The following is a 50,570-nucleotide window of genomic DNA, read 5'->3' as shown; positions in this document are numbered from 1 at the left end:
TGCAGCACAGTTCCACCCACACTTACATACACTCATACATACACACCATATATACCATAATTGATTTAGCTTTTTGTTGATGCACATACATTCTGAATATGTCGAATATGAATGTGCTAATGTTAAGATGAAAATGCATTTAAAAACTTTGTCACTATATAAGAACATTGTTTTTAAATAGTTTGTTTTTATTGGGAAATATCTAATAATAGACTTGACTCCAGAAATGTTCATACCCTTTATTTAATGTAATGGATTTAAACAACATAAGTGTACATTCAGTCACGATTTTTTTAGATGTGTTACGCATTCCCATCAAATAAATTGCAAGATTTAAAAACAAATAATTGAATACAAAAATATTTTTGCTAAAAAAAAAATGTATACATGTATGTTGAGAATTACACTCTTAAGTTGAGCACACACTGTTTTTCATTTTAGGCAAAGGATGAAGCCCCAGAAAAGGGCACAAGAAGAATTGGCCCGAGATGAAGACATTGTTTAACTATTTACATTGTAAAAGCTTGTACAGCTTTCAATTAAAAAAGTTAAAATACACAATAAAAGAAGTGTGATAAAATGCATTGTAGTTGCTTGTGATATTTGAATAAATTCAATGTTCACAAAAGGTTAGCAGAAGGTTATTCACTAACGTTAAGAAGTAACGTTCTAAGAAGGAATAGAGAACTTTCCATATTAACGTTCTCGTAATGTTACTTGGGCAGGTAACAATTTAACGTTGCAGAAATCGAGTAGCAACGTTAGAATGTAACGTTGTGAGTGACAAGGTGAATTTGTAGAGTTGTGTTCATGTTGTCACACTCTTGTGAGATAACATAGCCACAACATTTACACAACGTTGTAGTTTTACGTGGCAGGAACTAAATGGTAATTAATATTTTTGGCATTTTAAATAAATCAGAAACATTAGGACATCACCAACCTGATGGAACACTCATAATTGCTGCAACTATATTATTTTCAACATCCGCCATTTTTAACAACCGGGTCCGTTATAAATGTGTGATATTTCTGTTACAATTAAAACAAAAAATAACCTATATATGATAACATTAAACGAAAGTTGTATAGTAGCCTAAAACATTACATATAGGCTATACTTGAAACTCTTTTTAAAGTTTTTTTTTATTTCATTGTTGTTTATAGCAATATAGCGCTCACATTCTTAACTGTAGTCATTAATAACTGCAATATTAATAATTAATATTAGTCGCAGCAGTATCTGTTTATAAATAAGCTACTAATTTAAAAATAGAAAAGGCGCTCTCCTGAATATAATAACCCTTGTTCGTCAGACCTTGCTTATATGTGGTCGTTTTAGAGCTACAAATGAGGAGCTGTAGATATCAAAACAGTGCTTCACGGAACAGTACACTATGAACTCGCGGACCCGGATGCTGCTCAGAGGCAATGTGTCAGGATAACCTGTTTATATCAGTTGCACCGACATAAATAAGCTGTGGCTTCCCCTTTAAGTCAAAGATTGTCAAAAGTGGGCGTACTCCGTGATACGCGTCACTGTATCACTCTGCGGGAAGAGAAAATGGGGAAACTTGAATTTGGATGCCGATAGGATCTTAAATGGAATAACAAGAACAAGGTGAAAGCTGGTGCAATAGAGGGATACAATCTATTTACGCTAACCAATTTTGTTCTTTTCCTTCGCTTCAGTGTCTTGCCTTCATTGTTGTATTATTTCACATGAAGACAACATGATGGAATCGCTTTGTTGGTTGCATGCAGTTCATGTTTTATATGAATTAGTTTTGCAGGCGACAGGCCTGTCTGAAATTGACTGCTCAAACTAAAGAGTATACTTTTTTTTTAATTAAATAAAATGCATTGTTTTGTGTAGGGAGGGAAGTTTGCATTGAATGCATGTTTTTTCTTTTGGGGCTAACCGTGATCGGATTACATTTCTACTCAAAACAGGCCTCTGACTGCAGAGACTGGAATTCGAGTGTCAACACACACCAGGCACTTTTCGCTACTACACTTGCACCATAATAGCATCGTTTGAAGTCTAAGTTTTTTCTGCGACGTCGTTCACATGTGATTCAAAACTGAACAGGGAAGCTGGTATAATTTAGTTAGTTGGCTATTGACATTTATTCTGAAAATAAAAGTACAGATGGAAACCGACGGCACTAACAACGCTCAAAAACGTTTGTGCAGCTTAGGTACTTACATTATTTTGACATCGAAGTGTTTTCTGTTTGTTAAATTGTTAAAATACTTAAATGTACTGTTTGAGACTATGGTAATTCCCCTATTTAGCTACTTCTACGTATTTCCATGTTACAGAACTCGAGGTTGCTGTCAGTTTGGGCGAGTGCACTTCCCCCCTCCCCCCCATATTTAACTCTCTGAATTAATGATACGGAAGATAATCAGAAAACCTGTCAGTCAATAAACGTTTTTGAAGGCGGTGGCAGGAATGTTGCATTCGTGAGTGGGTGCGCAGCGTAAACAAGCATTGTAGTTCTAAACAGGCAATGTAAGGAAACAATGACGTTGCCAACATTAACGTATTCAAAACACCGTCGCAACAATATTATATTCACTTTAATTAATTAATATTAGATCTTACTTTTGATCTCTTTTTTGTCAAATATAAAGATAACTTGTTAATTTCGGTATTTGCAATCCAGTGCACTGTATTACAATCGTGTTCGATTTCCATTTAGCACCAATAATAACGTTATTGTCTTGCAATACGGCTAGCTAGTACACGCTAAGCTTCTCAAGTTCATACAACCTGACCGCGCGCCCCCGGTGGAATCCTTACAGATTTCCTTATTTAAAAATAAAATAAGAAAAATCCCACATAGTCTGACTTACACTACATAGTATTACAAAAAAGTATAGAAAAAGCCATAAAGGAGATGCAACTGGATGTATGGGACTTCTTTTGCATTTAGGTGGTTTAAATGTACTTTGATTAAGTTTAATCGGTGATCTTGACCAGTGGTGCTTAACGACTGCTATTACTTATACTTCTCTCATGCATAGTATTTTAATGTTGTGAAGATATATATTATTGTATTATCCCCTTTATATTTTAAGTGTCTTGTATAATTTATAGCTACTCATTCAAATCTGGTTGGGTTTTGCTAAGTAATTAGACAATGTCTGCTTCCTAAGACTGCATCCAAAATACAATTTCTTACATTGTTTTTTCTTCTTTTCTATGGTTGTATAAATATATACAGATGGGTGACAAATTAAAGGAAAACTCTGAATAAATGAGTGGAGGAACATAATGAATGCACATGCCTCCTAAGAGGTTTACTATAAGATACAATATAGTGTGGCATGTATAAAAATGCTGAGCAGGCCCAGTTGACCTTGATTTTGGATCAAGATGGCAAGAGGAAAGGATTTAAGTGACTTTGAAATATTATTAGGGCACAAATGGCAGGAGCTTCAGTCACAAAGAATGTTCAACTAGCTAGTGTTCTCGACAAGTTGACGAGTGCATGTGTGGCAACATCAAGAGAATGGTACAGGCCTGACTGCTTGACCTGCTACAGTGAGGGGTCTGGAGGCTCCTAATTTCTTTTAACTCTAATTTTGTTTTAACTCTGCCTTAATTGAAGTTAATCTTTTCTGTAGTTTGCTTTATTTGAAGTCAATTCTGTACAGCTGCTGAGTTGGTGAAAGTAAATAGGTTGAAGGAAAGGTGATTTAGATCTAGAAGCCACAGTGCTGGCGTATGAGCCCCATTCACACTGAAATGCCAGAAAATTTCAGGCAACGTTTGCCTGCTTTTCGCCTGTTGCACCCCATTCACACTGGCTTTGAATGTGTGCATATTTTGGCAAAAGCATTGTAGCCATGGGAACAAGATGCTACAGAAGCCTTGGGATATGGGAGTGGAGACAGAGACCCATATTCTGGATGTGTTTGTACAAGATTGACAATTTCCCCATTTTGGCAGTTTGCACCCATTGTGTTTACTGGGCTCACTACCAAGAACTAGTCAGGAGGGAAAGTCAAACGATACGCCAATCTAGGTGTGTTTCGTGCTATGACCAGTTCATCAGGTTGTATGGTTGTGTGTTTCTGCGGTGTGGTCACTGGATCCAGCGGTCACAGATCATTTGAACCAGTGAACCCAGTATGAGACTCGACTCTTGATTCATGGTTGAGTGACGAGAGGCGTTGGGTGTGGGGTATTGACACACTGCAGCAAAGAAATAAAGCATGACAATACATTATGTGCATATCTATATCTCCCAAAAATCTGGGCATGCAGATCTGCGATTGATTGATTGATCAAAACAACGTATTATTATTATTTTTTTAAGTTTGACATTAATGCATTAAAATCATTATTAAACAATTTGAAACAAACTACCATCAGTGTCACTGTAATTAGCTCGTTCACATAGAGGTTTGTTTCATAAAGTACGGTTCAAGTTCATTTGGGCAAGAGTGTGAATAACAAATTTGGCAAACGAACTGAGACCACCGAAAGACGTGGTCTCAGCCCAATTTGGCAAAATAACCGAGTTTGGTTCGCTTGAAAAACTTGAATGTGAACACGGCAAGGTCTCGGTTCTTTTGCAATCATGAAATTTACTCCACATTTCTCCCAATAATATTGGGTGATTAGATAGAGCATACAATTTGATCTAAAGATGCCGCATGGGAGCGAGTCATTTTTCATTAATATTGCATCTTATTTGTACTTTTGTTTGTCAGATCTGCGCACATTCTGCACAACGTGAATGCACACTTCTATGATTTGTTTGTATCAGATGTAGATTGTCAAATGTATTAGACTACTGCATGAATTTACTTTATTGCCGTCATATGTATTTGATATTGTATGCGTTATGCTGTCATTTCTTATATGCACTAATCATGTAAAATGTGGTGTTTTATTAATACAAAATGAACCAGGCTCACTTGATAATTGCAATATGATCTGAGTCCTGAGACAAAACAAACCCGAGTTACAAACTGAACACGTGTGTACACAAGGCAAGTGTGAACAGCGAGCACACTCACTGATGCATTGTTTCAAAGCAAACTAATCAAACCGATTTCATTTGAAACAAACCCAGTGTGAGGGGGTAACCCTTTGGCTGATTATATTTTGCATTATTATTGGTATATAACTTCTGACATGTGACAATAGTTAGTATTATATATGCCAACCTGTTGGTTCATCAGTAACAACATAAAGTTTACAAACGAGAGGAGGCCATTCAACCCATCGTGCTTGTTTGGTGTCCATTAGTAACAAAGTGATCCAAGGATCCTATCCAGTGTATTTTTTAAATGTTCCCAAATTTTCAGCATCAACCACATCGCTGGAGACTTTGTTCCAGATTGTGACAACTCTCTGTGTGAAGAAGTGTCTCCTGTTTACTGTCTTATAAGCCTTGAAGCCCAATTTCCATTTGTGTCCCCGTGTCCGTGTGTCCCTGCTGATCTGGGAAAGCTCCTCTGGTTTGATGCGGTCGATGCCTTTCATGAGTTTGAAGACATGAATGAAGTCCCCACCTAGTCTGCTCTGGTGAAAAAGTTCAGTTTCCTCAGTCTCTCTCAGTAGGACATTCCCTTCTAACCTGGAATAAGTCTGGTTGCTCTCCTCTGCCTCTAGAGCAGTGATATTTTTCTTGAAGTGTGGAGTTCAGAACTGTAAATGACTGCTTTCTAACTCAATTTGTCAGGGATCCAACCAGAGAGAGTGCATGCATTGATTTGATCTTTTCAAATGACCCAAGATCGAGTCAGAGGGACACTAGTAAGAGAACCAATGGCAAACTGTGATCACAATATGGTTAGATTTGAGGCATACTTTCAAAAAACAAGGAGCAAGTCTAAAACAATGGTCTACGATTTTAGAAAAGCAAACCTTGAAGGTATGAGGTAGCACTTATAAAAGTTAGACTGTAGCACACTGGATACAGATTCAGTTGAAAATGGATAGTTTTATTTTAAGAATATGCCACTTGAGGCACAGGAAAAATTTGTACCAAAACTCAGCAAATTAAGGGCCTGAGGGCCAAAAAGCATCGACCAAAATGGTTTATTAGAAGTATGCAAAAAAATATCAAGAGAAAGAAAATGTTGTACAGCGCATACAAAAGGGATGGAGACGAAACAAAATACAAAGAATGTATAGAACTGCAAAGAGATGTTAAGAAAGGGATCAGGAAAGCAAAGAGGGATATTGAAAGAAGCATAGCTCTTGGAGCTAAAACTAATGCAAATGTCAATACTACAACAGGAAGAGGTCAATAAAGTAGGAAGTGAAACCGCTTAAATGCAAAAATTTAAGTATCTTAGAAAACAAATAAGATGTGGCAAATTTCTAAATTAGTATTTCACAGGGGGTTTTACAAAAGAAAAATATGGATAACATGCCACAATCAGTGGTTAACAGGTTAACAATCAGTCCATTCAAACTCTAAGAAAGATCAGGATGAATGAGGAGGAGGTACTAAAGGGACTACCAGAATTAAAAACAAGACACATCACCTGTGCCAGATGGTATATTTCCAACAGTACTTAAAGAAATTAGGGAAATTATTTATAGGCCGCTAACTCAAATATTCCAAATGACACTTAGAACAGGGGATGTGCCAACTGACTGGAAAACTGCAAATGTCATACCTATCCACAAGAAAGGGGACAAAACTGAGCCAGGAAATTACAGACCAATCAGTCTTACCTGTATAACTTGTAAAATGTTGGAATAAATGATTAGACAGAAAATAGAGGAGCATCTTAATGAAAACTATATTCTTGGTGATAGTCAACATGTCTTACTAATTTGCAACTGCAGCTGTAGATCACATGCAAGCATATGATATGATATACTTAGTTTTTCAGAAAGCTTTTGATAAGGTTCCACAGGGGATCAGTATTAGGGCCTTTGCTTTTTTCTAATCCGTATTAATGATCTGGACTCTGGGATAGTTAGCAAACTTGTCAAATTTACAGATTATACTAAAATAGGTGGCTCAGCAGATACAATCTCGGCAGGACATGTATTTAAGAAGTCCACTATAATTACAGTATGGGAGGAATAGAACTAGAAGAAGTAAAGCATGAGAAAGACCTAGGAATCTACGTGGACTCTATTGTCAAAAGTGTAGAATTTAAAACCAGGGAAGTAATGTTAAGACTGTATAATCCACTAGTTAGAACTCATCTGGAATACTGTGTACAGTTCTGCGCACCACACTTCAAGAAAGGTAGTGCTGCTCTAGAGGCAGTTCAGAGGAGAGCAACCCAACTTATTCAGGTTTGAAGGGAATGTCCTACTGCAAGAGACTGAGGGAACTGCACCTTTTCACCCTGGAACAGAGGAGACTAGGTGGGGACTTGATTCAAGTCTTCAAACTCATGAAAGGCATCGACCAAATCAAATCAGAGGAGCTTTTCCAGATCAGCAGGGATACATGGACCCGGGGACACACATGGAAATTGTGTTATTAGTTATTAATAGACACCAAATGAGTATGTTGGGTTGAATGGCCTCCTTGTTTGTAAACTTTCTTATGTTCTAAATCATTACAAAGTGATCACCTTTATCCTATGGTGTAACATTTCTATAACAATGCACTGTCCACCACCATCATCAAAACACCAAATGAGGGAATATCTTTTGGATGAATGGTGTTCCATCCCTCCAGTAGAGTTCCAGAGACTCATAGAATCTATGCCAAGGCACATTGAAGTTGTTCTGCTGGCTTGTGGTGGCCTAACACCTTACTGAGACACTTTAATTTGTCACCCATCCATGTGTGTATTAATATATATATGTGGCATGGGGGAGCTCACCCTGTCACATGGAGTTGCTGTGTGAGAGGCTTAATTGACTGATTGCTGTTTCATGTATGATTGGCCAATCAGTCAGTTATCCCTTGGGCCTACACCACACCCTTGGACTAGAGATGCAGAGAGACCGAGAGCAGTAGAGCGAGAGACTTGAGAGAGAGAGACACTGCCTCCTGGGTGCCAACTCACAATATATTCATATACATATAATTATTATTTAATTTGTATTTCAGATGTATGATAAAATCATGCCAGTTGAAGAACAGTCAGCTCCTTCTGCACAAGGTAAGAACTGCCATTAACAGGGTATAATTCACTAATTATGCTAATTCACTAATTGCATTATGGCATTTTAGAACTTTACTAAATTAGAGACATCAGACTTCATGATTAAGAATTATATTGTAACAATGCTCCTTCCTCAACAATTGCATTTTGCTTTATATCTACTTGAAATGTTTTTGATTTAGTGTGTGAACCTTGTGAGAACTAATAGCCTGTAACTGGTTGAAAAGATGAGTATTCTTAAGCTTATTAAAAATACTTCTCAATCTATAACCAAGAACAGAATATTTACTTATATTGTTAATTGTTGAACTTCCTTCCTGTGGTTTTAATTAATTTGTTATAAAAAAATAATAAATATTTGGGTAGATTGGGTAGTTGTTATATTCCAATAATTGGATAAGCACAACATCCACACACACACACACACACACAAACAACTACACGTGCCTACTAACAGATCGAGTAGCTTCCCAAATTCATCATAATCTTAATGAATTGTCACAGTGTTGATATAAGAATGAACATTCAGTAAAATATCTTTTGAAAGCAAATCAAAATCAAATTGTATGATGGATTGAACAGTATTCATTAATAGCATATGTTTAAAAACAAATACACCATTAATCATTATTACTAATTACCACAACAGTCATCATTCAATTTTTCATAATTGACTGTCATTGTGATATTTTCCCAGCCAAGTAAATAGTACAAGTACTAATAGCTGACAAATTAATATTTAGGAAAAAACAATGGAAGCATTTTTTGCATTCTTAAGAAAAAAAAAATGTGTAGCTATAATTGCAGGTAGACTACATGGAAAGATAATAACCACGCCATCAATCAATCAATCCTTTTACACATAAATTGAAGCAAAGATCTTAGAGCTACAATGCTGTAATACCGACAACTTCTAACATTTGTAATAAGTATCAGCATTTCACTAACTGGTTATTCAGTTCACCTTCAAAATTGCCATATTCTTCCCTGGCTGTTGAAGCAGAGAGCTGTGGATCTTTTACACTCGTTCTGGGAGTATTTTGGTTTAACCCAAATACTAAGAAGCGTTTAAGGAGTACAATTCCGCTTAAATCTATAACATGAAAATTGGAACCCCTAGTTACAGTATCTCTCAAGAGTATTCACCCCCCTTGGACTTTTCCACATTTCATTGTTACAACATGAAATCAGAATGGATTTAATCAGGATTTTTTCCATTGATCAACACAGAAAATGTCCATAATGTAAAGTAAAGTGAAAAATAAAAGTGAATAATATAATCTGCAAATCAAAAATACTTGAATGCATAAATAATAACCCCCTTTGCTATGACACACCTGATTAAGCTGTGGTGAAACCAATTGTCTTTAGAAGTCACGTAATTAGTTGAATGGAGTCAATTAAGGTGTGGCACATGATTTCAGGTTAAATGCACCCGTCTCTGGGAGGTCACACAGTTGGTTGGTACAATTCCTAACAAAAGCTACATCATGAAGATGAAGGAACATTCAATGCAAATCTGGAATAAGGTTCTTCAAAAGCACCAATCAGGGGTAGGATGTAAGAACATTTCCAAGGCATTGAGTATGCCCTGGAGCACAGTAAAGTCCATTATTAAGAAATGGAGAGAATATGACACAACTGTCCATTTCTATTTGTATACCACCCTTCACAAGGTAGCCATAGAGTGCTTTACAGAGTGGTAAACCTAGAACAAACATACAGGAAAAGAAAAGAAAAAAAATTAAATAAATACAAATAGACCTTTAACAGTTTAACTAAAATAAAGTAAACCAATATTAAATAAACCATTAGGCATGAAGGAGAGAAAAACAAAAACTCCTATGAATGGCATGTAGGAGAAAATAAATCTCTGGGGGTCCACAGCTTAAGGCCCAGGCCTAATGATTGCCTCCTCTCCTGGCAATATAATTGTTACAGCAGCAAGGAGATCAGAATGTTCTTAGTCGGTGCCGCTCGGGGGTGTGAGGGGGTTGGAACATCAACCACCCTTGGGTGATGATGGCTTGTCGGACCTTGGGGTGTGGCTGCCTTGTTAGCCCTCCGTGGTGCTGTGCCTCTGGGATGGGTTGTGCCTCGTCGGCCTTCCACGGTGAGGAAAGAGGTGCCTTGTCAGCCCCTCAGAGGGTGCTATTGCTGGAAGACAAAAATAACATTTTGCTCAGATACTGGTCATTGTAATGCAGGACATCTCCAAAAACAATTGTTTAACATGTCCATGGCACACCGGCGACACTATTGGCTAGAAAAGCAGAGATTAAAAAGTTCTCCATTTATGTTCATATCTATGGCATTCTGTTTTAAGTGAGCGAGTGAGCATTTTGTTGGTTTAATTAATCTTGTCCTTAATGGAGCTACTGTATCTAAAGCAGTGCATAAAGTATTGTTGAAGTTATTTAATAATTTAATATTTAATGACAGATCCTGTCTGATAAAGTGTAGGACTGCGAGGCTGCAGCCTGACCGGTGCTCTGAAGAGTGACGTTAAACAATTAGCTATACTATCAGATAACATTAGGGCTTCTCTCCAGTTGGGAGCCCATCTCTTCTGTATAAGCCAGGCCTTTCCCAAAAACAATCCCAATTATTCACAAAAGCTAAATTATTTGATGCATACCAGTCTCTCAACCAGCTACTCCCTCTGTGTAATGTTGGTAGGGGGCCAAAGACAATTTGATTGACATAGTTTTTTTGCTTTTTTGCATAGCGATGTACATTTTTTTTTTTTTTTTAATCTGATTGTTTATGTCTTGTATCATTAATGCCAGCCTGAATGCTGGGCAGTTCATCTAATTTAGCCTCAATGTCAGAAACTCTGGCTCCCGGGAGGCATTTTACTGCTACTGCTGGTGACACAAGCTTTATATTTCAATATGGAGTCTCCAATAATTAGCACCTTCTCAGCAGACGCACAGCTGAGGGGTTCAAATCTGTTTGCGATCCGAATGGGAGACTGGTTCGCCGGATTTCTAGCTTTTGATTTTATGCTTCTAGTGTCTCTTTTTACTGAGACCAGTGTCCTGCTGACTGTGGAGTCGCCGGTGTGGGCCTCTCGCTGGGTACAGTGGGGCCAGGAGAATTAGAGGATGAATCCAGGTTTGTACAGACCGAGTCTAGCCAATTTTTGGTCTCTTTTATGTTTCTAAGAGTATCCACACGCTCCTCCAACATGCGTACTCATTCTGCCAACTTCTTATTAACTATGCATTTTGTGCATGTAAAAAGACATATTAGCAGTACTCACCTTTTGTGTGTCGCTGTTGTATTTGCTTCACATCTCAGAGGTAGATCCATGGTACATTCACTCCTGTGTGTGTTGCTGCTGATGTTGTTCATGCTTGAGGTGCAGTACTCCTGGTCACGTCGGCATGTCTGCTGTATTTGCTCACTCGCTCTCTCAGGTCTGTTTCGCTCAATAAACCAAGGAAAACATCCCTGTAGACTCCTGAACTGTGAGTGAAACCAAAGTGTGAATCTGACTAGATCAGGCCATCCTCAAAAACTGAATATCTGTGCGAGAAGGGCACTAGTCAGGGAGGTCACCAAGAGGGCTATGGAAACTCTAAAGAAGTTAGTCTTCCACGGCTGAGCTGGGAGACACTGTGCATACTGCAACAATAGCCCGGGTGCTTCACAAAAGTGAAAAATTTGCATCAAATTTCGTCTAGAGTTTGCCAGAAGACGTGGGAGACTCTGAAACCAAGTGGAGGAAGATTCTATGGTTTGGTGAGACCAAAATAGAGTTTTTTAGAGCTACAGTGAGGGAAAAAAGTATTTGATCCCCTGCTGATTTTGTACGTTTGCCCACTGACGAAGAAATGATCAGTCTATAATTTTAATGGTAGGTGTATTTTAACAGTGAGAAACAGAATAACAACAAACAAATCCAGAAAAATGCATTTCAAAAAAGTTATAAATTGATTTGCATATTAATGAGGGAAATAAGTATTTGACCCCTTCGATTTAGTACTTGGTGGCAAAACCCTTGTTGGCAATCACAGAGGTCAAACGTTTCTTGTAGTTGGCCACCAGGTTTGCACACATCTCAGGAGGGATTTTGTCCCACTCCTCTTTGCAGATCCTCTCCAAGTCATTAAGGTTTCGAGGCTGACGTTTGGCAACTCGAACCTTCAGCTCCCTCCACAGATTTTCTATGGGATTAAGGTCTGGAGACTGGCTAGGCCACTCCAGGACCTTAATGTGCTTCTTCTTGAGCCACTCCTTTGTTGCCTTGGCTGTGTGTTTTGGGTCATTGTCATGATGGAATACCTATGCACGACCCATTTTCAATGCCCTGGCTGAGGGAAGGAGGTTCTCACCCAAGATTTGACAGTACATGGCCCCGTCCATCATCCCTTTGATGCGGTGCAGTTGTCCTGTACCCTTAGCAGAAAAACACCCCCAAAGCATAATGTTTCCACCTCCATGTTTGACGGTGGGGATGGTGTTCTTGGGGTCATTCCTCCTCCTCCAAACACGGCGAGTTGAGTTGATGCCAATGAGCTCGATTTTGGTCACATCTGACCACAACACTTTCACCCAGTTCTCCTCTGAATCATTCAGATGTTGGCAAACTTCAGATGGGCCTGTACATGTGCTTTCTTGAGCAGGGGGACCTTGCAGGCGCTGCAGGATTTCAGTCCTTCACTGTGTAGTGTGTTACCAATTGTTTTCTTGGTGACTATGGTCCCAGCTGCCTTGAGATCATTAACAAGATGCTCCTGTGTAGTTCTGGGCTGATTCCTCACCGTTTTCATGATCATTGAAACTCCACGAGGTGAAATCTTGCATGGAGCCCCAGATCGAGGGAGACTGACAGTTATTTTGTGTTTCTTCCATTTGCGAATAATCGCACCAACTGTTGTCACCTTCTCACCAAGCTGCTGGGTCTTGTAACCCATTCCAGCCTTGTGTAGGTCTACAATCTTGTCCCTGACATCCTTGGACAGCTCTTTGGTCTTGGCGGTCTTGGTGGAGAGTTTGGAATCTGATTGATTGATTGCTTCTGTGGACAGGTGTCTTTTATACAGGTAACGATCTGAGATTAGGAGCACTCCCTTTAAGAGAGTGCTCCTCATCTCAGCTCGTTACCTGTATAAAAGACACCTGGGAGCCAGAAATCTTGCTGTTTGATAAGGGGATCAAATACTTATTTCCCTCAATAACATGCAAATCAATGTATAACTTTTTTGAAATGCGTTTTTCTGGATTTTTTTGTTGTTATTCTGTCTCTCACTGTTAAAATACACCAGTGGGCAAACGTACAAAATCAGCAGGGGATCAAATACTTTTTTCCCTCACTGTACATTTGGTGCATGCCTAACACCGCACATCATCCTGAGAAACCATCCCTACCGTGAAGCATGGTGGTGGCAGCTTGGCAACCTTGTAAAGATAGAGGACAAAATGGATGCAGCAAAGTATAGAGAAATCCTGGAAGAAAACCTGCTGAAGTCTGTAAGAGTAAGACCTGGGACTTGGGAGAAGATGAATCTTCTAGCAGGACAATGACCCCAAACATACAGCCAAAGCCACACTTGAGTGGCTTAAAAAACAAAAGGTCAGTGTCCTGGAGTGGCCCAATCAAAGCCTCAATTCAACTGAGAATATGTGGAAATAGGTGAATATTGCTTTTCACCAAAGTTCCCCATACAACTTGATGGAGCTTGAGCAATTTTGCAAAGAAGAATGGGCAAAAATTGCTGTGTCCAGATGTGCAAAGCTGGTAGACTCATGGCTTTAATTGCTGCCAAAGGTGCCTCTACCAAATATTGAGTGAAGGGAGTGATTTACTTATGCATTCAATTATTTTCTCTTTTGTATTGACATAATTTAGAACAATTTTCATATTGTATTTTTCACTTTGACTGTTGATCAGTGGCATAAACTCCTGATTTAAATCCATTCTGATGTCATGTTTGTAAGTCATCCTGGACAAGGGCATCTGCTAATAAAAAAAATAATAATAATATAATAATAATATAATAATAATAATAATAATAATAATAATGTTGTAACACAATGAAATGTGGAAAAGTCCAAGGGGGGTGAATATTTTTGAGAGCCACTGTATATTACCATAACAGTTGGAAACAAAAACTATAAATAGAAGCCTCAGTTTTAAATGCTATCCTAATTCAGTTTACAGCTAATTAGTATAACAGGTATTTTTGTCTTAACCTGAAAATAAGACTCGTGTTAAATAGTTAAACCCAAAAAACAACAACTATTTATAGTTAGGGCTGTGCTGGTGACAGAATTTTAGTGATATACCATGGAAGAATTTACCTTGGTACTCTGTATTACTGCCACGGCTGGGTGGGTAGCGTTCTGAAATTCATAAGAAGTAGGAGGACTCTTCTGTTTTATTGTTCAATCAAACTGTAGAGCTACACAAATACAAAATAGGTAATATTGACATACACAACACAAACAAACTAAAACAAAGATTTAAAAGAACGATGTGCATGATATTGCTAATTGTTTTTTTAATTGTTATAAACTGCTGACTGACTTTAAAAGGAGCATTTGAAAAAAAATGTAGACTTAAATTATGTATTATAAGAACATTATGTAAACTAATCCGTTTCAATATTGCTGTTTTAAGTGTTACAAGAATTGTACTTTGACGTTCAATTACTTTAACCCATGGTGAGGGCATGACACCACCAGCACAGCCCTACTTATAGTAGGTAACTGCTTAAGGCTGGGAGGCATAATGTGAATGTTCCATAATGAGACAAACCTTTTATTCTGTGTTCTGGACTTGGCATCACACTAGTGAAAGTGGGAAGGAACCATTGCAGTGGAAAAGTAAATAAAGAATTACAGCTATGTTACTGAAAATCTTACATGTAGAAGCCTCTTCTAGCTTTGACTACCTTGCCCTCTGCTTTTAGTCTTCAGTATTTATCTATTGGCAATTACTTTGGCCACCTCTTGCCTCCACTTTTCCATTTATAATGATCTATTTTATCATCTATTAATTAATGGCTGCCAGAATTGATATTATTTTTCCTTTTTTTTTGTATAAGAATGTTTAACTGACTTTGCTCTGTTGTTAGAAATAGATCGAACGCACACTGAAGTATTAACAAAAGCCGATAGGATCAGTGGGTGAGTACAGTATGAATCATTCCCATATCTCAGAAATAATGCTTTATCTTCACACTTCCAATTACAAAAAGCATGATTTCCCAAGGGCAGTAGACACACTGCATTTTCACAACTTTGTTAACCAAAGTAACAGCTATGTAAATAAAATCAAAATGCTGTAGTGAAATCTGTTGTTGTTTGCGCATAGTTTTTGTGTCAAAAAATAAATAAATGTTGATATACGTTATTTTTAATTACTATTTATATATGGTATTCTTTAACTTCTGGATGGTGTGTTTAAAAAATAACTGACATTGTTTGCCTACATTTCATAATTAAATTATTAAGGCAGAAAAAAGGCAACCACTGATTTCTTAAATGGATACATAAATAACCCCCCAAATCAAAGTTCAGATGATCAAGACTTAGCTTACAAAAAAGTTTTCATATCCAGTATCACTCTAGCAAAAGAGCATGTTCTCTGGGCTGCAAGTGCATAATGTCAATACAAATACCCTATTGTGCCTAGAAAATATTATTGTAAAAAAAAAAAAAATCACCCAAAACAAGAAATGTTTTAGGGTTAAGTGTTTGTTGTTTTTCTGTTCTATCAGAAACAGTGTAATTGTGGAGCAGCCAGTCCCTGGACCATCAACACAGCAGACCAGACAAGGATTCTGCAGCTGCTGTCAGGTTCTCTACAACAGTGTTGAACAGGTACAACACACTGCCAATAGTGATTCTTTAGTGTTGTTCTTCTGTTTATTTTTATTTTTTTTGTATACTGCCCACTAATCATTAAAACAGCTCTCACACCAGCATCAAAAGTGAAGTTACTCCATCTTCCTCTCACAGGAAAATAAGATGGGATATGTTTCTTGAGTTGCAAAACTGTTCGGTTGCAGTGCCCTGGCAGCGATATGGGGGATGCTGATATGTTTTGAATCCACTGAAAGTGGTTTTTTTTGCTCCTGGTAAGAGGTGGCTAATTACTTCTTCTGGATTTATGTGTGCTGTTTTCAACCTGGCTGCAGCCTGGTACAGGCCAGCCAACCGGAAACCAGCCAACCGGAAGAAAACCACTTGTGTACGAATGTATCTGTCTTCCACAGTAGGTGGCAGCACTATAAACAAGCATCTCAATACTAGAAAAGTGTCACGTAAACTGAGGCAATTCATAATATGGGCGTAATGATCCTGGAGGCAGGAGGAAAACTGATTTGCAATGAATGAACCAAAAAAAAAAAGAAGCTGGATGGAACTGTGACTGTGATATAGAAAACTGCTGTCAACATAAATATGACAATTGTAGTGTCACAGCATTTTGTACTATTTCCCTTAGGAGCTGTTTCTGTACCTTTTTCAAGATTTCATTAATGTCAAACAAAATTCTGGATGATTACACATTTTAATTATAAATACACTCAAGAGTAAGACAACAGAATATGTGGCTTTTGAAGATTATCAGACAAGATACATGTTCAAAATAATCGCTTGCCTATAAATTAATAAATGTCATGTGACATGCGGCTTTAGTATGTGATCCCTCACTGCAGCTCCACTGTTTATAGAAATAGACTACAACAGTGAAAACTGGTTACACATTTGCATTAAATGGACACTATTTTATTACAATGGATAGCAGTAATTTATGGCAACAATTGTATTGTTCTTGCTATTATTAAGTAGTTACAAGTTGCCAAAGACAGACACAGGACAATTGAGAGAGAGCTATCTTGTGTTTGTACTTTCAGACAGTCTTCACATTCCTAATCTTGTTTTTGTTTTGCCTTAATTGAAGTTAATTCCGTACAGCTGCTGTGTTGGTTATGGTAAATAGATTGAAGGAAAGGTCTAGGAATTTGGGGAATTCTGGTGGTAACAGTGTGCTGGGTGTAGCCAGTTAGGTGTCAATTGGTGGCAGTTAGCTAAAACGTACTTAAGTGGCTGTAAAGACAGCTGTGCTGTTTCTCTAACAAAAAGTCAAGCAATTGAATTGGAGAATTTTAGGGCACCAACAACTTGCTAACTTTAGAAACATGTAGCCAATACAGTGTCGGATTTGCAGAATGATTGCCTCATCGAGGAAGATTTAATCTGTGAACGTTGACAGCATGTTGAGGTCCTAGAGATCAGAGTCTATGATCTTGAGGCTCAGCTTGCTGATCTGTGGTATATTAGTGATTTGGAAGAATTGGTCAATCAGCCCGGTAGGGATGGTTTAGGTGGTGTGCACACCAAAAGGTAGATTTATTTTTATAATTTTTTTAGGTAGGATTTTTAAACTAGGGACCAGGGGGGCGGGAGCTCTGACAATGGTAGATGTTCTACAAATGGGGGAAAACAAAACAAAGGAAAACTGCTAGTAAGTGTCTGAAATGTTTGTATCTCAATTTCTGGAGTATAAGGAACAAGATGTTAGACCTTGAAGCCACAGTGCTGCCATGTGACTATGATGTTGTAGGAGTGATAGAAACCTGGCTTACAGAAAATGATGGTGGGAATTTCAGTTTCCCAAACTTAGACTGGGATAGCCCAGTTGACAGAAGCATAAATATAAATGGTTGAGATGGTAAATGACTACTTTCTAACTCAATTTGTCAGGGAACCAACCAGAGAGTGTGCATGTATTGATTTTATCTTTTCAAATGACCCAAGATCGAGTCAGAGGGACACTAGTAAGAGAACCAATGGCAAACTGTGATCACAATATGGTTAGATTTGAGGCATACTTTCAAAAAGCAAGGACCAAGTCTAAAACAATGGCCAACCATTTTAGAAAAGCAACCCTTGAAGGTATGAGGCGGCACTTAGAAGAGTTAGGTTGGAGCACACTGGATACAGATTCAGTTGAAAATGGATGGTTATATATTAAGAATATACTACTAGAGGCCCAGGATAAATTTGTACCAAAACTTAGCAAATTGAGGACCTATGTCATTGGCCAAAAATGGTTTAATAGAAGTGTGCAACAAAATATCCAGAGAAAGAGAAAATGTTGTACAGCGCATACAAAAAAAATAGAGATGAAACAATATACAAAGAATATAAAGAACTCCAAAAAAGATGTTAGAGGGATCAGGAAAGAAAAGAAGGAATTTTTTTTTAAAATAGCTCTTGGGGCTAAAACTAATGCAAATTATCTTTGAAAACGAACAAGATGTGGCAAATGTTCTAAATGAGTATTTCATGGGTTTTTACAAAAGAAAAAACAGATAACATGCCACAGGTTAACAATCAGTCCAGTCAAACTCAGGATAAATGAGGAGGAGGTACTAAAGGGACTAGCAGAATTAAAAACAAACAAACCAGATGGTATACTTCCAACAGTACTTAAACATTAGGGAAATTATTTATTTGCAGATGATACTAAAATAGGAGGCTCAGCAGATACAATCTCGGCAGCACAAGTTATTCAAAGAGACTTGGATAATATTCAATTGTGGGCTGACACCTGGCAAATTTAATTTAATGTGTACAAGTGCGAGTAACGCATGAGAGACCTAGGAGTTAATATGGACTCTTTACTTTCCCCATCCAAACAATGTGGACAAGCAATACAAAAGGCAAACAAAATGCTAGGGTGTATTGTCATAAGTGTACAATTTAGAACAAGGGCAGTAATGTTCAGACTGTACAATGCGCTAGTTAGACCTCATCTGGAATACTGTACAGCTCTGGGCACCACACTTCAAGAAAGAAATCACTGCTCTGGGACAGTTCAGAGGAGAGCAACCAGACTTATTACAGGTTTGAAGGGAATGTCCTACTTGGAGAGACTGAGGGAACTGAGCCCTTTCACCCTGGAACAGAGAAGACAACATGGGGACTTTTCCAGATCAGCAGGGACACACGGATCCGGGGACACAAATGGAAAGTGGACTTTAAGGCATTCCAGACAGAAAACAGGAGACACTTCAAGCAGAGACTAGTTATAATCTGAAACAAACTCACCAGCAATGTGGTTGAAACCGACAATTTGGGAACATTTAAAAACATTCTTATGTTCCTGATTTAGCAGGCTGGAACTAGGTTGATATTAGTGTGCAGAATTCCAGCATTAATTATGTAGCCCACATTTAAGAACATTTTACATTAACTAAAGAACAATTATATTTGTATTAAAGAAAAGCATTGATCTTTCATATTAACAATTATTAATACTATTCTGAATCCCTCCTCTTTATTTAAAAAAATAACCGTTAAAGTGAAATGTTGTAGTTATAATACAGGTCAACTTGGTAGGTGTGTAAAATTTAAATCCCTAATAATGACATTCTCTGCAAATTATGTTATATATGAAAGGATAAAATATATAACATAAGCTGCTAGTTAATGACATTGTGACTAATTACCATATAGCCTAGGACTTGGTCATTTCATGTGTCAAACTGAGAAATTGTGAAAAGAAAACCACAACAACATTCTGAAGTAAAGAGTGTGTAACACAAAGACAGCCTGTGAACACTTAATGTAAGGAAGGATGATGTTAGCTCTTTCAATGTTCCAAAACCAGGATCTTTAGGGAAGTTGGACTTGACACAGAACTAAACAACACCACCTCCTCCCAAAGGCTCATTTACCTAAACTTCATCATAATTATATTTTTCAGCTTACATAGTGTGACGTCCTCTAGGACCAAAGGAAAGGATCCAAGTGCAGGCTTTTAGAGTTGAAGCAGATAATCCAATAAGGGCAAAACGAGAGAGCATAAACAGGGGACAGTCCAGGTTAAATGATCAAGCGAACAGGCTAGTAGGGAGATCCAAAAGGGGTAAACGAGAGAAGGAAGCAAGAGGTCAAAAATACACAGGAATACTGTTTTATTGTTTGGAGTATTTTACATTTAACAAATAAAAACAATTCAATTTTTTTAATACTTATGATTAAAAACTTTTTTAAAATCAATTCTTAAAATCACTTAATTTTTAAAATTTGTGATTTAACAAAAAATGAAAAAAACTTAACTTTAAATAAACAAGTGCACAAAACAACAAAACAAACGTGATTAAAGCAAAACTGCTAACCAACATAAAAGTCAGATACATTGATAATAACTGAAAATGCACTGGACAATTAAAAAGGTAAAAATAAAAAACAAACAAAAAGGTCCAGTGCATTTAAAATTAAATCCAAAACGGACAATGTATTTGACAAAAGAATAGAACAAAACTAAACCAAAAAAACCCTAAACAATTTGTGTTTTAAAAACAACTAAATCTTTAAAAACAGTTAAAAATTCATTCTTAAAAATCATTTTAAAAGCAATCATTCATAAAATGGTTAAAAGATCTTGGACTCGGGCTCCAGCAGGGGGAACTGACCGTCCCCGGAGGTGGGTCCCATCATGGGATCCTGAGCTCCCCCAGATCTTGTATATGCCAGTTCTTATAGGCTTCCTCCTTGCCCCTCTGATGGACCTCCAGATTGACGTAGTCCCTCATGAGCACCATGCCCCTCCGCGCGATGACAATCGGGTCCAGCTCCTGCTTATTGAATAGACAGATATTCCGTCCCTCCCACAGGGCCTGCTTCACTGCGCAGACGACACGCCACCAGCACCTCAGGGTGGAAGATGTTAATCCCCTGGCAGGACCGTATAAGATCTGCTGGGCGGTCGCCCGCGCAGGAACGGCAAACCTGTGGAGGAACAGAGAAAACAGGAGCCAGACCCTGTACGCGGAGGGGCACTCTCTAAAGATGTGAGCCTCCGTCTCCTTCCCCAGGCAACCCTTATAGGGGCAGGTGTCATAAGGAGCTATGCCCCTTCTGTGCATGAACACTCGGGTGGGGAGACACCGACTCACAGCCATCCAGGAGACATCTTTCTGCGTATTCGTGAGGCAAACGTGCGTAGCGTTAGCCCAGATAAACCGGCAGGTTTCGGGAGGGAAATCTATCCGGCTGGTCTCCTGGGTAGATCTCATCTGGCTACAGATGGTCTTATAATCCCAGGAGGCCAGCACGACTTTATGGAGGCCTACTTCGAGCGCAAAGGCTCGGAGCGCCCTGTAGAACGGCGGGGGATCCCATGAGTGCGGCCTGGTGTTATCCATGGCGCAGAGGCCGAATGGTCTCAGGCTGCTGGCAAAATAAAAGCGGTTCAGCGGTTCAGCCTGGATGTTCTTGACCACATAGGCCAGCCCCTGCGCCTTTATCAGCCGCACAACGTCCGGGACCCCCCTGCCTCCATCCAGGGTACCCTTCACCATCTGCACTCTTTTCAGCCTCTCCATTTTGCTCCCCCAGACAAACCGAAATATAATTCGGGTCACTAGTTTTGCGATGACCTTGTCTGGGGGGAAGATCATTCCTACGTAGAGGAGTATCGGGCAGAGGATGGCCTTTACGACCAGCACCTTACCAGCCATCGTCAAGGTCCTTGTGCTCCAGCCGTGGATCTTCTTTTGGACCTTAGATATGGCCTCCTCCCAGCTCCGGGTGCCCGTGTTGGTCCCGCCGATCGTGATCCCCAGAACCTTGATAAACGGCTTCACAGGGAACACGGTCGGCGGGCCCCGGCCGACAGGCCATGCCCTGGAGAGGTAGACCTCACTCTTGGCCTTGTTGACAGTGGCCCCCGTCGCCCTGCAGAAGCCGTCCAGCAGTTCCTCGACCCTGGCCACGGACGGAGCGTCCGTGCAAACCACGGCCACGTCGTCCATGTAGGCCAGGGCCTTCAGTTGCTCTCCGCCGGAACCCGGGAGATGGAAACCTGTCACCCGGACGTCCCGGCGGATCGCCTGCATGAACGGCTCCAGACAGAGGACGTACAGCAGGGCCGACAGGGGACAATCCTGCCGGACCCCCGACCTGACCGGAAATGGTTCGGTCAGGTGGCGGTTCACAAGGACCCTGCTGCTTAGACCGCTGTAAATGATCTTAACCCATTTCCTCAGGCCAAGAGCGAGACCCATCCTCTCCATGACGAGCTGCAGGTATTCGTGGCCCACTCTGTTGAAGGCTTTCTCCTGGTCCAAACTGATTAGGACCAGGGGAAGGCCTCTCTCGTTCGAGTAGGCCACGACATCCCTGAGCAGCATGGCGTTGTCGGCCGCCGATCTCCCCCGGGTACCACAGACCTGGTCGGGACCCACGACTTGAGGGAGTGGCCGCTGCAGCCGGAGCGTCAGTGCTTTGGCCAGTATCTTGTAGTCGGTGCACAGGAAGGCACTCAAGAAACAAGACTTAAAAATGATCCAGGAGAGAATGCAAGACTTCACGATGAATCTAGGAAACAGAGGGGTTTAAGTACTGTGAAGGAGAGAGGGATTGAACGAGGTGAATGAAGGATTGACCAATGATAGGAGAGGAGGACAGAACAGGTGCACCTGGTAGGGAAGAATGTGGAAAGACTGGTTTGACTGGATAAAGGAAAGGAGAAGCACTAAACTACTATTCGGGAGAGGGAGACCTCTGGTGATGAACTAAGGTAGAAACAGGGGAGACCGTGACACATAGAGGTACAGATAGTGCATGAATACATAACTCTTGGTTTGTTCAGTGTCTCTTCTCTACACAGTACTTAAAAGCTGTTGCGAGGGCTGCTGATATTAACAAATAAATGCTAGTTTTATCAAAAGGAGTGTACAGTTTTCCCATCACTGTGGCAGTCTATATAATGGAAATATTAAATAATAAACCATATATAAGTATTTAATGTTTCATAACTAAGGTAACCAACTTAAGCTTCTTTGTGAAACATTCTTAAACATGAGGAATATTTAATTAATGGCTATGTTTTAAAATATTAATGTTGTACATACCTACTAGTTTTTTTGTATTATTTTACCCCATTACTACAAGATGGTATATTGATATTGCTCATTATTGATGAATACCTACTTAATTATGTAGTTCTTGATGCATATGGATTTGCATGTTTAAAAATCCTTCAAAATTCCTTTCTAGAATACAATTTGTAATTATTGACAGTATAAAGACACAGTGTGGATGACATCTAAGTATTTACATATATTTTATCCTCTGCGTAGATGTTTGACCCTCAAAAGATGAATAACAGTTAGTTTAACTTAATGTTTCATACAACTGGTCAATAAGTTATGGAAGACCCCTCCCACTGATGCAAAGTCTTGAGTGACTGGTCAAGGTTTTCCACCCACCAAATTGCTAATAGCTAATTCCTCCACTATCAAATATGTTAATTTAATTTGATAATCCATTGCTGTTCAGGATTCTGACACAACCATCTTGTGGACTATTTTATTTATAAAATAGTCAGTTATGGCAGCTGTTTGTTTTTCTGACGCATTTGTTTGAGAAAGATCACTCCTATAATTTTAGTGCCAAAGCCTGAAAAAGTTATGATAATTCACCCACTAGATAAGGGACAATCGTTTCCATCTGAAAAAGCCTTAAAGATGTCTGTATTTGTGGATTGCAGCATATTCTCAGCTCCAGACACAGAGAGTTTGTCAGCAGCTCCAGGAACAATGTGGCGTGTGGGAGCCTCATGGAGCGCTTCCTGCAGGATGTCATACAACATCATCCTTACAGATACAACGACACAAGGTAAGCTGTCTATTTAGCAGGTGAGCCTATATCACTGCCTTGATTGACATCCTTCACAATCACAACTGTTAACTGTTTATTTTTATTATTTATTAATTTAGCCAAGGTGACTTTAAAGGTTTACATGAATGTAAAAGCAAGAAACAGGCGCTTAAAAATAGTTGTCCGTTTCCAATCTGGGGTGCCTTGTCCCAGGAATTTTGAGAATACCTGACTGAAACTGGAACAGCAACTCCTTTGGATAGATCCAGATCTGTATTCGCTTTGTAGAAAATTTTTTATATTCATTTGTATTGCATATTTGTTGACAGAATTAGTTGACAGCATTAACAGAATTGGTCATGCTCTCTGGTTTTCTCACTCTTCTGGTGTGACTTGCAAGCCTAATTGAAAAAAATGGCTTCACACCCTTGTCAGGAAGTTATACAAGTGGCTTTTTTTGGGAGATTTCATAATGAACATAGATTTTATGCTATTATAACTTTTTGTTTATGCCTTTGTTTTTTTAAAGGGTAAATCTCACCATTTCCAAAATCATAATTTTATGCATCTTTGTGTTGTTATAGTGTATAAGTAAGATGCATATCTCGTCCTATATCAATTCTATTATATAAGCAACTTTTGAAACTGTAGATTTTTAAACGTACCACGTGCCAATGATAAAACCAAGCTTGTATGCTCCTTCAGTTTTTCAGAATTTCCTGGATAGCAGAAAAACTACAAAACGACAAGATTTGTTTCGACAATAGAATATAATATAATATTGTTCTATTCAACACACGTAAAGATACAAAGGGCGATGTTGGATTACATTTGCATGGGATATGATTTACATATATTGAAGTGCCATTTGATTACTTGCCTTTCTCACTGCCTAAACTCACATACACCGATCAGCCATAACATTATGACCACTGACAGGTGAAGAGAGTAACACTGATAATCTCGTTATCATGGCACCTGTCAGTGGGTGGGATATATTAGGCAGCAAGTGAACATGTGTTAGAAGCAGGAAAAATGGGCAAGCGTAAGGATCTGAGCACGTGAGCATCAGAACTGGACCACGGAGCAATGGAAGAAGGTGGCCTGGGTTGATGAATCACGAGTTCAGGGTGTTGACTTTGTGGGATGTGCTGGACAAACAAGTCCAATCCAAGGGGTTTCTGCACATATCAATAGGAACCCGATCGAAACTCTTACAAAGCTGCCATTGGCCCCTGTGCACGTCACTCAGAACAGGTCCCTTCCACTTCCTGTTCTATAAAACCTGATGTTGGCGCAGGTTCGCCCTTTTTTATTTTTATTTTGTGGGAGCTAGGACTCCCGCGCGATCATGCAACCCTTGGGCAGTGCTTCCTTTTTCAGATAACATTCGCAAACCTATTGTTATCTTTCAACTCGGAAGCACTGCCCAAGGGGGAGGGGTTACTGTATAAGAAAACCGTCGCAAGGGAGGAGGCAGCGAGCTGATACAGGAGCCGCTAGGGGGCCTTAGCAGCACAACTCCAGACAGGAGCCACAGAGGCCCCTTGGGGCCAAACTGGGCTGTCCAGGAGCGAGGACTGCAGTCATGCTACACTGGGGACTGTCTGCAATCAGCATATACAAAGCGGGGCTACAGAGGTCAACTCTTATGCCCTCCGCTTACAATACCAAGGCCGGCTGCTTTACTAGTGCATCTAGGAGCGAGGCCATATATCTACTTGCACAATATATGGCACGGGCAATCAAAGCAACTTATGTGCCTTACGTGCATTAATGTAGCAGTGAACCCCTGATCCTGCATGAGCAGGGCCACAGACCACTGAATAACACACAGCTGGCTAGTCACTGAGTAGCCACAGCTGGACATAACAGTATAAACAGCATGGTAGCAGGAATATTCATGCTGCCTCCACGCAGCACAGGAAAAATCACGTTCACTGAACGGTACAGAGCATCCAGCTCCACTGTGCTGTCATAACAGCTAAACACATTGCGGGGTGCAGATCATGCACCACCATGTAACATGGGAGCAGTTGTCACTTATTAGCGCAGCTAATGCAGGACAATCAAACCATAACATTGCGGTGTGCAGGAAACCGTTCATGCACTCTTCGCATAACATGGGAGCATTGTCCGCTTGCTCCACTAGCCCAGCTAGGAGCGAGGCCACGCCATGGATCGGACTTGTTTGTCCAGCACATCCCACAGATGCTCGATTGGATTGAGATCTGGGGAATTTGGAACACCTTGAACTCGTGATTCATCAGACCAGGCCACCTTCTTTCATTGCTCCATGGTCCAGTTCTGATGCTCACGTGTAGGCGCTTTCGGCAGTGGACGGGTCAGCATGGGCACCCTGACTGGTCTGTGGCTACGCAGCCCCATACACAACAAACTGTGTGCACTGTGTGTTCTGACAGCTTTCTATCAGAACCAGCATTAACTTTTTCAGCAATTTGAGCTACAGTAGCTCGTCTGTTGGATCAGACCACACGGGCCAGCCTTCGCTCCCCATGTGCATCAGTGAGCCTTGGCCCCCCATGACCCTGTAACTGGTTCACCACTTTTCCTTCCATGGACCACTTTTGATAGGTACTGACCACTGCAGACTGGGAACACCCCACAAGAGCTGCAGTTTTGGAGATGCTCTGACCCAGTTGTCTTGTCATCACAATTTGGCCCATTGTCAAAGTCGCTCAGATCCTTACGCTTGCCCATTTTTCCTGCTTCTAACACATCAACTTTGAGGACAAAATGTTCACTTGCTGCCTAATATATCCCACCCACTGACAGGTGCCATGATAACGAGATTACCAGTGTTATTCACTTCACCTGTCAATGGTCATAATGTTATTGTTGATCAGTGTATATATACAGAGCGGGGTACAGGCCAGACGCATGCACCACTGCAACACAATGCATAATGAACTAACTATATACAGGGCGGACTTGTAGGGTAACGTACCTGTAGGCAGCATGACAGACCCTGGGAACACATCGACAGCAAGTCCAGGAGCAGCTTGCATGGGTGCTCGACTGGAAGGCACAGTCCGGTGGAAGGGAAGACATGGTTCAAATAGCTCCATCAGAATGCACTTAACAGGGAGAGACTGGGAGAGGAAATCAGGAGCCAAAGCCCGTAGGCTAGTGGGGCTCGACTGCAGCCAACACCAGGTTCCCAATGGAAGGGACCGGTCCTGTCACGTCCAACCTGTAGAACCAGGCAAATGTAAGTGGTGAGGTCCAAGCTGCAGCTGCACAAATGTCTGCCAAGGGGGTGCCTTGAAGAAGGGCCCTGGCTGTGGCAAACGCCTGGAGTCGAGTGGGCCACCAGGTGTTCTGGCACCGGGGTCCCAGTGGACTCGTAGGCCATGATAATGGTGTCCACAATCCAATGCGAGAGGCGCTGCTTTGAAAGTGCCTGGCCATGTGTCGGCACTCCATAAGACACAAACAGTTGGTCTGAGCACTAAAAGTCCTTAGTGCATTCCAAATAGCACCTGAGGGTCCGCACAGGGCAGAGCAGGTGAAGCCGACTCTTGCTCTGAAGCGAAGGGAGGAGGTTAAAATTGCCATCAACTCAATAGGTCTGTTTACATGGAATGGAGACCGCACTTTCGGGAGGAACGTAGGGTTAGGCCATAGCACGACCCTGGAGCCATCTCCCGCAAAACGGACACACAATGGGTGTACGGACAGGGCGTGTATCTCACTCATGCATTTTGCAGAGGTGATTGCCAGCGTCTTAATGCAGTCTTAAGTGACACCGGCTTCAGCTCAGCTGAGTTCAGTGGCTCAAATGGGGCTTGGGAAAGTGCGTTCAGCACTACATCAAGGCGCCATGCGGGTAGTGAAGGGGTGCGAGGAGGCCGCACCCGTCGAGCTCCCTTTAGAAATGAGACCCAGGGGGCTCACCATCAATCTGGACATGACATGCAGAGATGGCCGCCAGATACACTTTGAGCATGGACAGGGACTTGCCCTGGTCCAACAGCTCCTGTAGAAATTGCAATATGACCCCGATGGGGCAATGAATTAGGTCTTGACCGCCGTCTTGGCACCAGGTGCTAAATGTCCGCCAGAGGTAGGTATACTGCAACCTCGTAGAGGGAGTTCTTGCTGACTGAATAGTGGCTACTACCGCGTCTGACAGATCCCAGGCAATCAGTCACTCCCACTCAGGGGCCAGGCCCAGAGCTGGAGGAGGCCCGGATTGGGGTGCCAAAGCGTGCCCTGCACCTGGGACAACAAGTCCGCTCTCATTGGGAGCTGCCAAGGCTCTCCGTGGAGTTGGGCGATCAGATCTGCAAACCAGAATCTGCGAGGCCACTGTGGGACTATCAGCAGAACTGTCACTCGTTCTCTCTTGACCTTCTCCAGGACCACTGGAAGAGGGGGGAACGGTGGGAATGCGTAAAGGAGACAGCTTGGCCATATGTGTGCTAGGGCGTTGATCCCTAGGGTTCCTGAGCGGTCCCGGATGGAGAACCATAGTGAGCAGTGTGTGGACTCTGCCGAGGCAAAGAGATCAATGTCCGCTCTGCCGAACCGGCTCCACAGTTGCTGTATCACAGACGGGTGGAGGCGCCACACAGAGACCGGGGGGCCTCCCAGAGAGAAGAGGCAACCACCGCTGTGTTGTCTGTCCAAACCAGCACATGTCTGTCCCGCAGGACCAGCAGGAAATGAGACATTCCAAGGAGTACTGCTTGTAACTCCAGGACGTTGATATGGAGGGCCCATGCGGGCTCCGTCCATCTGTCACGGACTCCACGTTCGTCGCAGACTGCTCCCCAACCTTGCTTAGTGCGCACACTGATAGTGATTTTCCACCGACAAGGAGCCGGTGCTGGAGCCGGAACCGGTGCCTAGCCTGGGAACCAGCTGAACTTTTTGCGAACCGGCCTGCTTTTCCACCGGTTTGGGAACTGAACGCTGACGTCACTGGATGTTGGCATTTCCAAGCATGGAATAGAAGTGGAGAAACACACGGCAATAATAATCAGCACTGAGGCGGACTACGTCTTTAAAGCCATATTTAACCATCAAAATTAAACTCATTCAGCGTCTACACACAGCACACATTGTAAAAAACAAAACAAAAAACACGCGATCACATGTAGACAAGCACAAACGCAAATACAACTATACGAACATGCTAAGATAACTCCATGCTAAGATAAACTTTGCCATTTATTTGTATTTATTTTCATTGATACATTAAGGGATTTACACCGATTCGCTATTTCAGACACTTTTACTGTATTGAATAAAATACAAGAGTTAACATGCATTTGTCACCACGCACACAGTTCATTATGAATATACTTTGTATGAGTGGATACATTTTCATTAATTTTGTGGTGTATTTTTACTTTTGTTCTTGTTTAAAAAACAATAACTACAGGCTAGCCTATTGATTATGAATGCGGTTGTTTTGGGGGTATTTGCGGCTCAGTCGTGGGCAGATCAATAAACTGTCGGACGATCTCAGGTGATGTTAATGGTTTGATGGGAAATTCTGCTTATTGATTAAGTCTGGGATGATGGTCCCAAATCACTGTTGCATTGTCCCTGTTGCTAGACACCGCAACAATGCTCTTATGTTTTGAAAGTTGCCCTGGATAAGGGCGTCTGCTAACAAATACATACTAATAATAATACATTGTCAGCACTGCTGGTGTGTGAGCACAAAGTGCATCACTGTAACAGATCTTATTGTGTATTTGATCTTCTCTTACTGTAGAATATGTATGTTTTGTGTAATTCGCCCTGTGCTAAGAAAATTAATAATTTATGAATAAATTCATCATGCGCAAACCAAACAGGGACACATGATTCGTAGGGGCACTGGATTCACCGTAACACCGCATTTCTGCCAGTGGCGGAAGAAACTGCCCGTAAGGACCAGTCAATGACCATTAACAAACAACATTTCTATCCAATCTATATCATCGCATTAACTCTCCATCATCATGTTGCTGTAACACGTCTTTCCTTTCACGGAAGGTGAGCTCAGTCGTCTCTCATTGTTGCCATTTGCCAACTCCTAACTAGTTAGTTGACCTGGTGAGACCATATTGTTACTAAAGTGTCTCTCTCCTCGACAGACCACTGTTTGCTGCTGATTTCACCCATTTTTAATCAAAACTCTCCTCACTGCACGGGTTCTTTGGTTCCAGACCAGCAAGTTTTGGGTGCCAGAAAAAGCGTGCTGGCCGGGAGCCAATTCTTTTGCGGTGGATAAGCGCGGAACGGTTCCAGATTAGGCACCGGCTCCAAACTAGCACCGGCTCCTTCTCAGTGGAAAAGTGCTATGAGGGTCAAATTGTGAGGGCTCCGCCACCAACGGAGCACCTTCCAGCACACAACAGGGGAAGTGTTGTTGCTCAATGGAGTGGGGGGATGAGGCTGGTTCCCCCTCCATGAGCTCCGTCTCTGACTTCAAGCCCGCGTGTGGGCTGAGTAATGGGTGGTCCTCCTCCCAGATTACCTATCTGCTGTCCTTGTCCATCGACAGGGCAGAGAGGCTCCCCTCAGAGTCCAGTGGTACATGGGCCGGCAGTGGAGACTTGAGATGTGGGGGGTCAGGGTCTGGGCTGCTGTTTGTGCTGCCTGCACAGACAGGAGGGTGCAGATGTGGTCCATCCTGCTATTCAGGGCAAGGATGGCCTCATGTCTGCCTGTGTCCGTGAACCCGGTCCTCCGTCGCCGATGGCGTGGCGGGGAGGGGGCTAACGATGACTTGGAAGATGGGGAGGGAGCCCGTGGGCGTCGCTCTGCTGCTCTTCCCTGACGTTCATGTGCTTGCGCGGGGGCGCACAACGCGGGCACTTCAGCGCCACCAAACCCCTACTGCCAAATTGCACCCACTGCCAGTGCCCAGACAGACCGGGCATAGGATCTCCCCACTCCAGGCGGGCAAGGTGCATCGGCCGCAAGTGGCACAGTGGTGGGGGTGAGTGGAGCTCATCGCCGAGCGCACACACACGTAAACAGAGAAACGTGCAGCGGGGGCACCAGTCAGTGTTTGCATCAGGGGCACATAACAACTGAAACGCCACCGCGACAAGTTGAGCACCTAGCGGGCTCGCCACTGTAAGTATATCTCCACCCGGCAACGTTTATGTACACGGGGGGCACTGTAGCACCAACCAAACACAGCCTTGCTGTTGTCAGACAGAACGCTGTGTATGCAAGCACCAGGTGCTGGATACAAGCGCCGCGTAGGCCCGTAGGCTTAACCACACCGTGTGTGCCGCGGAGTCCAGGGTCTGAGGGGGGCCGAGGGTTGTAGACCACTAAAAGACCACTTGTAGCGGTATCTAAAACCGAGGCCTGCACACACATCAAGGAGGCTAAGCAGAGCTCGTTCTCAGTGAACTGAGAGATCGAGGTCTCCTACAGACCTATAGCCCTACAGTCTTGGGCTATAGTGCGGGTGCAAGCTGGTGGAGGAGCACCTCACGCGGGCAAGATCTCTTACGACACATTGAGGCTCAGGCCGGGCAGCCGGGCCTCGGATTTTACTGCCACTGCTAGCGCTCCTGCTGTGGAGGAAAAAGTCCTGTGGTCATAAAACCAACACAGCAAGCAGTCGGAATATATATAGCACTATATAAACATGAGTATTATTTTTAAAAGGCTCTTCTTGTGAACGAAACTGAAACCAAAAGTGCAACCGGACTCCGGTGCACAGACAGAACAGAATCGGGATTAGCTATCAATAATAACTAAACATACACAAGACAGAGACGATGTGTGGTGAAAAAACGGTGGTGAACAACACTATGAAGTGAAGTAAGCCAGCTGAAATACGCAGTATGAATGTTTATTACAAACACAGACACAGAGAGCTTATGTTCTCGAGTCCAGTGAAGTGGCAAAAGAGGATGAACCTGCGCTGATGGTCACGTTTTATGGAACAGGAAGTGGAAGGGACCTGTTCTGAGTGACGTGTGCAGGGGCCAATGACAGCTTTGATAGTGACGTTTCGATCGGGTTCCTACGGAAGTGCGCAGAAACCCCTCCCCGTTGGGCAGGGCTTCCGACTTGAAAGATAACTACCTTGTGTCTTGTTGCTGTGCTCAGTCTTGCCATGGTGTATGACTTTTGACAGTAAACTGTCTTCAGCAACCTCACCTTGTTAGCTGGATTTGGCCTCACCCAGTTTTATTCCTCCTACACAGCTGTTTCTGATTCAGTTAATGACTATGTTTCAACATACATATTGAATTGATTATCTTTAGCACCTGTTTGGTATAATTGTTTAATCATACACCTGACTACATGCCTACAAAATCGCTGACTTTGTGCAAGTGTACCTAGAAGAATTAATGCTTTTTTGAAGGCAAAGGGTGGTCGCACCATATATGGATTTGATTTAGATTTTTCTTCTATTCTCTCACTTTGTATTTAGTTCATTGATAAATATAATCTATTAACGTCTATTTTTGAAAGCATTCTTACTTTACAGCATTTTTCACACCTGCCTAAAACTTTTGCACAGTACTGTAGGTGTAATGGAGGCAGCCACAAACTTTTCTTTCATCACATGGAAGTACAGAGGACTTGCTAATTTTAAACGAAAATGATAGGACACATCATGATCAGATTTTGTTGTTTTTTCCAAATGGATAGTTGTGAAACCCAAATGTGATGAGTAATTTGCATAGATGCTTTCATTCATGTAATTTCGAGGAATTTGTGAGGGGAGCGTGTGTTGCATTTGGATTGCATGACAATTTCATAGTGTATCGTGGTCTTTAGAGTTTGACTGGACTGATTGTTAACCTGTGGCATGTTATCTGCTTTTTCTTTTGTAAAAACCTTTAAAATACTCATTATAACATTTTCCACATCTTGTTCATTTTCTAAGATACTTATTCTTTTGTATTTTGTTTAGTCTGTCTTTTGCTTACTTGTATTAAACCATGTTGGCCAATGTTTTTTGGTCTTCAATTTTCAAGTTTTGGTACAAATTTCTCCTGAGTCTCTAGTAGTACATTTTTGAAATACAACCATACATTTTCGACTGAATCTGTATCCAGTGTGCCCCAGTCTAACTCTTCTAAGTACTGCCTCATACCTTTAAGGTTTGCTTTTCTAAAATTGTAGACCATTGTTTTAGACTTGGACACCATATTTTGATTGCATTTTGCCATTGGTTCTCTAACTAATGCCCTTCTGACTCATTTGAAAATATCAAATCAATGCGTGCACTTTCTCTGGTTAGTTCCCTGACAAATTGAGTTAGAAACATCATTTGCCATCTCAACCATTTCTATTTCTGCTTCTATAGTCCCAACTGGGCTTTCCCAGTCTGTGTTTGGGAAATTGAAATTCCAGCCACATCATTGCTACATGCAGTCCTGATTGCACTGTACGATGCAACATCTTTCTGAATATCTGAATTGGGTGGTCTGTAACACACTTCTACCACTAATCCTCCAGAACTTTTATTCAAAAGGTTATCCCACACAGATTCTGTTTCTTTAGCAGGATCTCATTTAAGTTCTGCCTCAGTGTCATTTCTGATATATAATGCTACCCCACCACCATCCCCATCATTTTCTGTAAGACATGTTTCTGTCATTCCTACATCATCATAGACACAGGCCAGCACTGTGGCTTCTAGGTCTAACATCTTGTTCCTTATACTCCTGGCATTGAGGTACAGACATTTCAGGACTTTCCTACTAGCAGTTTCCCTTTGTTTCCTGTCATTAGTAGAATATCTCCCATTGTCTGAGCTCCCTGCACCCCTGGTCTAGGGACCAAGTGATTCTCAATTTCTCTGCACACACGCTCTTCCAATGTGTTAGCTCTCCTTCCAGGTCTGAAGAGAATGTCCTATTCGGAGAGACTGAGGGAACTGAACCTTTTCACCCTGGAACAGAGGAGACTACGTGGGGACTTGATCCAAGTCTTTAAAATCATGAAGGGCATCGACCACATCAAACCAGAGGAGCTTTTCCAGATCAGCAGGGACACACATACCCGGGGGACACAAATGGACAGAAAACAGGAGACACTTCTTTACACAGAGAGTAGTCACAATCTGGAACAAACTCCCCAGCAATGTGGTAGATGCTGAAAATTTGGGAACATTTAAAAATAGACTGGATAGGATCCTTGGAGCACTTACTTATTAATGGACACCAAACGAGCATGATGGGTCGAATGGCCTCCTCTCGTTTGTAAACTTTCTTATGTTCTGTTTAGATGTACACCGTCCTGTTTGTACAGGTCCCATCTATCCCAGAAGAAAGACCAATGCCCCATACATCTAAAGCCCTCTTCCCTACACCAAGATTTCAATCATGTGTTGAACTTTCTAATCTTTGCCTGTCTCCCTGGCCTGGCACGTGGTGCCGGTAGTATTTTGCAGTAAACTACCATGGAGGTTTTGCTCCTTAGTTTCTTACCTAACTCTTTAAATTTGTCTTGCAGATTCGATTCTTAGAGGTGTAGAACACATTGTGTGATCTACACCGCTAAGAATAGAGTCTCCTGCTATAACCATATCACTAATAAAGCACAGATCAGCAAGCCGAGCCTCAAGATCACGGACTCTGATCTCTAGGACCTCAACGTGCTGACATCGTTAACAGATGAAATCTTCCTGGATGAGTTCACCAATTTACACCTACCTGGCTCCACCTCCAAATTCCTTGACTAGCTCACCTTTCCTTCAATTTGATTACTTTAACCAACACAGCAGCTGTACTGAATTAACTACAATTAAGGTTTGTGTATGGATGGATTGTGTGTTATGTGTGTATGTGTGCCATTCAGAGGGTAAATGGACAAGACAAAAGATGATTTAAGTGCTTTTGAATAGAATATTGTTGTAAGTTTGTCAAGAACTCCAATTTTGCTTGTTTTTTCATGCTCAGCAGTTTCCCATGTGTATCAAGGATGGTCCACCACCCAAAGGACATCCAGTCAATGGCAGGCCATTGGTCAAAATGGCTCATTGATGAAAGAGGTCAAAGGAGGCTGACACGAATTGTGCTGAACAACAGACAGGTTACAGTTAGTCAACGGACAGTCCAGTACAACACTGTTGCTGAAAGACCCATAAAAGAATGCACAATTCATCGTATCTTGACACGAATGTGGTGTGGCTGCCGACGACCTAACAGAGTTAGACTTTCAGCAAAACGTAAGAAACTGCAGTTGCAGTTCACTATGGAACGAAAACACTGGTCACTGGAAGATTGGGAAAACATTGCCTGGTAACTGCTGGAATGGTTCCATGAACATGATCGTAAATTCAGTTTATTGCAGTGACCTGCCCGCTGTCAATCCAGTTGAGCATCTGTGGGATGAAATCCATTCGGTGTAGAGATCCACTACCATCCAACTTGACACAACTGTGGGAAGTCCATATGGGCCAGCATCCTGGTGGAACACTTTCAACAACTTGTAGAGTCCATGCTCCGACAAATTGCGGCTATTCTAAGGACAAAAAGTTACAACTCAGTTTAAGGAAGGTGTTCCTAATGTTTTGTACACTCAATGTATGTCTGTAAACCCCCACTGTCTGAAATGAGAAGCTGTAGTTTTAATTGCCACTGCTAATGCTCATGAATATTATATGATGATGAAAGCTTACAGCTTTTTCATTGCTTAAGGTTAAAAGCTTGGACCAAGCAATTACTGTATTTTTTTAGCTGGTAATTTTATGCAACCAAACACTTGGGATTAACTAATAAATTATAAATTAAATTATCATATCAGAATGAGAAGGGGCATTATAGCATGTATAGAAAGTAAATGCTTGCTGATGGCTAATTAAATACAAGAAATGTACCGGTTTATTGTTTACTTCCTTTTTCTTTTCTATGAAGGTCTTTCCTTACAGGAGATAGAAGATTTCAATAATTCATAATTGCATATTTAAATGGATAGGATGTTTCCAGAATGCAGTGCCTCCCAGTTATATAGAATATTTAGGATACAAATGTAAAAGCTTTGATCAGTTTACAGCTTTCCACTTATAATGTATGGCTTATTTACCATACTAAGAAAGTTTATGGCAGGAATGCATATGGCATACACACATTTGGTTTTCTCCACTCTGACCTGCAATTAATACATATTATGGCATACTCAATGTCCTAGCTCAGGGATTCCCAACCTTTTACTTGGTATACTTTTTTCTCTGACCCCAATGCTTCACAGACAACCCTGATTATCTGAAATATTTTTTCACAAAAGGGAGAATGGGATACTAGCTCACAACCAGGAAATCCTGTAGTTTCATAACAAAGCTGCTGTTAGTGCAGAATCTCTCAGGAGAATAACTTCCTACAGTTAAGTCACGGTAAGACTGAGGTTATTATCATTATAGGAACAAATGAACAGAGGAGTAACATTTCTAGTAAGCTAGGCTCACTTTTTATATATAAAATCACATTTCTTGGCATTCACTGTAAATATATTGTATTGTACGGGTGACACTTCAAATCACAACATTTAGATTCTGCATGTTTCCATCAATGTGGGCTCCAGCGTTTGATAAATTACTGTGATGGTAGTTTTGCATCCTGAAGCAAAGGCTAATAGAAAATGATTGAAGTTTATTTAAATTAATAATCTTAAAAAAAATGAATTACCTTGATAATCTAATATTTTGTCCAGTAACCTGCTGAAAAAAAAATCATTCCCAATGTAACGCAAGATTTTGTATTTATTTTAAATACTATTGTGTGGTTAGTCTGTCTTATATTTGATCTGGACATCTAGTAATGTAACTGTATTAGTATCTTAGGTTGCTCCAGTAAAATACCCAGCTGTATAAATGGGTACAAATGTAACTCACCATGGATAAGGGTGTCAGCTAAGTATCTGAATTATTATTATTCAATCAGAACTTGTTGCTGAAGGCGGGCCATCATTCAAGCTAGCAGGGAACAGATTGGCTGGAGCTGAAAGAGTGCAGCACTTTGACTGGCTGGTTTTGAGACAGTGACAGTTTTAGATCCTGCTAAAGTTAAAACTGTAGACCAATTACATCTTTCCTGTGGATTTTCTGTCCAGTAGTTGTAAATTGAGCTTTCATTGTGGTGTCCTGTTACTGACATGATTTCCTTTGTCTCCAGACCAGCGTCAGAAAATAGCTGAACAGTTGTCGCTCTTATACAACAGTTGGGTGTATCTTTTGAGGCACTTTTCCACAGAACACTGGGGACCTTAAACCTATAAGTTAAAAATATTATTTGGATGCTGACAATGCAATGAACATTTCCATGAATGCTATGTTTCTGGTGACTTAATTGAATATTAATATTATGATTTGTAAAATCATGACTGCTCTTTGTAAAGTATATCTAAAGCTCAGTGTATCTGGATAATATTCAATTGAAATGGAGTTTCAAATAACCAGAATATCCAGATTAGTAACATTGAATTGGAAATTGCATTGGATAGATAGTTTTTTGCAAAGGTTTATTTTGGGAAATTAAATTATGGAATTGGAATTAAAAATTCTGAGTTACTGAAATGGCTATGGAATTGTTTTAACTAGGGCTTGCAGGTGATGGATTTTTGAGTATCGATATACTGTTGAAGAATTCACCCCCTTGGAATTTTCCACGTCATTGTGTTATAACATGAAATCAGAATGGATTTAATCAGGAGTTTTTGCCACTGATCAACATAGAAAATGTCCATAATGTCAAGGTGAAAAATATAATCTGCAAATTGTTCTATATTAATTACAAATACAAAACAGAAAGTACTTGAATGCATAAGTTATCACCCACTTCAGTCAATATTTGGGGCACCTTTGGCAGCAATTAGAGCCATGAGTCTATGTGGATAAGTATACCAGCTTTGCACATCTGGACACAGCAATTTGTGCCCATTCTTCTTTGCACAATTTGCTCAAGCTCCATCAAGTTGGATGGGGACCTTTGGTGAACAGAAATATTCAACTCTTTCCACATATTCTTATTTGGATTGAGGTCCATGCTTTGACAGGGCCATTGACCAAGGACATTGACCTTTTTGTTTTTAAGCCACTCCAGTATCGCTTTGGCTGTATGTTTGGGGTCTTTGTCCTGCTGGAAGATGAATCTTCTCCCAAGTCCCAGGTCTCTTACAGACTCCAGGATTTCTCTGTACTTTACAAAGTTTCCAGGCCCTGATGCAGAGAAGCATCCCCAGAGCATGATGCTGCCACTACCATGCTTCACAGTAGGGATTGTGTTCTCAGGATGATGTGTGGTTTTTAGGCTTGCACCAAACGTAGCGCTTAGGGTTGAGGCCAAAAAGCTCTATTTTGGTCTCATCAGACCATAGAATTTTCCTTCACTTGGTCGCAGTCTCCCACATGATTTCTGGCAAACTCTAACTGAGATTTTATGTGACTTTGCCACTCTCCTATAAAGGCCACTTTTGTGAAGCACCAGGCCTATTGTTGCACAGCTGTGGAAGACTGTAACTCGAGTTGCCATAGGCCTCTTGGTGGCCTCCCTGACTAGTGCCCTTCTTGTCCGGTTACTCAGTTTTTGAGGATGGCCTGATCTATGCAGATTCACAGTTGTGCCATATTCTCTCCATTTCTTAATAATGGACTTTACTGTGCTCCAGGGGATATTCAGTGCCTTGGAAATATTCTTATATCCTACCTCTGATTGGTGCTTTTGAAGAGCCTTATTCTAGATTTGCATTGAATGTTCTTTGTCTTCATGATGTAGTTTTTGTTAGGAATTGTACTAACCAACTGTGGGACCTCCCAGAGATGGGTGTATTTAACTACAGCTCAATCAGGCGTGTCAAGGCAAAGGGGGTGATTACTTTTGCATTCAAGTATTTTCTGTTTTGTATTTGTAATTAATTTAGAACAATTTGCAGATTCTATTTTTCACTGACATTTTGGACATTTTCTGTGTTGATCAGTGACAAAAACTCCTGATTAAATTAATTCTGATTTCATGTTGTAACAATGAAATGTGGAAAAGTCTAAGAGGGTGAATACTTTTGAATCTAACTTGCTCATATAACTACCATGGCACGATTCGAACCCCGATATCTTGCGCCACAGTGCAGCAACTTTACTACAGTAAATGGTGAAGCTTCAGAATCGCTACATAAAAAAATACATCAATATAAATAAATCACTATTATTGAGGATAAATTATTTGTCACCGTGGTGAGGGCGTGACACCTCAGAGAGCGGGTATACTTTTTACTGGCACGGTAAATACATTTACTGGCACAGCCCTAGTTTTAACTGCATTGAGGAGGAATAAGAATTAAACACACACACACCCAACTAAGTAAACCTACAGGCCTATTCTACTGTAACTACAATAATTAATGTTATTTGACACCTTTGTAGCGTAAGGTACACTTATAAATTTCAATTTAAGAAGTGAATTTATAGTATCATCTTATCACGAATCCTGGAATCTTGTAGAACTCAATTTCTGTAATAATTGGACACAGACACCAATTCCAAAGATATAAATTGTCAAATTTATTAAAAAACAAAGACTAAATGTAGCACTACACTAATTATACAAAAGGGAAAACTAATTAAAATTCAACTCTAGATCAACAAATCAAAGACAAATCACTTCCGTGACCAAATCAAAGACCATGGGATCGCATATGATAATACAAATCGTTAAACAAAAAAAGGTTATAAACACATTGACTACAATACCGGTTAGTAAGACGAAGGTGAGTCTCTCATTAGTATTGTTAGTCAGACATTAAATAACTACGCAGGTTAGTATTTATGTCAGGTAACATAGGAATGAGAAGATATTTCGCGGCGTTGACAGATTTTATTTCTAAAATTATCAACAAAACAGTTTAATGCAACACACATTATATTTAAGAAAACTAAATGATATTACACATTCTAGAGTTATGAATCACAGATTAACATTTCTAATTGATTTCTCAAATTTCATGAATCATGAACTCCAAACTGTTAAACTTATCTGAACTTCGTCGCAGAGAGGCCTCTCTGGCTTCGGGCTCAGATAACAGCACACGGCACGAGGTCCGTGTGGTTTGGAACAAAGGCAGTCCGGTTCGGCCTTGTCCAAGAACTTCCACTCAGTCGATGCACCTGGAAGTTGGGGTTTCGCGAATGTAGAGTCTTTTCCAAACAGATTTTCCACTGGTTTGAAGGCTCCAAGGTTGTGCACAAGATCTTCTTTGTAAGCAGGGTTTCCACCGTAGTTACTTGAAGACAAAGTCTTTGAGGAAAGCAGGGCCCTGTTCGTTCCAAGGGTCAAGTTTCTTAAGACTCAAATAGCTGTTTAAATGACTGAACACTTGCGTATACAGTCGACTTAGTCAATTGTCCAGCTGTAAAACTCCACTGATCAGGTGGGCACAGACGGGCATGCGCAGTCTGTAAAGTTCTTTATTTAATAAAGTCCTTTAAAAGAATTCTTCGTACGGCTCAATCTCCTTCTCCCAGTTTAACTCTTCTGTTGCCGGCAAAGACTTGGTTGGTTTCTGTTTCCTGTTCGGGCAACAGAGCTACAAGTTGAGCTGTGGCAGCGAGTTACTGGTTCAGGTGAGAGAGAGAGAGAAAGAGACCGTGCGCTGTTCTTTATAGTCTGTCAGATCAATAGGTGATTGGTTCTTGAGTTCTTGAAATTGGATTTCGGTTTCAGCCCCCAGTGTCCTATTGGAGGGGGGCTTGATTTAAGACTGATGTCAATCCATGCCATCTTTTGGAAATGCCGGTTGGCCCGGGTTCGTAGCTCTATGTCGGGATTTCGGCTCTCGTCCACTTCAAAGAGTTTTTATCACCTACAGGCCCCTTTCTCCAGACATCTCATAGCAGGATTCCAAACTATTTGGCCTCTTCTCGGTGCCATCCTCCCCAAAACTGTCCCTTTGATGCAAACCAGTTCCAAGCTGATGAGCTAAGGAAATCTGATAACTTTGGGGGGGGAGAGGTCTTCTTTAGATCAGTGCTTCAGCTCAGAGCCCAAATGCTCTTATCAAAATACACGCAACATAATGCTACACCTTATTAATTGCAATCCTTTCTTTTCCTCTTTCCTTCATTAACAGACCAACACACGCTGACCTGCCCTCTTTAAGCACTCCCCTGATTCCAAAAGAAGAGTTGTCAGATTTGTACTGTGTTCCAGAGGATGACAAGGAGACCGTGGGAACCCGCGAGGAATTGCCCAGCTCAGATGATGAGTCCTGCCAAGTGATCTTTGTGGAGGGACTTGCCTCCACAAAGAAAAAGAGAATAAAAGAAGGAAAGCCGTCACATACCCACATCTCTGGTAAAGCTCTGGGTACCAGTGGTGGTGCAGGGTTTGGCGACAAATTAAAAAGACCTGACCGGGATTTGCTTCCTCTTGACAGTAACTCGCCAACACAGGGATTTTTGCACAGGACTAGTATCAGTTCGCTTTCTGGTTTACCTAATGCCCTGCCTGGCAGCTCCCAAGCTACAAGGCCTGGAACAGCCTACAAAAAGAGCTCTGCTGAAGCCTGCTGCAGCTTCAAAACCAACATCAAGAACGACTGGTTAAAAACTGTTAACAACCCTGCTCTCTCTTCTAAACTTCCTGATTCAATCGCCCCAAAACCAATTTCCTCAGACTCGGAAGAAGAGTCTATTTTTGCCTCACAAGGTCCAACTGGTGGTGTTGTGAAGCACTACAGTAGCCAATCTCAGGGAAAGACCAGTGTTTTCCACTCTAATCTCAAAGATGTGACTGGAGCCCCACAGACTACACAGACGGAAGCTACAATGAAGGTCCTCACAGAGGACTTCCTTGACTCCATTGCTCACAGAGAACGCACTCTCTTGAACAGGGATGAGGATGCAATGGAGGAAACCATTGAGGAGGTCATAGAGAAATACTGCTATGGTGTTGGCATGGGCAAACTGGATGAGGACGAGGGTAGTTTTCATTTGAGTCTTGGCTCAATAGCCAACCCTTATTTCTCAGATTCTGGTACCAGTATGGAATGGGATACACCGATAACAACAACCCTGGTGCCATGTAAATCAGAGGCCAAAGATCTCGGGTGCCTCTTGGATGTACATATCAATCTTGAAGATCAGAAGTATAAAATGCAACTGGACTCTGCCCTGAACCCTCAGCCAGAGAGTGAGGCAAAGAAAAAAAAGGAAACCATTAAGTTTAAAGAGCACGTAAAAAGGAGGGAATGGAAAAATAACACAGAAGATGTGCTTCCCCCACTACCACATGTGCCTCAGTCTTTTGTGGGAAAAACCTGGTCCCAAGTAATGTATGAAGATGACCTGAAAATCGAAGCACTGGTGAGGGAGTTCCGAGAAGGTTGCTTCCGATGCTATTTTGACAGTGAATCCTTGACCAAATTTGGAACAAGAAGTAAAATCCCAAAAAACAGGGAAGGGGTAATGCAAGAGACTCACTTTCATAGCAATTTGGGTTCAGCTGCAGCAAAAGTATTTCCCCTTTTGAATCATGATGATGAGTGTCATTCCACCATTTTTGTTCCCATGTGCAAAACTGCATTGCAGAAAAAGCCAGGGAGACGACACTGGCGCCTAGCATCAAGGTGCCAAGTCGTGAAAGTCAGCCATGGTACTCAAACTAGTGTGTTGAACTGCCCTGTGATTAAGGACAGAAAAATGTTGATCAAAGATAGTGAGCTGTCACAAGCCAAGGAAGTGCAGCAGGAATTAGGTTGTGAAAAGACACCAGACTTGAAAACAAGCTTTTGTGCTTTAAAACTGCCTGAAGCTTACAGCAAAATCATGAGTCCCTTGCAGCCTAAAACAGTTGTCTACGTACTTTCATCTCCAGAGTCCGGACAGTTTACATTAAAACCTGTTGCTGTCAGAAGGACTGGGAGAAAACGTAAATCTACAGAAAGCGATAGTGCGCTCAAATATAAGTACAAGAAAACCCCTCTAAAGTACTATGACCCCTCCACAAACCGGATTCTTAAAATGCCACCAAAGGGGGTGGCAATCTGCAAGCCAAAGAAGTTCCACCATGTACGGCAGTTGTTTCGCAGTCTCAGTCCAGACATAAACAAGGAGAAGCAGTTTGTGGAGCAGAAGGAAACCTGGAGCTCCACCAAAGGCAGAACCAACAGCATATCTGATTTCTGTGCCTCCACCTCTGGCTCATGCCTTGATAGTCGCAATGAAGATGGTTTGAGTTCCAACTTGAAAGGGGATGGCACTTCAGAGCAGGGATCGTCAGCTTCTAGCAGGAAGCCGGTCTTCAGGTCAAAAAGCAGATCTTCTATGTCTAGCAATAGCAGGTTTATTTTAAGCCCCCTAGCCCCTTCTAAATCTCACCCTGAAAGTGTTGTGATTATATCTCCCCTTCAGATAAAAAAGCCTGAAAGAAGTAATGCTCTTAGAACCAGAGGCACACGAGGCCAAGCACATGACAAGCACTCTGAATCACAGCCCAAGAACTCAAGAGAGAAGTCTCTGGGCCCTACAAAAGGACCAGGATTCCACTACAGAACCAGACAGGTGCCTCGTAGGCTGATGGAGAGGAAAGTCCAAGGGAGGTCGGACTTCACCATGAAAACTTCTCGTTGTAGGACAGCCAGAGTAGCTGAACAGAAAAATGAGTCCAACAAGGGTTTCCTAACAAGGGGCAAGACAAGGAATGTGCTTTGTGGAAGTGGGAAGGCAAGTCAAACAAAAAACACAAAAAAGAAGCCTCTTAAAGGCAAGTTTTCTGCTCGACAAACTCCAAAAGTAAAAGGAGTGCGCACACAGAGCAGTGGGATTTTAACCAGGGCTTCAAGCAAACAACTGGAAGAACCATTAATAACGAGAACACTCAGGTCGTCATCTAAAAGAACACTGAGAAACAGACAGTTTGGCATAGAATGGACTTAAACCATAAAGACAGTTCAGCTGCAAGGCCTTCCATGTCTCCTTCTTAAATGCACCAGTTTTACTGCAGTACTTACTTGTAGAACTTCTCCAAAGTGCTGAGAGTGTTGTGGATTAATTAGCTTGCTCTCATTTGTTCACATTTCAATATTTAGGCAAAATGTAGGAATTGAAAAGTACAGCAAACATTTCCAATTTGTTTGGTTTTTTGTTTGTAAGACTGTAATGTTTTGCAAGGAATTCGACACCAGAGAGAAAATTTAAGAATTTATAGTTTTTTCTAGTTTTTTTTACAATCAATCATTCAGGGTATTTTTTGAGGTATATAATGAGTATTTTCCCGAAGGTTTGACTATTGAATAATTAATGTATGTTAAAACAGTGTTTTTGCATTATTATAATTTAGTATTAATTAAACTTATGTTTAATTTATATATGTTTTAGATTTTTATTTTTCCTCTCAATGTGGGTGATTACAGATAAGCAAGTTTAAAAGAACACCTGTTCAAGAACTACAGAGAGAGCACTGACAAAAGTAATGGAGTTGATACTGTACTACCACCATTATAGTAGCAATGCGCTTACACATTGTCTGATATTAGCACATTTTGCAGCCTATATTTTTCAACTGTGTAAGCTGAGCATACACACGTTTAAATACATAGTGTGAGACTTTTTAACACAGAATGTGTGGAGACAGGGTCTGAAGTGCATCAGTCTCTTTAATTTTACAATCATGGCACTTTTAATTCAATAAATCTAGAAATAGTCTACTTAGTGTCTGTGTGGCTTTAGAACAATTCAACAAAAAGCAAAATGTATTTTTATTAAGCAGTTAAACAAATACACAAGTATATATGTGCAATATTCCACAAATTTCACGTTTTTGCTTATCTTGTGTGCTTGTATATACATATAGCATTCAAACCAAACCAGAACCTAGTCGAGCATGCCTGGTATGGGTCGGGTGTTTTTCAACTGCCATACCCGAGTTGATGTAAATGATGTCACACGCTGTGGCCATCCAAGAACTGTGTGCATGACACTGAAAGGTAGTCAGGTTTTTCAGATGATAACAATGGAAGTTCTTGAGTGTGATTCTCCTCATTTTGTGTTTTTATTTCTTACTAAAAAGAAGTAAAAACCAACTGGACTGGCTACCAAAATGTAATAGTGAAGCTGCAAAGATATACATTAAAACATTCTCAGATGAAGTGCAACAAATACAACATATGAATGATCATAATGATTTCATTTCTATTTGTTATAGTATCATATTATCAGGGTACAATGACTACCTATATATGGAGTATTCCAGCATGCACTAAAACCGTACAATTATATAATAATTAAGTATAAATCTGTCAACCTAAATATAAGTGTGAAAATAAATATTAACTTTAATGTTGTAAAATAAAATACAGGTCGAACCTGTTAAAATCTCACAATAAGGAAAATATGTAAATATGTCCAAGTCCCAGCCGATTGTCATTAGTAACACTAAGAGTAATACGAGAGTAATGCTAGTCTTTTGATACAATGACATTTCAGTACAATGAATTTTGTAGGTAGATTTGATACAAATACAAATAACACTACTTACAAATCCACCTAAGGATCTAGTCTTTCTAAAAATTGCTCTTTATGCAGACTTACGTGTTACCAGGCGGTCTGTGACTGTACCTGCGCACAGTGATACTGGATTGCATTTTTACACATTACTCTTGTGCAGAGATGCTATTGGATATCCCCCAAATGTGCATTTCATTTGAAAGCTGAGTTTATTGGCTACATGCCTGTGTTAATCTCATAGACACCACAGACAAGGTTTTTGTGTCACATGTCGCTGTGCTATGCCCAGGGAGAAATAGCGCAGGCAGATATAGGAGGAGAGGGGCACCCACTCATTTGAGGGATCTATGCTCGTCTTCCATCAGATTTCTTTGCAAATATGTTTGTTTTGTTCAAAACACCCTAATATATGAGGATATCATATTTTATGTTCTATCAAAACAGATAGAAGTTTAGATCCGATATAAACTAATTTTGTATTAGTACAATGTAAAGAGAGTGTTTACTTCCTGACATTTTGAGCTCTGTACTGGTATGTGTTGCTTCTACCAAAACACAGATGGTCTTGTTTTGATCAATAGACCGTCTGGTTCCAGAATATGTCAAAGTTGTTTATTTACAGACATTTTTTATTCCATCTCAGACCACGTAAACATCCCTCAGAATGCTGAACCAATAACTTAAGAGGTTAAAGACCTAACTTACAGGTGGCCTATCGCTTGAAATAATAACCTGTAACAAATTTAAACTCTTTGTGTAGACCTTACCCTCTAGATCAATCCATATACCAGTATATAAATAGCAGAAGTAGTTTAAGTATTTTGTAATGGATCTACACCTAGGGTTATTAGTAGCAGATTATTTTATTTGTTATTGTTATTTTTATAGTGTCAGCTGTGTTTGTAGATGTTTGAATGTAACGGAGAAACATTTACAAATTCTTATTAAAAGCTGTGCAAAACAAAGTTTTTACATGATAGTTCAGTTAGCTCCTCCCCCTGGTGCTGCTCTGTTCTGGGATAACACTAGGTAAAAATTGGGGCCAAAAATTCACGGCCTGGTTCAGGGTCAGCTTGACAAAATTGCCAGTGGTTAATGGTTCTCGAGATATTAAAGATTATATTTTATGAGCTGTGAGGTCACTCCGCACCCCATCAACCTCCAAATTGCGCCAAAATAGTGTCTTTCGTTTGCTACGTTCGTGCTGGTTTGTGCCACTAAAAGAAACATTTGTGCCATTTTATTTCTCGAGTTATTAAGCGATACTTTTTTAAATTAGTGACCTTGCTCAGAACCCCATCAACGTCCAAAATGCACCAAAATAGTCTCGTTTGTGCTACGTTAGTGCCAGTTTGTGCCGTATTTGTTTTCATCAGTGCAGTTATAGTTTTTTAGATATTAATTTTTTAATTATCTACAATGACGTCACCTAGCACCCCATCAAACTCCAAATCGATCCGAAGTAGTCATTCGTTTGTGCAGCAAAAATAAATGTTTGTACCAACATGATTCTTGAGATATTACACATTATATTTGAATCACTTAACATTGGTCTCTGTCCTTTATGCTACGATTGTGACGATTTGTGCTGTACAATGCACAAGCTATTTTGGCCGTATCCGGCTTCAAACACGTGTCCTGCACCTCCGTGAAGTTGGCACCCCATATAATTAAATAATCACCAAAACTATTCCATTCATTTGTGCGGTGTTTGTGGTGATTTGTGCCACAAAAATGAACATTTGTGCTGGTTTGGTGTTTGAGATATTAAGCATTCTTTTTTGGGCTGCGTGACGTCACTCTCCACCCCATGTCATCCGAATAGCTCCAAACCGGTGTTATTAGTTTGTGCTTGATTTGTGCCGGTTTGTGCTGTTAAAAGAAACAAATCTAACCAATTCACTTACATAGAAATAACACAATTATCTCCTGGATCTGTGACATCAGTCATGCATTTACCCCATCTCGTCCAATGCACTCATTTTGTGACTCGTTCGTTAGTGCTCTCGGTGCAGGTTTCTTACCGTTGCGGTCAGATATTATTATTATTTTTTTTAAATATTGACAGTTTGATTATTGACAGTAACTTCAAGCTTCAAATCCAAATCACATATGCCCTGCATTTGTGCTCAGGTAGCACTTGTTTGAATTCACCTGCTGTATATTGGTACTTAATACAATGTTTGTGTTCTGGTCCATTGCTGAACCAAGTATTACATCTCGTTTATTACCATTATGTTTTAGGAGTTTATTCAAAGTAAAAAGTAGACTAATTTTACCTCAGTGAATATATTGTTAAGGCCACTGCATTATAATAACCGTTTGCTCGATTAGTTAGTGTGTAACTTACTACAAGTGCAGCTTATGTTCAAAATGGTTATTGCATTATGCAATGACGATGATGGAATGATTGGATAGGATAAACAGTTTCATAAGAAATGGAGATAGTTGAAGCTTTTGATCTTCAAATTTGGCTCATCTCTGCTTGCAGTTCTCAGATAAAGCTGCTTAAACAGTGAAGCAAATACAGATGAGGTGTGCGTTTTATTATGTTTTAAATATTTTACAGTGGAGACCAGGGCCGGAGTAGGACCCATTTTCAGCCCGGGAGTCTAATGCCCAAGACCAGCCCACCCCCTGTCCCACCGTGGTGGAACCTGGATAAATGAAGTGACAGATCTGTTCTTACTATCCTGTTATATTTATTTATGACATGTTTCAACAAGAAATATGAATAATATAAATATGGCCATAAATATGAATAACAAATCACATACTGAGTTTTCTGCTACAAAGAGTCCAACTGTATTGCAGTAAGAAACACACTTTTTGCACTATTGTTTTTATATTATTATATAAATTTAATAAATAAAATAATGAAAAATTATATGAAACATTCCTGCTTCAAAACATAAAACTGTAACATTATGAAAAAAAGGTTTGCATTCAAAAATGAAGGCTTTGCAGTTGTCATCCATAACTAAATAGAAAACCTCCTACCAGCATCTCACTACCTTTTCAGTCTCTCCTACTGGAATGGCAAGCCAGACAGCTCAGCATGCAATGTGCCAACAGTGGCTGTATCATCAAATTTAAGCAGACACTTGCTGATTTCTTGGAGAGCTGAGCTAGGGAGCCCATTTGCCAGAGTTTTTAGGGTCAAAACAAGCAAAATCTGAGAAAAGTTCTGCATTTGCTGAAAACCTTGTATGTATGCTACCTGCCACAGTCTTTTAGTACTAGCCCCGGGTCTTTTGATCCAATTCCAAAATATTTGTACTCCGATTATTTACCATAACGGCATTACCTCCCCCCCCCACATTCGGGGCTTTAGCCCCCCTAAACCTGAAGTCTAGCGACGCCCCTGCTATAGTCACTGTACCTCGAGTTGCCGGTTCCTGTGTGCTCGTTTGTCGTCTTGAAAACATATCTGTCAGTTTAGCACATTTGGCCACGTCATCTTAATCTGGCATTTTCAGCTCCTGGCATCATTTTACCCTCCATTTTACCATCCACTCACGCCACAGCACTGGCAACGACTTGCGTTTGAGAAAGAGAGCGCTGACAACAGAAAACGGCACTTTTTTAATGCACGATCTGATCATGCACTGATTTAAATTCAAATCTAGTGTAATTAGCTTAGTTATCAGTCAAACAGTAACTTAACACATACACGTTTTTCTGTGTGTGTGTGAAGAAAAAAAGAGAAAGCAGGCGAGTCTGCCGGCCCAATTTATGAGCGGGCAGAGCAGCCCACCGGGAATTCTCCAGATTCTCCCGATGGCCACTCCGGGCCTGGTGGAGACCGCTTATAGCGATCACGGTTATAGCCATCTATTCACGCATTGTAAGGTATTTCAATCGCATTGCATTAAAATCGGTCTCCTTTATTTAATAAAAAGTTTAGTTGTTGACAAATAAGTAGCCCCACGTAGTTTAATCCGTAACTGTGTTTGATAAAATGGCAACATTGTTTTATCCAAATGTTGTATAAAACAAATAGCGAAAATAAAGCCATAACGTATTTGGCACAGAATATCCACATACAACAAAACTGAAAGCAGACGTTTGTTACACTAAACAGAAAGTCTATTATATTTATTTTAGTAATATATATATATATATATATATATATATATATATATATATATATATATATATATATGATAGATTTCAATCGAATCATTACTTATTCTGGAATGTCTAAATCAGCTTCTTTCATGATCACATGTCTACGTTCTATTCTGACCACTATTTTATTAGGGTACATGGTTCAACTTATTAAATAAAGGAGACCGTTTTTAATGCAATGCGATTGAAATACCTTACTTAGACGGTCGATGCTATTCACGCATTGTAAGGAGTTGCCCTGGATTACTGATGTTTGGTGCAAAACAAAATACCTTTTCAACTGTAGAGGGTTCGGAGTTATAGGCTACTTCCTTGTACCCAGAATGGAGTGGTGAAGCCGTTGATAACAGGTAACAATTTGTGAACTGAAAGCTTATTCATGGTGTCCTAGTTTCCAGTGTTTGTTTGCAGTTTCGTGGTAGGGATTTAGGCTTAAACCTATACACAATGATGTAGTCCTAAACTAGGAAAACGAGACATGGAGACGTGTATGCACTGATGACGTGTTTAATTATTATTAAAGCTAATCATGGCTTGATGGGTGTTGTCGGCAGTCCAAAAACGACTCATGCTTTGCTGTAGGCAGCCGAATAAAAACCGTTGTGCAATTGCACTGCAACGTACGAGCAGAATTATATTGAAGCAGGATACGCGTTTGAAGCCGGATACGGCCAAAATAGCCTGTGCATTTTACAGCACAAATCGTCACAATCGTAGAATAAAGCACAGAGACCACTGTTAAGTGATTAAAATGTAATGTGTAATAACTCAAGAATCATGTTGCTACAAACAATTATTTTTGCTGCACAAACCAAAGAGACTATTTTGGTGCGATTTGGACGTTGATGGGGTGCCGAGTGACCGCACTAATTTAAAAAAAAAGTATCGAGAAATAAAATAGCACAAATGTTTCTTTTAGCGGCACAAACCAACACGAACGTAGCACAAACGAAATACACTATTTTGGCGCAATTTGGAGGTTGATGGGGTGTGGAGTGACCTCACAGCTCATAAAATATAATATTTAATTCCACACCAAAGACTGATCCTCAAATTGGAAGCTGTAGGCATTCAGGGTAATGTAAGTAGATGGATTATGAACTGGTTGATGTCTAGGAAACAGAGGGTGTCGATTAGAGGAGTTGCTTCTAACTGGAGTGAGGTTGTTAGTGGAGTTCCACAGGGATCAGTACTAGGGCCTTTGCTTTTTCTAATCTATATTAATGATCTGGACTCTGGGATAGTTAGCAAACTTGTCAGATTTGCA

General features: G+C 40.7%; 1 protein-coding gene across 2 annotated transcripts; it reads left to right on the top strand.

The window, feature by feature from the left end:
• The first annotated feature begins 1,521 nt into the window (after positions 1 to 1,521).
• On the top strand, positions 1,522 to 44,032 carry zdbf2 (zinc finger, DBF-type containing 2). Of its 2 annotated transcripts, none has more exons than XM_066687749.1 (6): positions 1,522 to 1,621; positions 8,055 to 8,106; positions 15,195 to 15,246; positions 15,840 to 15,942; positions 23,630 to 23,757; positions 40,798 to 44,032. In XM_066687749.1, exons 2-6 carry the CDS (start codon positions 8,055 to 8,057, stop codon positions 43,601 to 43,603), a joined length of 3,141 nt encoding a protein of 1,046 aa, XP_066543846.1. In that variant the 5' UTR covers positions 1,522 to 1,621; the 3' UTR covers positions 43,604 to 44,032. The 2 variants fall into 2 exon arrangements, with proteins under 2 accessions (XP_066543846.1, XP_066543847.1); XM_066687750.1 differs by lacking the exon at positions 40,798 to 44,032 and adding an exon at positions 33,567 to 35,960.
• The last annotated feature ends 6,538 nt before the right edge of the window (positions 44,033 to 50,570 follow it).

This window comes from Amia ocellicauda, chromosome 16 (genome assembly GCF_036373705.1).
Source record: "Amia ocellicauda isolate fAmiCal2 chromosome 16, fAmiCal2.hap1, whole genome shotgun sequence".
Taxonomy (NCBI): Eukaryota; Metazoa; Chordata; class Actinopteri; order Amiiformes; family Amiidae; genus Amia; species Amia ocellicauda.
Note: the sequence above shows the minus strand (reverse complement) of the source record. Positions and strands in the feature narration are given on the sequence as shown.

Bases quoted from the DNA above. Each gene is read 5' to 3' on its own strand.
- zdbf2 (XM_066687749.1), top strand. From the start codon at position 8,055: ATGTATGATAAAATCATGCCAGTTGAAGAACAGTCAGCTCCTTCTGCA. The intron at 8,107-15,194 runs GTAAGAACTGCC...CTCTGTTGTTAG, and splicing joins GTCAGCTCCTTCTGCACAAG to AAATAGATCGAACGCACACT. The intron at 15,247-15,839 runs GTGAGTACAGTA...CTGTTCTATCAG, and splicing joins AAAGCCGATAGGATCAGTGG to AAACAGTGTAATTGTGGAGC.